At 40.7% G+C, this 71,743-nt stretch overlaps 3 protein-coding genes across 14 annotated transcripts; 1 reads left to right on the forward strand and 2 right to left on the reverse strand.

The window, feature by feature from the left end:
* Positions 1-1,839: 1,839 nt before the first annotated feature.
* KLC1 (kinesin light chain 1) lies at positions 1,840-38,321 on the reverse strand. Of its 8 annotated transcripts, none has more exons than XM_033138906.1 (16): positions 38,172-38,321; positions 25,520-25,781; positions 25,102-25,332; positions 23,837-23,915; positions 22,889-23,114; positions 22,225-22,312; positions 21,248-21,349; positions 20,262-20,435; positions 19,703-19,802; positions 18,021-18,070; positions 17,871-17,938; positions 16,158-16,266; positions 14,881-15,015; positions 9,697-9,827; positions 5,014-5,080; positions 1,840-2,079 (listed from the first exon to the last, which is right to left on the reverse strand). In XM_033138906.1, the coding sequence occupies exons 2-16, from the start codon at positions 25,778-25,780 to the stop codon at positions 2,014-2,016; spliced, it is 1,887 nt and encodes a 628-aa protein (XP_032994797.1). In that variant the 5' UTR covers position 25,781; positions 38,172-38,321; the 3' UTR covers positions 1,840-2,013. The 8 variants fall into 8 exon arrangements, with proteins under 8 accessions (XP_032994797.1, XP_032994788.1, XP_032994851.1 ...); XM_033138897.1 differs by having other exon boundaries at positions 14,854-15,015; XM_033138960.1 differs by lacking the exon at positions 38,172-38,321 and adding an exon at positions 37,510-37,564 and having other exon boundaries at positions 14,854-15,015.
* A 14,792-nt stretch (positions 38,322-53,113) lies between these two features.
* Positions 53,114-61,199, reverse strand: LOC117040910 (cytochrome c oxidase assembly factor 8). Of its 2 annotated transcripts, XM_033139032.1 has the most exons (6): positions 61,054-61,199; positions 60,853-60,923; positions 55,881-56,078; positions 55,243-55,306; positions 54,621-54,711; positions 53,114-53,657 (listed from the first exon to the last, which is right to left on the reverse strand). In XM_033139032.1, exons 2-6 carry the CDS (start codon positions 60,916-60,918, stop codon positions 53,567-53,569), a joined length of 510 nt encoding a protein of 169 aa, XP_032994923.1. In that variant the 5' UTR covers positions 60,919-60,923; positions 61,054-61,199; the 3' UTR covers positions 53,114-53,566. The 2 variants fall into 2 exon arrangements, with proteins under 2 accessions (XP_032994923.1, XP_032994913.1); XM_033139022.1 differs by lacking the exons at positions 60,853-60,923; positions 61,054-61,199 and adding an exon at positions 59,432-59,615.
* Positions 59,833-67,497, forward strand: BAG5 (BAG cochaperone 5). Of its 4 annotated transcripts, none has more exons than XM_033138989.1 (2): positions 59,833-59,855; positions 62,694-67,497. In XM_033138989.1, the coding sequence occupies exon 2, from the start codon at positions 62,722-62,724 to the stop codon at positions 64,072-64,074; it is 1,353 nt and encodes a 450-aa protein (XP_032994880.1). In that variant the 5' UTR covers positions 59,833-59,855; positions 62,694-62,721; the 3' UTR covers positions 64,075-67,497. The 4 variants fall into 4 exon arrangements, with proteins under 4 accessions (XP_032994880.1, XP_032994861.1, XP_032994870.1 ...); XM_033138970.1 differs by lacking the exon at positions 59,833-59,855 and adding an exon at positions 59,887-60,080; XM_033138979.1 differs by lacking the exon at positions 59,833-59,855 and adding an exon at positions 61,702-61,823.
* Positions 67,498-71,743: the final 4,246 nt, after the last annotated feature.

Below are 71,743 nucleotides of genomic sequence, written 5' to 3' on the forward strand. Positions count from 1 at the left end.
GCAGGAATTTAGTCGCCTCCTAGGAACTTTTGTGGTTGGTGCTCCCGGAAGCGGCTTCAGTTTGCGGTTTTGCCAAGCTAAGATGAAAGCCGTAACTAAGGATAGGTCAGGGGTAAAGACAGTGTGATATTAAGGTGGTGTGTGCCAATGATCTCCCTGAACTTCCCAGGCATGCCAGCCACACAGCAGGGCATTGGCCCTAGGTCCAAGATGCCATTGCCTTTCTGGGGAGTGCAGTGGACCTCTCTCCCATGCTGGCCTTCTGGACCCCGATGGGATGTTCAAAAGGTGATCGTGTCCAAGGTGGTAATGGATGTCTAAGAAAGAGGGAGCACACGTTGAAGTAGCTGCTTCAGCTAAGGCCACCTTGGCTGAGATCCATTTTGAAGTGTGGTGTAGATGTTTTTGGACTGGCCCATGTAGGAGATATCCAGCGGCCGAGCATTTGCTGAAAAGGCTGCTGCAGACGCTGTTTAACTAGAACTGTGTTGTGTTTTGGCACCCTGAACCTTTGGCTGTCATAGGCCATAGATATGGAAGCCTTAATCCACCTAGCAAGGGCAGGGGGAGAATACTTCGCAGCTCAGCTTCAAGGGGAGGAAGAAAGCAAGTAAGAAGTTGGTCTAAATAGCTGAGTTTTGGCAATAGCTCTTAAGGCTCTGCATACACCCAAAGAGTGCCGTGCCCTCTCTATGGAATGAGGGGAGTGGGCAACAGTTGATAGGATGATCCCCTGATGCTCACGGAGAGTGAGTTTATATTTGGCACAAGACCACTCCATCACTGTGGGAGAAGCCTCCTCACTATCAGAATCACCCTTCACTCAGCATCACTCAGGCCACTCTTGCAGAGAAGTGTCCAAAGGAAAGGTAGAAGAGTTGTCTAAAAGACTTGAGTAACTTCCCGATTCTGCATGAACTGTGCAGTAGATCAGTCCTTATGCTATTAGCTTTGCAGAATGGTTTAATGAAATACAGTAGTCAGTTAAAAATGTCCAGGGGGAAAAATGCAATCGGTACAATCATCTAAGTCAATTAATTCTGCACATTTCGTCCAAGAATCCTTAGGTAACCATCAGCATGCACACCAAGAAAGTCAGAGAGATAGAAAAACATGGAGGTCCATGAAACGTCAATGTGGCTGAGCTCCCAAGCAGGATCATAGGGGAAAACTCCATGGTGGAGGGTGTGGGATTAGGAGAAACAGGCCTTGAAAATATAAGCCTGAGAGAGGTTCTGGAAACCAAGTATGCAATAAGCATTGAAGTGAAAGGCACTAAAAACAAGCCTTGAAGCAGGAAGTGGAGCGTGTATCTCCACTGCTTCAATCAATCAATTGCAATGTAATTTCATCATTAAAATTCATTAACTTAATTGGTTTAATGTTCACAAGCACACACACCAATTAGCAATTAAATCATAAGGAAAGTAAACATAACACGACAACCACCAATACTCTGGATGTGGCTGGAACCAACCAGAATCATGAGAAGTCTTTGTAAGACAGGGTGAAATGTGTGCAGGAAGAAAAAGGAGCAGTTTAAAAACTGAATCAAGGAAAGGTGATCTGATCACCAAAGAGGAGAAACTGAGCCAAAAAAGCGAGTGAGAGGAAATAGGAGAGAATGAACATATTTGGGCCTTAAACAATACACCCAGAGAGAATTACCAGAGGAAGGAACTTGAAAACGGAACCAACTTCTGGGAGCAGCCATGAAAAGTTTCTAGGAGGTAACTAAATTCCTGGTTTGAGCTAGTGGGCAGTGCTAATCCCACTTGGGTCCAAGGGGTCAGCACAGGATATCTAGCAACCATCTATATTTGACAAAGAAGCAAGTCTAGGGACGTTTTTTAATGTCACATTTTAAGAAGGCCTAGGAACAAAAGTCCTCTCAATGACATCTCTAACCTAGATGGTTCTAGAAAGACCGTAACAGGGAACCCAAAAACTCTGAACCTCAGTGCTTTGTAATTCACATGGGAATTTTGTTTAGCTAGCATCTGTCCCAGAACCTCAGTGGGCCAAATCAGTGTGACTGGCACTCAGAGCTCTTGAGTCTGTCAGACAATTAGTTCGTCCCTGCATGGGGAAAGAGAATGGAAAGAGTTTATGCACAGTTTAAAACAATCCCAACCAATTAAATTCAAATGCTGGAGAAAAACAAAAGAACAATGAATAATAATAACAATCAAGAATAAAACCATAACAGACAAGTATTTTTCATTTACCATTAGTTTGAGATTTTTTAAAACCAAGTTTCAAAGTGGTTTAATATATGAATAGAAAACTTTGCTCCAGTTTGGAATGGGAATAATTCTTACCATCTTTATCAGTGCCTGTGTTGTATTTCTAATCCAGTACTTAAGCAGGAATAGAAAGAGCTCTGAACATGAACAGTTAGCTCTCCCCACAAAACTCTGGTTTGGACAAAATGCTAAGCCATGGTTTAGCATTAAGAGACACAAGCCCATTTCACTCCCCTCCTGTGCATCAACGTCCATTTTCAACTATGGTTTATCTGAACAAGCCAGGATTCGGAAATCAAAAGTTTGGCTTGTCGGGACAAATAGTAGAACTGTTTTGTTTAATTCAAACACAGTTGGTTGAAAATAGATGCTTCCAATCTCATGGCCAGACTGAAGAGGGAAATGCAATGCCAAAAGCAGTGTGTGTGCATATGAGTGACAAGTCCCTCCAACCTTCAGAACTGTTTCTTCCAGGTGCATGAGGAGGGGGCCGTAATAGAGCCCCACTATATATGGTCTTTCGTGTCACAGCACTTATGAAAAATCCATTTCCTAGCATGGGAGACAGATGCCTTGTAAGTGGTGAAATTCAGAGCAACCTTGGCCAACTTAAGAGAATACAAAACATTGTACTCTGAAAGCAGTAGCAGCTGACGCTTCACCTTATCCAATACAATTTATCGCAATTTTTGGGTGTGTGTGTTGTGTCATGTACTTGACCCAGAAAATGAAATATAGCTCCAAGTGACAGCCATTTTTAAAAAATACAGTTTTCTACACAAATAATCTCTGTGTAAGAAGAATGCATGTTTATTGGAACATGTTAAGAGTAGCACAGATCTCATCCATGCCATGAGATCAGGTTGCCTCAGCGGTTAATTTCTCAAGGCAGGAATCCTCCCCATTACACTTCTCTCTGGTGTTGCATTAAAGATCGCTGATTAAAGAATTCAGAATGAAAACCTCTCAATTGCCATTTATTTTTTAATACGGTAAGATAACCCAAAGAACAGCGGAATTTCTTTTCCTCAAAGTATTTGGGATTGTGTTTCATGGATTTATTTTTGGAACTTAACACAATAAAATTTTGAACAATTGGAAATGCTACTTTACAGACTCGCTCCCTTTCCTTTGTGTAAACTTTTCGACAAGTGCATCAGGTTAGTACTGAAGCAGATGCTACTTCTTCACACAAGTTAGTTGCAGTTATGTGTTAGTTAAGAGGCACAATATATAACACTAGTAATTTCGGTGGTGTTATATGAAATACAGGCTAGGATCTTGGCACATGAGACGTGTATTTTATGCAAATGATATGCAAGGGCTACTGTTCTGCAGCCTTGGCTTGCCCTAATGTCACCCCAGTATTTTTTTCCCATCAGCAAGCACTCAGTAGGTGAACTTTTAAAAGTAACCCTTATAAAAAAAATTGCTGCCTAGTTTCTAAAGAGGCCTGTGTCAGCAGTTTCTTCTGCATTCATTCAAGGAAGCAGTTGGTATTCCTTGCCATCTATAAAACCGTGCGCTGGATCAAATTGCTCTGGAAGCCCAGCTTTTTCAGGTGAAGGCAAGGGCCTGCAGTAGAGAAGATGAAAACTGAAAAACCCTAGTACTTCTGGCCACTGTCACTTAGAACTCATTTTAGTTCAACTGTGCATGCCTATCTATGCTCATTATCTGGAAAGCTCACAGCAACTATTGCAATTTGACATTTATTAAGCTGGAATAATGTCCTCAATGGTGTTCGTAGGCCAACTTTTCAACACTATACAATGTGGAAGAATACAGCATGCAATTATCGTAACATGTCCAAAAAGGTGCTCATCTTTTCACAAAATTGAGAAAGGGAGATTGCATTCCTAAGCAGCCAAAAACAGTTTTCGCATCTGCTCTTGGTTTTCAAAGCTAGGGACAGGGATGTTATCCTGAAATGGACATTCTTGACTCTCTTGATAGCCCACAACATGAAGTGAGCCACAGCGGCCTCTCAGGAAAGTGGGGCTCAAGCTTTCAAGAGCTAAATCAACCTCTGTTAGCACTTTTACTATACTACAAGACAGGTGTGGTGTGTCCTGCCTAGTCCCACTTGTGCAAAGGCAGGCAGGTAGCTAACTACTATGCTAATATCAAGTCTCTGATCCCTTATTAAGAGCAGCTCCAGGTGGAACAGATAAGAGTAGTTTTAGGCCTGAAAAAATGTAGGCGCAAGCCACAGCAGATTCACATGTAGCTTGTTCAACTCCATGGGACTTTTTCAGATTTTCCCAGGAGGACATAAACAAGAAATTTATATCCTACAGGATTTTCACGTGAGCAGAGCTAATAGATAAGAAGCATTCACCCATGCAATTCCCAAGTGTATCCTGAGGTGTAGAGTTTGGGAACAGTTTTACCATTTAGCCCACTGTTTTCGTTAGGCCCAGGTATCTGTTGTTTCCACTAGCTGCTATGGGACTCTACAGGATGCTTTGAATTATTTGAAATATCAGTACGTGACAAGACCCATTCACACATGCAAGCAGCTGTTTATAGAGTTGCCACTTTTTCTTTTTTTAAAGGAGCTTGGCTCACATAGCAAAAAATGTGCGAAGTGGTTCAACACAAATATTGTACCATATGGTCCAGTCTCTAAACAGCCGATCAAATGTTTGAAATCAGAACCAGGAATAATCCAAAACTGCTGCCATTTTAGTGACAGATCCAATTCTTCAATCCAAGCCCTGCCAGTACCATCTACTTGCATTAAGAAAATGATAGGGCTTCTTACTTGAAAGTGATCTTCAGTTGCCTTGCCACCCATGTTAAGAACATTCAGTGAGCTGGCACGCTTCATGCTGGACAGTGAACATGCAAGGATAAACCAATCAGAAGGGCTGAAATGGAGCGCTTTGAACACATATTTATACAACAAGAATTTTACTGCAACGTAACTCCTAGCATTTTCTGCACATGCATCTTCCTTAATCTAAAATATATCAAAGCTAAGTCACCAAAAACATTCAGGAAACGCTATATGTCATTCCATCTGCAGAATGTCAGTTACTAAATTGGATCTTAATCTGAGAGGTGTCCAGTCTCTTTAAAAAAATATCAATAAGCTACCCAAGATAAAGTTGTATAAGTAGCATTAGCAAACTCATCAAAAAGCAGCATTTAACCAGAGCCCTTGGTGGGCTTCTACATAGTTAAGTCTTGGATATTCAAAGTTTTGGTATTATTTATAACTTTAATGGAGAATGGGATAGATAATACAATCTCTGTCTTGCCTGGATTGTGGGGTGAAACTTGTGCAAGGCAGTGAAAGCTCTGCTATTCTAACAATGGTCAAATGACGCTCTCAGTTTCAGGGGGCATTGTTAATACACTGGCACATCAACAACCAATAAATTTATAGCTGCAATATTTTTATTACAAAAATATGTGAAGTTATATCCATAGTGGTTCAAGGATTTTTTTTAAAAAGTTATCCAACATTTAACCATATTGCAATTTAAAGTGCCTCAAAAAATCTAGGTAGCACTCATCGCAAGATGAGTAGCCACGACTTATATTGCAGAGCAATGCATGAGCGATTAATATTTCTCCATAACATTAGCTTCCAAATCTTTATCACAATGATGCATCAAAACGGCAAAACGGTCACACTAATCCTAAAATGCATTCCTTGCAGGCAGACCCTTAATGTGCAAAATAACTTTTACACAGAGTACACTCACTGAAATTAATGGACACATTTAAATTGGTTTCAGTGATGTCAATGAGTCTTTTATGAGTAAAAGTTGTATACTATATCCTATGTGTAGAAGAAACTACCTGTCCCAATTAACAGCTCTAGGAAACAGGACTGCTCTCACTAGCCACTTTGTAAACTGCAGGACAGGGAACCTTGCTGAAAAACCTACACTGAAACCCCCTCACACTTTTGATAGACTATGGAGATCCAAATTATTTAGTCTCACAGACAAATTAGGAAAAGGGGACATGCTGATACAGGTTAATCGGAAGGCAAGGGCCAGGCCTGACAAGCATTCTACCCATCTGCATCATACTGCAGGATGTAAAGCAATGTTCTCAAAGAGCAGCCCTCTGTGCCACAAAATAGATGGTTCTTAAAACTGACACCCTTGATAGCCAGGGTAGAAAAGGAGTTGGTTGTTCAAAGTAAAAATGGCCAAGGGTTCATCTAAAAGTCCCAAGAAGAGTGTACACAATGCTGAAGTCAGTGAGATTTCTCATCCTTAAAAATTCTGCAAACATTTGGCTATAACAAATCTGTGACCTGGCAATCAAAATAAAGATTATGAATGAACTTATACATGCCTGTATAGTTGGGCATAATCTTTATGGCTGCACCCACACAGTGTCAGTGCCACTATGATTTTATTTAAGCAATAATTTTTTTAAGCCTCCAAAAACTACAACGCACATATTTTTTAAACGCAACACAAGTGTTAGCAACACAAAGAAGCAGTAAGCCATGCAGCGTTGACACCTGTGTTATTTATTTATATAAAAAATAATACAGTAAAGCGAAAAAACATGAACCTAAATATACATAACGTACCACATAGATCATAAACACGAAACTCAAATTCTACGCAAATAAAAAATAAATAAAAAGTAAAAATCCACAGATGATGCAATGCTGAAATGTTAAATAATGAACAAACAAAAATACAGTGTTTTATCATGCCCATGAATTGTCCCTATACAAATTTAGTAATTTTAGAACAAAAAGTTAGCTAGCTATATGTGACCATTAAAAATTTGGCAAGTGCACTTGTACATTTTTCAAGTTTGAGGCAAGACTGAAGAGAACTCGTTTATTTGTGATTTTCAGCATTTCCCTTTGCATTCGAATCTACAACTGGTTAATAGCACTAGTATTATTGCAGCACATCTCCTTCAAGAAGGTATCACTGAGGTAGGTGTCTTGCTTGATTATATCACTACGCTCACGGAGAGTCTGGGTTTCCTTAAATGTTCAGAAGAACAGTAAGCCAGATGTTAACCATGAAGCAGGTTCCAGCTTTCAGTTTTAGGGATTAGTAGTTAATCAGAAAATTATACCACCACCACTGCGGGGATAGTAGTTAAAAGTTAATTGAGTAATAGTTGATTACAGACATGAAGGTGCTGGGAGAGACTGCTTATCTGGCTCCTCCCTCAATTCTGACCGCCGCCCCCCCCCCGGCAAAAATATGGCTTAGATCCAAAGAACCATACAGCGAGTTCTCTGCACCTGTGGACCTTGGCTGCTCATCAATAGCACCCTAAAAAGCATGAAGCCTCTTAAAAAGCCAGGTGTTTCAAAACCAGTTTGTGTGATATGGTTGGGGGGAATCAAAGTCAAAACTCCTTGTGGGAATGTTGAAATAATTATTATGCTAAAGTGGCTCTTTGTACCCTAGTCTATACCTGAGGATATTTGGAAAAGTAGGAAACCTTCTGACTGCACACATGGAGCAGGGGGATCTAAAATGTTTAGCTAAAAATCTTCAGAGCAACACCAATATGTAACTGTTCAGAGTTCTATATTTTTGTAGAGACTGGTAGAATACCGCTTTCATTAGGACAAATCAATATTCACAATGACAAATGCAAGACTAAGGTTACACACTGGATAATACACAATCTAGCCATTCATGTTTTTCCCTATCTGTAATTGAAGATAGTTCATTATCTTTAACAGAAATAACAATAAACAATAAAAACTTAAAATAAAAACTAAGAAGTTTTGAAAAAAAAGAAATGTCCCTTTGGGTGGTATGGAATTCTAGACGAAGCTTCTAAACTGTTTAATTATGTCCAAATACTTGAAGAACTTTCAGATGGATGAAACTGCATTCCTGAACTGCAGGGGGTTGGACCAGATGGCCCTTGGGATCCCTTTCAGCTCTGCAATTCTATGAACCAGATTTATTTTACGTTGCTCCAGAGGGTAGAACCAAAACAAAGAGGTTTAAATCACAAGTGGATTTGGGCTAAATATTATTTAGTTATTGAATTTGTATACTGCCCTTCATCCATAGATCTCAGGGCAGTTCACAATATAAAAATACAAGTTAAAAACACAAAATAATTAATAAAAACAAAAACAAAACAATAAACCCCTCTCCTCCGTTAGGAGGGAAGCACTTTCTTACAAATAAGCAGTTCAATAGTGGGAAAGATCGTCTTCGAAAGAAGTGGACTCCCCTTCTTTAGAGGTTTTTAAGCCACATATCAGGGATGCTGCAATACTGGATTTTCCTACACTAGCATGGAATTGAACTAGATTACTTTCCAGGACCCTTCCAACTCTATGATTCTATGAACTTCCATAATGATCTGCAGACGAGGGCGTAAATAATATAATTCAACCCAAAACAACTATTTTTTCCCCTTTTAGAGGATCTCCTCCCGAACCGCCAACCTGCAGAGTTCTGTGTAACTCTAAATTTTGTATATTATGAGCATTGGTTTGTACTAATCAAGCGGTCATTTTACAAGCCCTGCTGACATCTTACAAAAAGACTAACACTGCAACTTGTACAGCAGTGATAGTATTCAACTTCAGTGAATACAAGCATCAAAAATACCCTCAAGCCTAAAAAAGGTTCCTGTTAATACTGATTAGTTTACAATCTAACTTCAGAGAACAGTGGCTATTTACCTGCTACTGCAGTTCTTCTGAAATTAATCTCTGCATACACACATCATGGATAACAAAACTTGGATAGCTGACTGTTTTGCACAACAAACCCAGTCACATGATCCATGTATAAGCAAGTTTCAAGAGGAAGACTTATTGGTACTAGTACCATTCATATTTCTGGTGTATGTCAAGGAGTGGCTGGTGTATTTTGTTTCATTTTCATTTCAACAATAATTTACACTTGTGTTCTATGCAGAAAGTAGAATGGCTGATATTAGTATGTAAAAAATGTTGAATGAAAGTGCAAATATTTATCCAGTTAAGTAAACATGAAGCATTTCAATAACCTATCGCGATCACATTTATACACACACATTCATAAGTGTATGTTAGGTTCTTCTGAACCAAATATGCCCTAACCCTGTTCTCAGAATTAATATACTCATATTTTATTGTTAAAGGGGAAACTGCTGAAATTCAGCGAAGTGCATCAATATTCTTCCTGTGCATCAATATTCTTCTTCAGAATAGGTAATTCTGGGGCAATTACTTCTGGAGTTTACATAACATTGGAAGTTTTGCTTTTACAGAGCCATTGTTTACAATCAAATTGTTAAGTACAGAGAACAATCTTTCCAGCTGTTAGGACTAACTTGTAACAAGTGCTATAAACATCCTTTGTATTACATTTCTGTGAAATCTGCCGTCAGATTTATGCTGCAATTCACACATGAGATACAGCAGAAAAAGCCATTATACAGCATGATGGGTACAGCACCAAGCGTTCCAGCACATCTAGAAATAAATAATTACCCGGGGTTCTTTGGTTCACTCTCTCGTGAACTTCCTCCCTTCAGCTTTCTAACCAACTTCTCACTGCTGCGTCTAATTGAAGCACGAAGTTTGCTAAAGGAGCCACTGCGTTTTAGAGATCCAGTGCCATCCTGAAAAAAATGAGCACATTTAAAACTGCAAAAGCTTTGCCCTTCTGTCACAGTTCAGCGGTTGCTACAACTACATGCCAATATTCTTACTTTGCTACCATTAAATGATAATAACAAAATTATATCACTTAATTTAAAACAAAATTTAATGGCATGTTTTTTTTTTAATTTGCTGTTACCTTCTCTGGTGCTCTGGGATGAGCACTAGAAATCTAATGAAAAGCATTATTTGTATTTATCAAGCATTGTTCCAGACACAGTCCAATATTATCCCCCCTATGCCACCAGATTCATTGAGATGAGAAGTTACACAGCTCCCCAACATCTCAATGAAGCTTACTCAGGAGAAGGTCCTGAAGGATTGCGTACCCTTCCTTAAAGAAACGAGAGATTAGAGAAAACTCCTAAGCCCCTCACAGATAAAATATAAAATTAACAAATGTATATTAAAACCTTACAGACAGGTGCAGTTTCTTACAGGATATATAAAGTTTTTATTTGCAGGACCACCACACCACTCAATGCTAACCATGAATACAGCAAAAGACCACCACCAAGCAGTAGCATTACACATTTAATGAATTTGTTCACTCTAACCCGGGCAATATGTAATAAACATGCATATAAACAAGAACAAAAGCATATGTGAGCATTAAGTTCCATAGTGAAGTTATTCTACTTTGTGCCCTTAACTGTGTTCCAGAAAGATACAATGTGAATCTAGAGATTGCTTCACATTACATTAGTTTATTTTATAGTACAGTATTTGGAGACAGTTTTTTTAAAATAGCTCTTATTTTTCCAGAAGTCAAGTTTGTATGGCCAAAGACCTATTATATTTATTGCTTGACAAAGAAATCCATGTGTACTTAACTGCAAGTTAACAGAGCCTTGCAGTTTCTAGAAAGCCTCCTTTCCTACAGTAGCTATGCAGAATTCAAAGTACTACGCAGCAGACAGAAACAGGCATCAGTTGGAGTGAGTTTATTAGAAGTTAGAAAGACAAATACACAGAGTCACCCAACACCAAGGTTAGTAGAGAAAAGCATAACTGCTCAACTTTCACATGAGGACTAAACAGCACTGCTACTTTAGGATAAGCATAAGTGAAGACATCCAGAGTTCCATATTGATGTTAACCCATGTTATAGGTCTCTAAATACACTTTAAAGCACTGTGAGCACATGCCTTGCTTTTTTAAATTAAAAAAACCCACCTGTTTATTCTGTAAAGGTCACCATCATGCCATTTTAATAACACCTTGTGTGATAATTTAAACTACCTTTCATCATAGTGAAACAGCTACTTATCAAGCTCATTCTTAGTTTTGTTAATTCTCATCTGTTACACAGCAAATGGTTATTAACACCACATTTTGTAAGACTAGATACATATCTGGCAAAGCTACACATGTACAGGAAAAAAGAGGAACCCTTGCCCCAAAGAGAGAGAGACACCAGCACTGAAGAAGTGGCCATTTTTACAAGAAGTGCAGCTCTGACAAGGATCTTAAGGGATTGCTAAATACACAGCAGTCAGTAGTGGAGAGAAGTTAGAGCTTGAAGATGCTGCACGCCCGCCATGCAGGAGACAGTGTAAGAATCAGAAAAGGCATCTAGGCCTGTCGGACAGAAATGGAGAGAGAAAAAACTGAATGAAACTGTTGTGGGGAGAAGTTCAACAGTTTTCCATTTTGAGCTTGTTAGTCTTAACAGTATTTCTAGGTCACACACTATGTTGTGTACAAATTCTCGAAATCAGCAGAGACAACAGCTTAAAAAATCCATAGTATCCATAATGCAAAAGAAAGCCAATGGAGGACCGCAAACGTTCTGTTGTCTTTTATTCTAGGTTCTATATTGCACAGGACTTTGAGCTTTTAAAGGAATCAATATATTTTCCTTAAATATATAAAAAATCCTGTTCCTGTGTTTAATAAAGGCAAGCAGATACATTACTTTAAATCAAAGGTGTATATTATGGCATGCAAGATTCCAATTTTAAAAACTACACAAGCCAAAATAAAAAGTGATGAAAAGAAATCAATTGGGACAAGGTGCCTCAATTTAAGCTTTAACTTCTATTAAATAAGTGAGATGTGCCCACTCCAAAAGCACTATCAACCAACCCATATTACAAAGCTTTAGTGTTTCATTAGAGTGAGGTTTTTCAAACCTCGTTCCTGGGAATGCTGGAGTTCCCTAGAATTTAGTAGGGGTTCTTTAATGAGATTAGTAACTGCAGACAAGCTCCCCTTAGTATTGAATGTATGAGCTCACATAAACCAACAGTGAGATCTAACAGGACTGCCCAGTGCCTATGTGTCCACAAACATGCCACATAGTTATCTAGTGCACAGGTGTTCCATAGTGGAGAAGATCTGCTGAAAAGTGCTTTCCTGGTTGTAAACAGTTTTTAAAACCCTTACACAATCATGCCAGTAAATGGACTGAGATGATTCAAGATCGTAAAAAAAATGAATGCTAATGAAGAAAAGAGAATCTATGGCAAAGACCCAAAGAGCCTTTTACATACAGCTGAGGCACTTCGATCCATACATGGAAGTTTCTATTCAGTGGCTATCAAACCACTAATGCTAATCATTAAATCATGGGCATCCAATATTGTGCCCTCCAGGTGTTGTGGGCTCCAACCCCAGCCATGTTGGTTGGGGATCCAGAAAATCAGGAGGGCACCACATTGGCTACCCTTGCATGTAATAGTCATAAGTGAAAGGCACCAAGTAGGCAGAATCAGCTTTGGCTTATGGCAAATGGGGTCACTGTACTTCAGTGGTTCTGTTCCTACCTGCAAAGTTTGTTTCAGACAGTAGCACTGGGGAACTGCCCATCAGCCCCTTGGCACTTATGCTATGGGATGCCACAGGCTGACAACCTGGCCCTTCCCATGCTGTTTAACATTGATATGAAGCTGTTGGAAGCAGGAGATTTGAAATGAAGTATGATTAGCACACCCAAGTCAGGTGTGGCTTGCAATCCCAAGGCCAGCGTTTAAATGCTGCAGTAGACTGGATGACATTTAGATAACTGAAACAATCCTGGCAAGACAAGAGTCCTTGTGGGTGAGTGCTTCATCTGGGGTGTAGGCCAGTTACCAGTTCTGGATGTGGTTACATTCTCGCTTGAAAAACAGACACATAGATTGAAAGTACTCCATGGGTCATAATTGGAACTAGAGGCCCAAGTGGCCTCAGTACCTAGGAGTGCTTTTTACCAACTTCAGCTGGTATACCAGCCATGCCTGAAAAAGGACAGTATGGCTACAGTACTCTATGCTTTGGCAACCTCAACACTAGATTACTGCTATGTGCTCTATGTGGGGCTGCCCTTTGCCTCAGTTTGGAAGATACTGGACTGTCATGAGCATTACAGAGAAAGAAAGGATGGGATACAAAATGAGATAACATGTTAATAATAATTGTTAGATTACTATCATGGTGAAGAAATTAGAAAAAGGAAGAATGCCAACATGAAATTGGGAAAATGTAGAAGAAAGAAAATCAACTTCAGTTTAGAACTTGAACATAAAAGTAACCAAAACAGAGTGAAAAAGTGGACATGCAAGCCTAAATGAAGTAGAAACCCATTAATGCCACATTATTTTAAAGGTGGAACATTCCACTCTGGAAACGTTCACTTTCTGAGTTTTATCAAATGTGAATGTCAATGACCTAGAAATACTGTTTAGTTATTTTCTTGAATGTCCCTGTCAACCCCACACCTGCATGCTTTTTAATTAAAACACAAAATGGATGGAGGAAAATGCTTCCCTCACACTTGACAATTTGAAGGCATGCCAACTACAGAAGAAGAAAAAAACCAGGGAAGAGTACAGTACACAGTTCTAGTGCCAAGGGGACGAATTAAGGAAGTATTAAGGTGATAGTATTTGTATTATATGCTGATTGACTGTCTTAGCACAACACACACCAAAGCCAATCTGAGAAACAGCAGAAACAGAAACCTTTTTCTTTATCAAAAGAGCAAAAAATATAGACAGCTACAGCAGCCTTTAGGATCCTAAAGGTCTGGCAAATGACAGAGTTATAGCTGACAAGTATTCCACTATGAAATAGAACCTACACACCACAAGAGAAACTTAGAAAAACAATGACTACTGCAATCTGACTAAACATGTACTGTGCAACTTAAACCACCACAAGGCTGACAGTGGCAATTTGCACCTCAGAGCACTCCATGTATGTGCCCAGTGCCCAATATAACAGAAATCAAAAGTGGTAACCATCTCAGTACTACCAAAATCTTGAACTGGTTTCACTTGTAAAAGACACAAAATAACAAGCAGGTTCACAGACACATGTTAAACAATGATGGAAAGTTTTAGAAAGGTTTTGTTATTGTAACCTGTGGCAAACATTCCATGTTAAGCAGTGGAACTAGACATCGTGATATAGGAAAGGCCTCACTTTAATCAAGGTTCTGGCAGGCTTCCATAGGTAAATGGAAAGCAGCAATTTGTCATCAGCAGATGGGTACATTTTATGTTTGCACCATCAAGATGCCATGAAACAGCAAGAAACTTGCATCCAGAACCCTATGTTGTGTGTGTAGAGCTTTTGGTTTAATTCTCCATACCAGTTCCATTTAATTGCACAGCAGTGCTTTCTAGTGAACCAGAGAAAAGGAAATCTTCTGAAACAAAGGGGGATATTAAAAAAAAAAAGTGTGGGGTAAAGTAAACAAATTGCCAACCTATTGCATCCAGTAATAAAACAAACCACTGGTAAGGATTAGGTCCTATACATTAACCAGGACATTCAATCAGCATTCAAACACTTCTATCTAAATCCAAATTTTAGTGAGTTTTTCTTAATTTAAGCTTAATTGGTCAGAACTTACCCTCAAAAGCAAGATCTTATTACTTTTGCTTACATTCAAAACTACAGGTGCTTATGAGCCAAGAACAACCCTGAATACACAACAGAATGATAACTGCTATGCCAGTCTAGGTTTGGTTTTTTTCTTACACTGTGTACTGTACTTACCCCATTCCATTCTACGCTCATACTCACTTCCTCTCCTCCATCAGGGCCACTCTCATACTTTACCACGTCGACATTGAGGCTCTCGCGGCTTCGCCTTCTCTCTATACTTTCTGGGTCATTGAGCACTTCAGCAACTCTCTGTTTGTGAACATTATCAAGACCCTGTGAGCCAAGTAAAGGGGAAACAGACATTTTACTTTGCACCAAGTAGTTCAGTGCCATGAGTGAGAAGAGCAATTATCATCAAGTTACTACGGAGTCTACAAAACATTACCGAATAAATAAGCATCCATTAGCTGTATATGAAGCATAACCATGAAGCACATATTACAGAATTACAAAGGTAAGTTTGAGGAGAAAATATTGTTTGCATATTATCTACACCAACAAAATTAATGTTCTAGTAAAAGTAACATGCTTTGACTAATTTTAGGCTGGGTTCAAGGGGCTGCATATAGAATTCTCTGCAAACCATTTGTGGTTTAGATCCCCACCCTTCCACTGCAGCATACATGCACAGGTGCACACAGGCAGTCCAAATATGTTCCTAAAGGTCAGGAGACCCTGTGAAGCAGGACACAGGGTTGCAGTTAGAAAGAAAACATTGTAAACCCCTCTCAAGTGGAAGTGCTTTCTGCTGGCATGCACAACTGCTTGGATCCTGGCCTTACTTACTTCCCCAGTTTACAAATCCTCCACTAAAGGCAGTTTCAGGATTTCTGTCCTTGTTATTAGTAGCATCCTTTTTGAGGTCAACCAGAACTGCACACAATATTGCAAATGTGGCCATATCAAATATTTTATATAAAAGTTTTTATTACACTCCATAAATTTTCTTAAAAAGTGAAAATATTTTCATTAATGGGAACATTTTTTAAAAAAATCAGAGTAAAAGAATGAGTTATCTAGTTACATATTTCTGAGTGTTCATACTAAACATCAGGGTGGTATGTCCCGTCCCCCCCATGGAAGTTGGGATTTCCCCTCTGGATTATTTTGCCAATATTTGCTTCTGGAAAACAATAAAGGCAGTACAGACAACCTCCTAACCATGACATTTCCTCCTTTCTCATCTGCGTAAGTCCACCCTCTTGCACAGTATGCTTTAACCAAGATATAGCATTGCCATGGGATCACTGTTAAATCATGGCTTGCACTGAAGCAGGCTTCCAACCAGAGGTACAAAAAGAAATTCTAGACAGTTCAGATTCACTGTAGTTAAATTCAAATTCTTTGTAACAAAATACTAATAACTGTAGCATAACACTATCAGAAGTGAAATGCTTGATGAACAAAGCACTTGCCTGTTTACGGGACCTCATTGCTGCCTCTTCTAATGTTTCAGCAGCTTCAAACTTGCCCTGGCGTCTGTAAAGTGCTCCAAGATTCTTTAATGTAGTTGTAACTGTTGGACTACAAAATATGTGTTAAAGTTAGATTCCGACATACCACTGCCTCCCAAACTTGAAACAATTCTGTCTAATAGTACAGCAGAATATTCCATTAAAAGCTAATGCTCGTCATAAATTTATAATGGGCACTTACTGCTCACAAAGAGTTCTGAATAGGTCTGCAAATGCTTAAGCAGTTATTTACTAGAAAGATATTTTGCCAGGGTACCAAGCATTGTTGCAGTTATTGCTGTCCATTATATAACTAGACTAGTTCTGAAGCAGTAACCTTGACAAAGACACAAATCACATATTCCTAGTGTCCTCCTTATCAGCCCTGCTCAATTTTCCAGTCCCAAAGGATTACAAAAAATGTCTGCTATATAACACTTAAGTCTGATGCATGATTCTCTGGTTCGTGTCTCTTGCTGTTTCAATGCAAGAGAAAAAACCCCTCACATTTAAAAAGCTATTTAAAAAGCTATTATACAACAGAGATAAATTAGCAGAAACAGAGGAATATTGCAGCAATGAAAGGACTAAGATTACTGAAATTGTGACAAATGGCAATTCCTCGGCTGCCCCTTCCCTCCATGCATCAATATACCTTTAAAAATATTATTTATTATTTTATTAAATTTGTATCTGTAGATCTCAGGGCAGTTCACACAATACACAGAATAAAAACAATAACAAAAGTGAAGCAAAACCCTTGGGAGGTTGTGGACTCTCTTTCTTTAGAGGTTTTTAAGGAGAGGTTGGATGGCCATCTATCATGGATGCTTTAGCCGAGTTTCCAGCATTGCAGGGAGTTGGAATAGATGACCTTTGGGTTCCCCTTCCCACTCTACAATTCTATGAAAACAATAATCCCGCCTTCCCACCAACACATTTAAAAGGGTATAGGATGCTAATCAGCCATAGGCTCCAACCCAAAATAAATCCAAGACCCTGAGTCCATTCTGAAGTTGGGAAATGTGGCAATGGTGGGCTTAACTTGTAGCCAGTGATTTCAAACAACCACCTCTATAAAAGGACTGCCAGTAGGGTTTTTAGCAGCCACCGAGCATCTCTCCTGACATGTTAGGAAGCTCCAGCCTTCCAGCCAATACTGCACAATACTCCAGTCACTTTATGCTTCTGTTTCCAAATTTTATCTTTCTAGGTATTTACGCAAAGCCAAGTCTCTCTAGGTAGTATTGCAGCACCAGTTTATTTGGATGACTGTTTCAGTCATGATCAAGACATTTCCACCTTGAGAAAACCTGTTCTGGGCATTCTCCTAACACCCCCTGCAAATCTGGAGGGGTGGGAACCTTGTTGCACTAGCCAAAGTCCTTGTGCAAGCTTCCACTAGTGAGACCAGTTAACTGAATCTGGTTAACTGACCAGTTAATTGAATTAAGGTTATATTCAATTAACTTTTACTCAGAGTAGACTCATGTAAATTTATGGCCACGAATTCTGCTGGGTCTACTGTGCATAAAAGTTAGTGGAATACAAACTTTATTACGTTTCTCCATAAGGATATTTACAATTAACTTCACTATAGAGATTTCCAGAATTCAACACACTGTCAACAATATTATTTTAACACTTCAAATGTTTTTAGGAAAATGTACCTACCTATCAACTTTGCAAGCTTTGTACCATCCTCCATATTCAGCAAAAGTAGTGCCATCTTTTTGCTTTCCCTAAATTGCAAACAGTGTGTTAAATTGTTATCTTTAACGCTATAAGGACAAAAATAAATTTCTGCTTCAGGTATCCTCTTACTTTGCATTCTTCTCTCTCTTCGGCATGCATCCAGATTGGTTTATTTTCATCTATGTAAAAATAAGGTAAAGGGATACTGTGTGAAATAAAATGACCACATTTGGCCAGACCAGCATTGTGAAAGAATGCTCACCAACGCAATCCTATACCCACTTATGAAGGAGGAAGCCCCACTGAACAAAGTGAGGATTACTGCTCAGTAGACATGTATAGGATTGTGCTGTAAAGAAACATTATGGAAAGCTACAGAGATATCCACCCCCAATGTTCCCAGTTCTAGGACACTTTATTCACTGATCAGAAGCCACTCATATAAATGATGCAAACCTTGAGTTTATCAAATAAGCTAAGCAGAGCACAGGGTCACCTTATCACACTGTGTCAGAACAAAGACATATTACAAGTAGATGTCTTGTTTTTTTCACAGCCTAAGGATAGGGAAAAAAGAATACCCAGAAATCAGAGTTACAAAATGGTTGGAACTGCTCTTTAAAAGCAGCTTTGATGTTAACCGAATTGCAAGCAGCACATGCAAACAGAAGCTTAGTTGTCTGCTACAACATACGGAGACATCACTTTTATCACAATGACAACTTTGACACCTCAAGCAAGCTGCTTACATAATTAACTCATCACAAGGAAGCCAGTGCTCTGCAACTACTGCTTGCAAACTATATTCTGCCAAGTGTATTAACAATGCAACCAATTCCTTAAATCGCCCAATTAAAATGTATGATTCTTCAAGTCAAGTCTTTTCGGCATTATTATTATCATGATAACCTAAAACCCTCTGAAGAATTCTGCCAAGACTTGTAAAGGGAAGTCTAGAGCCAAAGAGCAACTGCAAGCATGCCCAATAGGATTAGACTTTACTTGGTCTAAAGAGCAAGTGCTCTCCCCACCTTCCCCCAAGGGGCTCAGTTTGCATACAATATTAAACCATGACTTAGCACTTGGTGCACAAGCTGGAGTATGCGTGTGCTGGGATGGACCCAAAGAAAGCCTTGAGTTTGCACACTCCCTTCCCTTCTCCCCCGACTCCCGACCCACAGGTGGTAGGAGGAGGACGTCTGCAGAACTTAATTTCACTTTCCGTATATCCTGGCTTATACTACAAGTTGTGGTTTAAAACTAAATCTACACAGTAAACCAGCAAGCTTCAGCCATGAGTTATGAATCTGGTTTGTTCAGAAACTGACTAGAATTTGTTTCAAACAAAAATGTCTGGTTAATACTTTAACAAGAAGCAAGGATTTGTGAGAAATGAAATTATATATTTTGCAGAAGTTCTTCTGCCAGCAGGGAAGGACAAGGGAAAGAGGGAGCTCAAGGCTTTGCTCAGGCTTTTGCCAGCTTCTGCACATAGCATTAGACAAAGATTTAGCATTACATGCTTATTGAATTTATCATTATCAAAAACTGCTTGTGAAAATTCCTCTCAATTTTAAAGATGGTTTGCCATACAGCATTAAAAAACCCCCGAGAGAAACACTGGCTAAACAACTTGTCAAAGCATTTCCTGTAACAATTTCTAAAATGATTTATCAATATGTTCTGCCATTATTTAAAAGCAGTAACAACTCATGACCTCTTAAAATTAATGAAGGACTTGAGTCTCTCCTATTCACAACCCCTAGTTGCTCCAACATGAACTAACTTTCCTTCATAATACAAGCATTTACCATCCACAGAGCCAAATTCCCTTTCGTGGGCACGAGTGAGGATCTCTTTGTACAGAGTTTCTGCTTGCTTAAATTTGCCTTGTTTCAAGTAGCAGGATGCCTGAAAGAGATGACAGTTCAGAAACATGATATCTGAAGGCAACTTGCTTAGCACATTACAAAGGGTTGGATCCAAATGTGTTTTTCTGCCTGCATAACAGTCATTGGAAGCTAACTTAAACCATTGGTCTATCTAGCTCAATACTGTCTATGCTAATTCGGCAGCATTATAGAAGGTCTATGTTACATGTCACACTAGAGCATGGTGTGAAAAAAGTGACACTAGATCCAAAGTTGTACTTCATCTGGGCAAGCAGAAGCACAGTAATTGCAAGACACAGTATAATATATCACTGCTGAAAGTCTTCCTCTAGCACATGTGCAAGTCTTGGTGTGACAGTACTGGCACAAGAACTATTTTCATTCTGCTCAGTGCTTTGGATCCAAGCCCATGTTTTCAGCAAATGAGAAATACAGTAGCTCACATCTCATTATTATATATGCCACTGTGCAGACATACCAAATTATTCTTGGTTTTTGCTACGTTTGGATCATCCGGCCCCAGTTTTGTTTGGTAGATCTCAAGTGCCCGTTGATAGTAGTATTCCACTTCTTCATATTTACCCTGGTTCTGACATAGTAAGGCCAGATTATTTAACTGTTTGGCAACATCTGGATGGTCTTTTCCCAGTACCTAGAAATAAAGGAACGCTAGGTTACCATCACCTGCTTTTTAAATATAAGCTTCTTTTTAAAAGCAGTCAGTCATATTTACACTAGCATTAGCTCAACTAGACTCAAGCTACTATTTATACTCCACCTCTGGAAACATTATATCAAACAAATTTAGCCAGAATTATTTACATATTATACAGGGGTATGGGAAATATTCCAGATCACAACTTTCCAGTTATAAATCCTTCAAACCTCCACAAGAAACTTCACAAAGAACTTCCGCTTACACTGTGGGAGGATTACTACTTTCCACACAAATTCCTTTCCTTTTCTGTCATTCACCCCACTTCTACATGTGCAGACTTCCGGAAAGTTAGGGTGCTCCCCAATGCCTACTTTTCATCTGTTTTGCATTCCAAATCATATGCACAAGGTAGATTTCCAAAACATATTGCTGTTTTTGAAGACAGAGAAATATTCAAAGCTAATAGTGCAGGGAAAGTGGCTCACAACTGCGACATGTGACAGCTGTCACGACACTGCTGGAATAAAATATCCCATCTGAGATGTTGAGACCTTCCTTGATACCTGATCTCCCTGCCTCATAACAAATATGGGTTTACCTGTCTTTTGAGAGCAGGTTCTGACATCTTCAAAATACAGTGAACTGATTTCTAAAAACTTAATAGATCATTGCAATAAAATGCTAAATGTGCACAACTGTACGCACAATCTCTATTTTAACCAACATACACACACAGCTAATATCATGACAAGTCTGAGACTGAAAAAGCAGAAGTCAGCAAAAATAACACAGCTGTTCTGAGCTACCTTCTCTCTGATTTCCAATGCTCTCTTGCATAATGGTTCAGCTTCCTTGTATTTTCCTCTTTTTCCATAAAGCACTGCAAGATTGTTTAAAGTTGCTGCAACCTGCAAAATGAGGAAAAGAGCTATGTAGGTCTACTAACATACCTACTGAAATTATCTGGGGGGGGGGGGGAAATTAAGCAGCTCCTAGAGCATTCATTTATTTGTAATTCAGATGTTTAAATACTTGTGAAATTAAGAAACATAAAATGTGTCTTAACTAGCACAGTGATGCCCAACCTTTGGTGGCCTACAAATAGTAGCAAATTGTTGTTGGTACATATTTACTAGGTTGGTAAATAGAACAAAGTAGTAAGATCCAGCAAGCATGGAATAAGTCATGCTAAAGGATTAGGTCTATGTTTTGAAAGTACTGGCCCAGAGCTAAAACCTTTATTGGGACAAGCATGTGGACAATAGATTAGCTATAACATACTGGCTGGGAAGCACTGGGCTAGGAATATTAGGAAATGCACAATTTTGCTCTTGATGAAGTAGAATACTATATTCAAAAGATATATATTAGAAAAGTGACATAGTTTCATATCATAGAAAAGACACCTGAAATTAACAATGGAGAGTATTTAATAAATGGCTTGCACTGAACAAAAGTTTTTACTATATTGCTCCAAAAGCAATCCAAAAACACATTTGAAATATTTCAGAATTTCAGGTAAATTCATCATTTAAATGATTCAGAATCAGACAAGTGTGCAAGAAAGTAATTTAAGTGGACCAATGTTGAGTTTTAATTATTGAAAGTGCAAGACGTTATATTGAGAGTTACCTACCTGAATGAAGTTAACGATAAACCAGGGCTTAAAAACCTTCCTGTTGAGTTAATATTAAAATGAGTTTCAAAGGAAACCAAAAGGACTTGGTACTACAAAGAAGGAAGAAACAAAAGAAGAAAGAAACAAAGGATCTAATATACAAACCGCTGGATGATCTTTGCCCAAGGTCTTTTCACGAATAGCCAAAGCATCATTCAGTAAGTTTGCTGCATCTTTGTATTTATTCTGGTCCCTAAATTAGAGAAGTCACGATTAACAACCATATCTCATGAACATATTATTTAAGAATTCAATCTGGAAAATCAGCAAGAACTGCCTTCAGTATCTTAAGTATATGAAACTGTCAGAATCCTGTGCAGATTCTGCTCTTTTCATGTCTCAACCCATGAAGCTCCCATTATTTAACAGAGTTACAGCACAGTGGCTAGGTACTAGAACAGAGCAACAAATCTAGAGAACAGACCACACTGATAAGCTGAGGCTGCCCTCTACATCTCTATAAAGGACAACAACTGCAGGATACTATGGACAATAGATCCAGCTCTCCTCCCAATCTAAGGTCACCAGATGCACCAACCAGCACCAAAGCAAAATGCAGATTCAGTTCCTAAGCCACTAGTAGGCAACTACTGCTAAAGTAAGAATGTCTGCATCCCAACTCAAAATATCTAGGAATATTATTCAAGTTGCATGACTGTTTCCCTAAAAAGGCCATGTCTTCAAACTAAAATACAGCATTGTTACTCAAAACACCACCACAAGCACTGTATTTTAGTCTAACACGTTAGAAAACTCTTTAAATACCAACCTGTATACCAATGCAAGTATATTCAACATGGTGGCAACATCAGGATGATCATGACCTGATGTCTTCTCCAGGTCTTCAAGTGCTTGTTTACAGAGGGGCACAGCAACTTCATATCTGCCTTGGGAAGCATACTGAATGACAAGATTATGAAGGGTCCTCAATCTTGCTGGGATCTCATAGCCACCCTGTTGGGCAGCTGCTGCTGCACTGCTATGTGGTTGTTGAACTAGGAAGAAGAAAGCAGAAGTATATTAAAATAAATATGAAACTGGGATGAATGAATTGAACTTCATTAAGACTACACACTCAAATGTTTTAATTGTCAAAACTATGATTGAGTTCCATGAGGTTATTATACCTAATGATTTCACTCTTTTTTTTAAAACACATACATTACTTTGAGCATAATCTGGCACGTGTTTTGTTAGCAAGTTCTATTTCTTTTATTCATTACACTTGAAAGTATCTGGCTTCCCAGGAGAATGAGATTGGATGTAGCCAAACTCATGGAAAAGCAGGAAATGAAAAGTTCAGCCACCATAGTTGCTGATGCAAGGTTTTTTTTCTCATCTAGCAAGCCAATGTAACCCGGGGAAGAGCCCAAACCTATAACCATGGGCAAGACTTGTTCCTTGCATGCTGTTTCAGAACTGGATCCTAGCCTCAGTATAATTTGAGAGTAAAGTATGATTTCCCCAGTTCAGACATGATAAACCATGGTTAACACTAACTTGAAAAAAATCTTCACACTGAAGTACAACTTCTGATTGCCCATCAGAAGTTTCAAGTCTATCTTTTTTATTGTTTCTGGCAAGTCAGCTGCCAGGCTTCAACACTGCAGCTACTCTTTTATGCTGTGCACTGTGCACTAATGACTTAAAGAAGCAGCTAAACTTCCACTAGCGCCCACTCACTCTATATAAAGTGTACAAAGTTACATTCACTTACTCCCTGGTCCTTGGTCATCTTCATCATTGGGGAATAAATCATCCAGTGGCTCTTTGGTAGAATCTGTGTCCTTATCCTCCTAGACAAATCCCAAAAAACAACCAACAACTCTTGAATCAATATACCGTATTTTTCGGACCATAAGGTGCACCCGACCATAAAACGCTCCTTATTTTTAAAGGAGGAAAACAAGGAAAAAAATATTCTAACTCAAAACTGACGGCTGCAGAGGAGAAAGCAGCTTTTGGGCTGCACGTTCCTCCTCCACAGCAGCAGCCACTAGTGGCAAAGGGGTGGGAGGAACGTTCCTTCCCCACCCTTTGACGCTGGCTTTAAAACCAGCTGGGGAGAAGGGACGGACCTAGCGTCCTCCCCTTCACCCCAGCTGGCTTTAAAGCCGGGGGGAGAGCTGCCCTGACACTGTGCGCGGTGCTAGCAGTTCTCCCCAAGCTTGATTTAAAGCCAGCTGGGGAGAAGGGACGGACCTAGTGTCCTCCCCTTCTCCCCAGCTGGCTTTAAAGCGGGGGGGGGGGGGGAGAGCCACAGACGCCGCCCGACGACGCCCCCGCCTCTCGCGGCGAGAACGGGACTAGCAGCCCGGAAGGAGCCCTTCTGGGCTGCTGGTCCTGCCCCCCAGCCCCTTGCCACATTCAGCGGGAGGTGGGGACGGCATCAGCAGTGTGACCAGCAGCCCGGAAGCTGGTCACGCCCCCACCGTGTTCAGCAGGAGCGGCGGCCAGCAGTGGCGATGTTACCAATGGCTCAGAAGCGCTCCTTTCAGGCCACTGGTCCCACCCATCCACCGCCCACGCCTCTCGTCGTGTTCAGCGGGAGGTGTGGGCAGGCAGCGTCGGCGGAGTGACCAGCGGCCCAGAACGGCTCCTTTCGGGCCGCTGGTCCCACCCCCCATCACCCCAGCCTCTCGCCGTGTTCAGCGGGAGGCTGGTGGGCGGTGGCGGCAGAGGAAATGGGACCAGCGGCCCAAAAGGAGGCCTTTTGGGTGCTGGCCCCACCACCCCCGCCTTTGCTCCATAAGATGCATGATTTTTCCCCTTCCTTTTTGGGAGGGAAAATGTGCGTCTTATGGAGCGAAAAAATACGGTAGATATGCACATCACGCATATCCACAAATTGCAAAAGGCACCTTTTGTCTCACTACTGCCTCCCCGCCCTACATAAAGGTCCCAACATTTATAGAGTAACATTCCTCAGCAAACAGAAAAAATAAGGAAGAATAGAATGTGTTTTAATGTGAAGTTACTTACTGAAGGAGATATATCATCATCATATTTTTTTAACTGATTCATAAATTCTAGGTGCTTCTTTTCTTCTTCCAGCTGAGCCACTGACTGTTCACTCTTTTGTAATTTCTGCTGGGTATTGGCTAGCTCATCTCTTAGCCATTGATTTTCCTGGCATAGCCTGCGAACCTGAGCTCGTAATTTCTGCTTCTCTGATTCCACTGCATTTAAGTGATTTGACAAGGCCATCATCACCTAGAAAGGACCAGAAATTACAAGTATTATTCCTCTTGACTTACAATATTTGAACATATATGTGGGTTAGCATCAACTGCATCACTGCTTTACAAATCCAACATTTGAGATTTTAATTGTTAACATTGTTAAAATACTGTATCAAAACAAGATAATATTTTGACACCAAATAGAGATGGCTTTTTACCTGTGCTTCACTGAGTCCAAGTTCCAGCATTTCCAAAGACTTGCGAATCATGTTTGATTTTTCTTCCACCAAATTTGTTTCATCATCTTTCTTCAAACACTTCAGTGTCTCCAGTAAACTCTGTAAGATGGAATTGTGCTCATTCTTCAAAGCTTCTAGTCCTTGAATCACTTGCTTAGTCTTAGAAATAATTTCATCTTGAGTGAGTTTCTCCAACTTGTCTTCCTTTAGATACACCATTGTGGACATGTTGTCATACATTCTAAGAAAACACAGAAATGATAACTTTAGTTTAAAGCCAAACAACATATTTTACAATTCTTATTGGTCTTATTTGAAAATTGATGCAGTAGACCAAAGCATGCCCAAATGGCATAAAAAAATTGGTATACATACTCTAGATTTTGAATGTAGATGTCTACAATAACTCCTGTGAAATTTCCTATTCAAAACAAACATTTTCCACAATACAAAGCAGTACTCCAATATTTTGTATCTTGTATACAGCTACAGTTTCATGCAATAAAATATTGCCAATATATTTGCAGTAAACATTACTACCACAAAAAGGCTATGCAGTCAACAATATTTTAATTTCTGAAAGGTTTGGGTAAGCTTTGCCGGCCAGCAAGATACATATATTTTAGTAGATGAGCCTCAGGGTCCCTTCCAAATCTACAATTATATGATTTATGATTTATTAGTTATGTAGCAGCTCAACAATAAATATTCACTGGGCAGCATACAATAAAACAGTATTAAAAATACAGGATATATAACTTAAATATTAAGACAGTAAAAAACCTTCCTTACAATAGGGACAGCATAATTTACAATCCATATTTTAAGCAATATTAAAATAGAAGCTCTGGGCCATATTATTAATAATAATAAATAAATTAACAATATTCAACTAAGTCATCACACTAGTGGAAGCCAGTGCAATAGCCACAACATGTACTCCCCAAATCTGCTCTGGAGAGTTAGCAGAATCTCCAGAACAGCAAGGGTGAGGAAGGAGAGATTGTGATGTCAAGCAAGCAGAAATGCTTGAGGTGATAGACTGATCTCCCCAGCAATACACTGAATACAGCCCCATGGCATCAAAGCTTTTGAATTTTGATATCCTTCCTACACACACAAAGAGGGACCAGAAAGCACTTAACACATGTCTGTTTCAGTATTGATTTGTGTGAAATATCCATTTATTAATCCTGTTTTGCAGACATACATTGTCACCCAACCCAAAGGGATGGGAAGTTTAAAAAATGACAAGAATATTGAAATGCCTGAGTAAGGGAAACTAATGAAAGACAAGTAAAAGGGATTTTTCCTGTTATTTTATAATATAGCATTCAGCTGCTAAAAGCTGCTGACAGAAGCACTTCTAAATGACTTCCATGGGTCAAAAGCAGTTTACTGCTCTCTCACTAACCTGTAGAGCCTGCTTGGGCACAATTCATTTAACCAGTTCTTCCATAGATTTACAATTTCAGAGAGGTATTCAAATTTCCATTGAAGGCATGTTTAGGAGGGAGGGAAGCCAGTAAGTATATGGCTATCAGGAGAAATAATAATAATCATGGACCATAAGGGATTATCTCAGAACAGTAAAGAAGAGCCAGCACCTTTATGCTCCTCCTCACTCAGGACAGAGGTAGATGAAACTATAGTCTCCTCCCCACAGGCAAGATGAATCACATTAAAACAATTTAAGTAAACATTAAAGCAGCAGCTATCGTGTGGCTTCCAATGTTGTCCAATTCCCTGATGGAAGAAAGGGGAGAGGAGCAGTTTCTAGCAATTCCCCCTGCTCCCCCTCCATAAATCTGATTTGAAGGACTGAAGGGACCCTGTGCAATAGAATTTTTTTTTCATCAGCTAGAGCAGGCTTCCTCAACCTCAGCCTGCCAGATGTTTTTGGCCTACAACTCCCATGATCCCTAGCTAGCAGGACCAGTGGTCAGGGATGATGGGAATTGTAGTCTCAAAACATATGGAGGGCCAAGGTTGAGGAAGCCTGAGCTAGAGCAAATATGGGGAACTTGTGGCTATCTATATGCAGTGTCCAAAACTCCCATTGTTTCAGGCGCATTTTGCAACAGGGAATTTCATTAGCGAAAGCAGTTTCTGAGCTCTGGGTGCAGTACTGTGCCCAGGGGCATAGCAAGGGGGGAGTAGGGGGCGATCGCCCCATGTTCCATAATGGAGGGGGTGACAAATTATCAAGGAACAATTACTGCCCTACTAGGGTGGTTCATTAAAAACTTTTTTTTAAAAAAAAATGCCTGCTCCAAAGGTCTTATCTTACTATACTAGGGATTATATAGCTATATATGAAATTTCATGCATATCGGTTAATATCTTGACCCTCCTCCACCAAAATAGCTGTTTACTTGGCTGTTTTCCTATGTCATAAAGGCTGAAATTTCAGTTCAGTGGAGCACTTACTGTTCCCAACCCTACCCCTTTGGAAAGCCATCTAATTAGACTTTAATTTGATTTTGAGATGTTTTTAGGAGGTAATTTAATTATTGTTTGATTTTATACCAATGTTATGTATCTGATGTTAGCGACCCTGAGCCCGACTTCGGCCGGGGAGGGTGGGATATAAATAAAAGTTTATTATTATTATTATTACTTGTTATTATTCCTTTGTAAGGAAATAAGAAATAATGTAAAACTATTTTGCAGGGGGAGGTGACAAGAAATTTTCCGCGCCGGGTACCACCTGACCTTCCTACGCCTCTGACTGTGCCTAAGATTTCAGATTAAAACGGCAGAGTGGAAAGAAAGGAGGAACTTTTTCTGTCTCCCCACTTCCAGCTACTCTCTGAAGACTGCAGAAGAGACTCTTTTAAGAATATTAGGGGGGCAGGGCAAGAACAAACCATGTGAAAAATGAACATAATACTTTAGCTGCAGTGCATTCATTTTCAGCTTTGTATTCTTGTTATAAAAAGCGGGCCTAGACATTCCATTCTTGTGCCTATAACCTAGGTTTAAGGTGCCACTTAGTTGTCATATCTCAGTTTCTAAACAAACAAACAAACAAACAAACAAACCCCGTGTTGCAAAATATGACTCAGCAAAATTGAAAGCAACATGATGGCCAGAAACAATTAAGAGTATAGAAAACTTTATGGAATAATGCAAAACATCAAAATGATCAAACTGAAGTCTCTGAAAGTCCTTGAATAAGTCACAGTGCCAGACTTTACCCGGCGGAAATCAAGCTTGTAAAGCTTTGTATAATCGGCAAATGTCCAATTCTGAACTCTGCTGAACAGTGTTTCCGGATAGCAACTACTGTTTCGTTCAGATCTTCATCAGCCAATTAGTTCAACAATATACATGAGAATGAAAAATACTCTGGAACAGTGCTCATGCGATTATGTAGTCACTGTGACTACATAATCGCATGAGCACTGTTCCAGAGTATTTTTCATTCTCATGTATATTATATCAATTCAAAAAAAGATTAGTTAATGAAGAAACTACACATCTTTCTACTTACGAGTGTTTGTTGAACTAACTGGCTGATGAAGAACTGAAAGTCTGGCACCGTTTCTAACACTGTCTATATGTTGCTGAACAACAACACCTATAATCCATTACTATTGACCATGCCAGCTTGAGTGATGGGAGTTGGAAGTCTAATGACATCTGGAGGACCACTGACTCCCCACCCATGAGTTAGAAGGGGCAGGATTGAGTTGTCCTTTCTCTGAATCTGAAAACTTTGATTAGCAATACCAAAATACTTAGTCACCTCCACAGATCTGAAAGCAAAAAGAAGAGTTGAGAGACTTGTCACACTTCCCTAATTTGCCAGGAACTGTTTCCTGAAGAAATAAAATTTCACACCACAGTCAGACACACATGACTCACTGGGAGGTGGGGTTGGGGTGAGAGACTGCAACTGAATTTTGAAAAAGGCACCGCAAAAACACAACAGCCATCTCCAACACAGAATATATTCTAATTGTAAAGGACCACTCATTAGCAACTAACCAATTTTCTTTTCCCATTATGATACTAAACTGCAACTTGAATCACGAGTGCTATAGTCATGCACGTTCACCATCCATAGCTACTACTACATATCATGGCTTGGATCCAGATATGTCTTGCAAAAGCAAAAAGGGACTTCCACAAGGCAGGCTTATATTCTCCCAGTTTCCCTTCCCCACTGCAGCCTGTGCTCAATTAAAACCTATTCCAGAAGGTCCGTCAGGAATAACTGGAAAAGGGGTAACTATTAGTTGCCAATTCTCTGTTAAAGCAAATACCTCTGCACCACTCACATAACTCCTTCCCTAGGGAGGCTAGCCATGCACCCATTCTTCTCTTTTGGCACTGTAAGAAGATCTGCTTTTCTGAAGCCTTTCATGCTTCATGCTTTAACCTATTTTAAATGCACCTCTGTTCCTGGTTTGCTGTGTACTATTGATTTCATTGTTCTATGCATTTTATTGTGAATTGCCAGGGAGCAAATTGGTTGTATACAAATATGCAAAATATATCAGAAAATAAAGCTAAACAACAGCCTTTGGGTCATAGCATGTTTCCAAACACTGGGTGAAGCTTCTTATTCCTAAATCTGGGCATGTGCACACCTGTGACAGAGCTAGAAAAAGGTATGCACAGTATTGTATCGTATCTCTCTTGTTGTTCAATGGTTCTACTTGGAACACACCTTTACTTGGAAGTAGGAAAATAACGTTATGAATTTGGGGGGATGTCGCAGACTACCCATAATCCTAAATTTAGTAAAGGGGTAGAATTTCTCTGATTTTGGAGTATGAAGGGACGATACCAGTGAAAAATACAGGCTGAACTAGGTCTCCTGGTTCAGGAACTCACTGATAGCAATGCCATTAAGATCACAAGGAGAAACAAGTACTGGGCCATTAAAAAAACAATTGACCATGCAGATGCTGTCCTTCCCCCAGCTGTGTGTTAGTTAGCAGAAGACAATGTCAGAGTTGAGCTATTGGAGAGTTACAGCGCCTGCTGTGGCAGTAGAGACTGATACGGAAAATACAGAATCTGTTGCAGCTGAGGCAGATGAAGGCATCTGGTTGTGTTGATGCAAGTGCACAATGGTGTTTCTTCTTCTAGCGGTCATTCCTCCTTGGGTCACTGCTGTGGATACACAACCTGTCTGCCTGTATGTCTCCAGGCACTGTGGTCATCTGGAAGGGATTCCCACACCACGGGATTAATGTTGCCAGCCTTCATGTCAAGTTTGCAGATATCTTTGTAATGCAGAGTTGGTCTTCCAATGGGCCGGGTGCCTGAAGCAAGCTCTCCACCGAGCATGTCCTTGGGGATCCTGCCATCTTTTATTCTGTGGACATGACCAACCTAGCGTAGATGTCGCTGAGACAGGAGTGCAAATATGGTGGGAATGTGGGCTTGGGAGAGCATATCTTTGAGACACTGTCCTGCCATGTAATGCCCAAAATCTTCCTGACATGTGTAGAAGACTGCGGTTATCACAAGGACTGATGCTGGCAATTGTCCCTTTAACGCCCCAGCATAAGGACTAACATGCATGGACTTAGCTTTGTTTGCTATTTGTAACTTATCCCTTCCAGAGTTAATATGAATCTTTGTCAACAGCACAGAATTTATTCAGTAGAAATTAGCAAATGTCACATGGCTTATAAAGTATGATAAACAATGCACTAACTGGAAGAATCAAAGTCTGCTTGTCTGTTACATATAAGCTGAGTTTTGAAGAACGTAGCTGCTTGGGATCTAGAGCAATATTCCATTTTCCTCCCAGGAATGCATAAAGAAGGTAAAGCTCAGTGACATATAACTCATATGTGCATTATGAACACATGAATTAGCCTTGTCAGCGTAGTGAAACAATATACAGTATAAGAGGGAGCCAGAGAACTGGCAAAACCACAACTCAGCTGCTGAAACGTGAGGAACTTACCGATAGATACAGACCCAGAACTAACAGAGATGCTGCACCCTGGCTGGCTGTAAGATGCCATGTAGGCTCTTGCTTGGTAGCCTTATGCTTAACTGTTTTGTAGTCTTATTATGCCTTATTTAGATTTGTGAGGCTTTAGTTAGCTTACTGTGCAATTTATACAATTATTATGCTACTGTAGGCTAGTCCTGTGCTTTTTGCAGGGTAGCTATGTACCTTGTTTGTGCTTTTACTTGCTGTACATGAAGAAAATTGATAATAAGCACACTTTTGGGTGAAGTCTCCAAATCCACAAAGATCAGCTGCCCTAAGAAGAACACCACATCTTCAGTGTGAATGTGTTTCCTCTATTTCATCAGCTACATGAGAATGGTACCGAGGCATCATGATCTGCGTACTTGAAGATTCCAAGAGATAGGAATCCTGATCCCCATCAAATCCCTCTGTTGTGCACTTGGATTTTCAGTTTTCTACCTGTGGGCTGGACAACAGTGTCTTGCTGTGTGTAGATTGGGTACAATTCCATAAATAAAATTGTCTACAATATCTTATTTTGAATGACTTGCACAGGAGCACAGTTCTTCCATATGTTCCTATAATTTCACTCATGGGAGAACCACGTTGATTGTACACAACTACTGTACGAGCTTCTGCAGCCTTGCTTCATAAGCTAGCTTCGATTTCCATGTTTTAAGCTTTTGTTACCTCATTCCAAATCCAATCAGTTTAAAGAAGAAAACATGGCTTGTACATTCTCATTTCCTTCCTGAACCTTGAAGGCTGAATCTTCCCTTGCTTAAAAAGGCATCCAGTAAAGCAATGAAATCCAGATAGGGATTTGCACATAGTGATCATAAATGAGCTATCACATATCTATGTACTTCAAACTGCTCTTTGATTGCAAACCTACTTCCATCCAAACATTTGCTTTCAGAATTTCCTAGAAGAATGAGTAAGATATCCATGTCATAGGTGCACGTAATAATGTAATTTAGTGAAGTACATGACATTGCAAGGTAATAAATTAAGTCAGTTATATATCTTCGTGTTGTTCCAGGTCTTGTTTCTGGTCAGTCACTGCCAGTTCATGCTCCATTAGCATACACATGGAAAGAAGGAACATTCCAGCAACTCATGTGCAATCTATGATAGATAGCTGCTGAGTGTTGATTCTACTTTTAAGTGAAAACTGTCAGTTTAAAACATGGTTGCATCAATATGACCAAATCAGAGGTACTAATATCAGGGGATATGATACCTATAACTCTTTTTTGTAGCAATACAGGAGTTATCACCTTAAATATATTTTCTTTTTTATTCTGACTGTTGCAAAAGATTACACCTTGTAATTGGCTGGTTGAAATGTAATAGATTCTCATAGCAATGAAGTTGCCATAAGCTTTAATTCCTTTGTGGAACATATTCAACAGGAAATCAGCTGTAGTGGATGGTGCAGCTTTCTTGTAGCCATTGCAACAACCACGCTGAACAATGAGAGTATGATGTATGCTTCAAAGGGATACACACTTTCTTCCATCATTCTTTGATCTTTATCATGGAGATAAACTGTGCATGATTCCTCCTCATGTTAGTTGCAGTTCAGCAATAGTATCTTCCTCTTTGTGGCACCCCAGTTCTTCAAAATTTGGTTTTACTGTACTCAAAATGCTTGATCTTAGTAAATGACTTTATGTCCAGCTTTGTCCAACAGATATGGGTTGGTAAATGCTAACATTTCTGTTAGATTACTTGCAGCATTAGCATTGCCTATCTGTTCCAATCTCATGTCAACAGCAGATCTTATCTGACCAAGGCAATGTACAAGTAGGCCATGTTTGTCAATGTGTTTGCTACAGGAAAATGTGTGAAACAGGTAAATGAGTCAAATGCTAGTAAACTAGTATGATGCCATTTTACTATGCTCACCTGACTTAAGTTTTCCTTGATAATTCCATGTATGCACTGATGAAATTTCTCATTTCATCAGTCAACTATTTCCTTCTGAAGGCATGTCTCAAACAGCCAAACTCCTCAGGTTATTTCAGAAGGACAAATGTTAAACAGACTCATCTCTCAGCACTGGTAATTCCTACAGCACATATACTAGCAACATTATAAACCTTGCATCATACAATGTTGATTATTTCCTCCAACTGTGCACAGAATTAAACTATATCAGCATATTTATTTAAATATAAGTATAGTTTGTGTAGCTATTTAACAACACAATGGCACAAACCAATCAGAACACACAGTCATCAAAAGATGCATCCAGCCAATTCAGTGGGGTCCAAATGAGCATGTCCACAGATGGGAATACACATCTTTATCAACAGGGTGCACGCAATCATGCCTATGCATGCTGCTCTCCTGTGCTGGAACAAGGTGTAAAGGCTGGTGCAATAAATTAAAAATACTTAACAAGTGCCATACATCTGTATCCCAATGAAGTCAGTGAGCTATCCATTGGGTGATATCCAAAAGTCACACACTGAGATCAACAAAACTCAATTTGCAGCTAGTTTCAGTTGGACTTAGTGGAGATCACCCACTGTCAGCACAAATAACACTTTCAAGATTAAGAATTCCCATATTCAGAGCCATTCCCATTCAAGCAACACTTCCCCCCACCGTCTTAAACAAATAATTCATCTTGAGTCAGTTATCAACATACCTACATGATATTTATTTTCTTGTTCAGCATAAAAAGTAGACATTTTTAGGTCAATGCCACTGAACACAATACTATAAAACCATGAGTATATATAGAAATACTGACACTACCCTTGAAATATAAGCTGCAAGTGTACAGTTTTCCTTACTCAAATCAAAACTATTGAATGTTCTTACTTTCATAATATTATACTTATGGAATACTGAGAATTCATCAACGGCAGATAATCACAGAGTGCCACCAGCAAGGTCATGAGCCACATGGATGGTAATTTGGAACACATATGAAGACTGATGGAAAAATAGTTTTATAGCCCTAAAGGTTAGTGAGTATTATTACTTCAGAGTAATAAAGGGGGGGTATTTTCCAAATACTTTCTTCTCTGCATCAATGAATATTGCTGCTTAGAAAAGTTTGACAAAACAATTTATTGTTTCCTGCCTAATCTGCCATCTTAAAAAACCCATTCATCCCCCCCCCCCAAGAATATCAATATATTTTGCATGTACATCAGCAATAAGACATAGAAAATGCAGTATGGTAATAAGGAAAACTTCCTCAGGGGATTTTGCTTCCTATGCTATTTTACATGCAAGCTCATGAGCAGCACATCCTGCAAAGAATAAATTAAATTGGAGGGCCTTCCTTTCTTGAAGATTCCAAAAACTGAAGCTTAAACATTTGAAGCTTAGTTCCTATTATAAAGAAAATGACATATTTGATCACCATAGCTCTTTCAGACATGCTTTCCTTTGATGTTGCCTTGTGCACTTGCTATTCTGAATGTTAAGAAGCCTAAAATGTATATAGAAGCCATACTGTCACACTAGACAGGGTTATACTGAAAATTCAGAACATATTCTAAGCTAACTGCGTCTCAGAGGCAGATCAGAAAGGTGGAGACTGAAGAGAAGCTGCACTAATCCTCATGTCCATAGGGAATTTAGCCTGCAGTAAAAAGCCAGAGACTGCATTAGAGGGTACAATGAAACATCCCAAGGGCACCCAACTGAGCAAAAGAAACCAACAGATACAGCACAAAGGAAGAGAGGCAGGTGAGCATTTTGCCAAAGCCTGATGGAAAACTCAGACACAAAGCTAACAGCAACTGATCCCTCCTTTAAAATAAAATCATATTACACTGATTTTTTAATATTATAACCTACTTCATCTTCCTTTAATGTTCAGATATTGTTCTGTGTTCTTATTTAATATTCAGAGGCTTCGTCTGAAGTTGCAAGTACTATTACTCTTATGCCAGTGACCTAGATTTCTCTTTTAACCTTTCCATTCTAAATCACTTCTGTTTTTTACTCTGCCTTAATAAGAAGGCAAGCATGGACAGAAGGCAGAACTGAATTTACTGGTAGATCTTTGGCAAGGATTTCTGACTTGTTTAACAGCAGCAGCAACAAATTGACTCTAAATTATATTGCTGAAATAAAGAAAGCATTGGATGACTAGGATTCTTGTGTCAGGAGTGAGAATTCTATTCAGTTCTAGTACTCAAGAGCAAATTTTTGGGATCAGATTTCTTTAAATGTACCGGTATTTATTTTACACCAGACTCCAGTAGGTGGATCTCTGGGTTCTAATAAAAACACAATAGTTTCCTCAAGCCTGAATTCTGTTCCCACTTGCAATAAATTAATATTTCACAATTACTTCATTATTTTATAATAGGACATGCATTTTTAAACAGTACATAATTTTAACGCTATCAAGGTAACTGTATGGATCAATTTTATTTTCATGATCACAAAAAATATAGGTAAACATCTGGAACATTATATAAAAATGTTATTCAGTCTTGGACTTTTTAAAAAAAATTCTGAATGAGCTGTGTTATTACCACACAATTCTCAGCTTCCTAAAATACAAAGTCATCTCAGAACAGTTTCCTGTTAAGCAATATGCTTGCTATAACTCAGTTGTGCTGCCTCATAGCACATTATAGCTCTGCCTAATGGATCTGTTTTAACTTCACTGTTGATGAATGTTGCATTTATTATTCCAGATGCATGTAAGTCCTATGACTAATGTCTTCCACCATGATGCAACCTAGTTTTCAAAATTCTTAGAAAAAGAACTTCTAAAGTGAGATATTTAAAATCAAAAGTAAAATCAAAATATGTTCATGTCGTTTTAAAACAAATGGCCCTTTAGGAAAGCTGAGAATACAACTCTGACATGTACGCAATAAGTAGATGGTTCAACTGTTTTCTATACAACTTAGCTCAGAAATGCATACTTATTCTATACACAGCACAATCCTATTCATGCCCACTCATAAGTAAGAACCACTTAGTTCAAAAGGGTTTACTACCAGTTATGTGAGTATTATAGGATTGTAGCATTAGTTTATATTTCATTCTACTTTCATACTGTTATGCTTGAATTGCAAGCTCTACAATATATTTTTCCCCATCAAGATACAAAAATGAAAACTACTTCCTAGATGTTTAAAAGTTTTCTAAGATCCTATACAAGTCATCTGGCAGATTTCCTGTTATTAATAAATAAGGGTTGGTACTGTTTATTCAAAGGGCCTCTTACGCTTCAGTAGTTTACATGTAATTTTAGGTAGGAAAAATTAAGGCTAATTAGGCTATAATTCACTGGGGCTTACTTCTGAGAAGTAATGGTTAGGACTGTGGGTTTACTAATTGTAACCTGGTATCAGAGTCATCCTGGTTCCATGCATAAGTATTGCTTCAAAACAGTTTCAGAGTCCAAAACTTGTAATCAATTGAAAATAAAGCTAGGAGACAGCAAGCTGATGAGCCTGCCATAACTGACTCAAAAGCATGCCCCACCCTCTCCCTTCCTTATTAAAAATCAAACACAAAAACCCAGAAGGATTGAGCCATCCTGCATCTAAAAATGCAACTGAGGTAACACATTTCCTCATCCCTAGATGCTACTGTCTAGCCCCCAAAACCGCGAGACGAATGTGAAAAGGGGAGAGGGAGGGAGAAAGGTAGGAAAGGGGGTTGTCGCCTCTGTCAAGGAAGCACATCCCCTACATGCAGGCCGATCCCTTCCTCTCCTGCATCCTTTCCCCAGCTGCAGGTGGGGAAAAAGGGGAAGAGAAGAGAGACAGAGAGATTCGTGTTGGCTACTTGGCTCTTTGCAAATGATCCACGCCTGAACATCGGCGGAATCCCAACGGGACTGGCTGTTGCCGCCAGGGACCAACCCGGGACTAACAGGAGCCTGGCTCTGCCTTTTGTTCTGGACTGAAAAATGGGGTGGGGGGGGGAGCCGCAAGAGAGAAAGAGCCTCCAAGGAAGGAAGACACACATACGTACACTTCCTTCACACCAAGGGCTTAATAAATAAACAAATCTGGCTGCTACCAACCTCCTATTACTCCTTCCTCCGCCGGTGCATGTCCCTTTCCTCCATCTTCTAGAGATGGAAACAGTTTAAATTCTATCAATGCTCCAATTTTATTTTATTTTATTGTTAATGATTGGGGCGGGGGGGCATGTTTTTTGCTGTTCTTATATTTACCTGTAAGCCACCTTGAGCCCCGTCAGGGGAAATGGAGGCATTTTATTATGATAATAATAACTATATTTTGGAAGTACTCCATTCAGCCCACCCACCCAGCGTTACACCCCCTCCTGTAAGCCGCCCAGAGTGAGGCTGGGGAAACCCAGTCACGATGGGGTATAAATAATAAAATTATTATTATTGTCATCCTCGTCATCCTAATTAGCCGCCACAACCCACCCTCGCAGGATCTGGCCCCCCCTCCGCAGACACTGCCTTAGGATCAGCATCACCTCACGCCTCCTCCGCCCACCCACTCACCCCCCATTAGATCCAGCATCGCTCCCCACTATACAAGCGACACGCATACACACACCCCTTCCCATAGGTGGCGCCCTTTCCCGGCATCTCTGAGTGGCGGCGGGAGGGGGCGTAGGGAGGGGCGGCAGGCCGCTTGCTAGGGGGGGGGGGGCTTGGAGGAGAGAGGGAACCGGGATGCCAGAAAAACCGCCGTGTCGGCCACTCACCCCAGCTATGACCTCTCCGCCCAGGCCGGAGTAGCCGGCTGTCAGTCCCGGGGAGGAGGCTGGACTCCGCACAGCCGCCGACGCCACCGCGGCTGTTGCAGTTACAGCCGCCGCAGAAAGAGAGACAGAGAGGTAAGTCCTTCCCGGCTTCCCAAGGCTGACTGAACGGCCTCAGCTCCGCCCCTCTCCTCACCGAAAATGGCGGCCCTCCCTCCCGGCCCACAATCATCCGCGCGGCGGCAGCAATGATGTCACTGCTGTCAGAGGGAAGGGAGGAGGGAGGGAGAGAGAGAGGCTCGCTCGCGCGCGCGAGGGCTGCCTTTCGTACAAGGCACATGCGCCAAGCCGGGTTGGAGTGGAGCGGGGGCTGGCTTGCCCCTCCGGCCGCGCGCTGTTCGACCAGTTGTTTTGGCAGGATGGCGGGTCCCTTCGCCTTCGCCTCATGGGCGCCATGGAACGTTCTAGTGCCTAGTTTTATTGACGGTTGGGTTAGGTTGACCGTGGGGTCCGCTTGATTAGGCAGCTGGAAACACTGAAAAGTGGGGGAAATACAGTATAATGAAAACAGCAGACACACATATATTAAATATATTTTTTATTTTTTTAAGGGTTATAGGAAATTATACATCACTGTCAAACAAAACAGACATAAAGCCAATGTATAGGGCCGGCCCAAGCATAAGGCAAGGCAGGATCCGCAGGGGCAGCAGATCCTAATGTAGAACTTTATTCCGCCATGTTCCTGATGTAGATCTTCATTCACCCCTTCTTCCCTGTTTCGTAGGGAGGCACCATTTTGTGGTTCGCCTCAGGTGCCAAAATGTCTTGGGCCAGCTGCACGAATGTATTAAATTTGTTGTTGTTGTTCAGTCGTTCAGTTGTGTCCGACTCTTCGTGACCCCATGGACCAGAGCACGCCAGGCACGCCTATCCTTCACTGCCTCTCGCAGTTTGGCCAAACTCATGTTAGTAGCTTCGAGAACACTGTCCAACCATCTCATCCTCTGTCGTCCCCTTCTCTTTGTGCCCTCCATTTTTCCCAACATAAATAACATGTTTTAAGGGTTATACAAAATTCAACAAAATACATTGCTTTCAAACATCTGGTGATACAATGCGCAGTCCATATACAATTATAAATCACTGTCAGACAAAAACAGGTATAAAAGAAAACCAAAATAAATAAGGCAATAACGAACTATTTATAGCATAGGCATAACATAAGGGTTAAGCAGGACGGGGTTACAAAACATCGACCTTATTGTACCAACGGAAAGTAATTAAAATTATTCATATGCACTGAATTACTATCAGCCATATTCATTTGTAGGCAAATCAGACCAAACAGGTATGAAATTGTCGCTTTATCTTTGTCCCCTAAGGACTCTAAACTTATTACTGTAGTTCATTTTTCCAGCAGGGCAATATCCTACACTTTAGTGTACCACGTAGTAAGACTGGCCCCCATCAAAACCAACATATTCTAATCAGTCAGCCAATAACTTTTTAAATAAAATCAGTCAACACTGGGAGGGGGGAACCAAAATAGACCCAGGAGAGCAAGTTCAAACTCAAAAAGTGCCTCAAAAACACTCTCTGAAAATAGTTTTATTTCAAATGTTTTATGCTTCCTTTCCTGGCAAAAAAAGAGGGGGGGCTTACCTAAGAATACATGCAAACCATCAAAATCAATAGAACTACCAGTTCAAAATTTAAAACAATTTTTGCCTGGTTAGGAGGAAGCTCTCTTGAACTCAAAGGAACTTGTGAGTGGATCTCCCTATAATTGTTCTGCATTCAAAGCCAGGAGGGAAGCTCTATAATGCACTTAGAATTGTAATTTAGAATATACCTCCAGTCTAAGAAGTTTGAGGCAGAATATACCTCCAATCTAAGAAGTTTGAGAGCCATTGTGTAGTGGTTAAGAGTGGTATACTTGTAATCTGGGGAACTGGGTTCATGTCTCCGCTCCTCCACATGCAGCTGCTGGGTGACCTTGGGCTAGTCACACTTCTTGAAGTCTCTCAGCCTCACTCACCTCACAGAGTGTTTGTTGTGGGGGAGGAAGGGAAAGGAGAATGTTAGCCGCTTTGAGACTCCTTTGGGTAGTGAAAAGCAGGATATCAAATCCAAACTCCTCTTCTTCTTCTTCCCAATGTTGCAGACGACCTGTTTAACTGACCATTCATTCTGATCTGTTTGCAGGGAGATAGATGACATCCTTTCAAATCCAGAACAGAACCATGTTCTGGACCAGCTCCATTTATAAGTAGCCAACTTCCATCTTTGATTGTTCCTAGCTACCCTTCATGCTTTTTGGGGTGACAAGTATATGGGAAAGTGGGCTTGCCCATGCCCTGCTATTAAATTATTGCTGGGATGACATTATGTATAATTTAATGTTGATTCGTTGTATGTGTTCATTATGTATTATGAACTATATGCATTATTTATTACTATGCATTGCTTATCATTATTCATTGTATTTTTTACAGTACGTTTAATTTTTTTGTATTGCATGGATATTAAGTTATTCATTGACATATATGGTTTATTGTGTTCTTTCCTGTGGTTTTCTATAGCAAAGGGCAGTATATAATAAATAAATGAAAGTCATGTGTTGTCCTACAATTTCCAATGCATTTTCTCATCACTTTCCTTATTGGAGGTGAGGTATGTTGCACAGTACTGCTATTATTTATTTCTCCAAGTGGAGTAAGATAGGTCATGGGCGTGCACAGGATTTATGTTGTGGGGTCCAGAACCTAACTATTTTTATTGTTTTACTTGATCTGGGGGGACAGCTAAGCCCATGAGCTGGGTCACGGTTGCTGAGGCAGGTGTACCAAAACATAGCATATACAGTATATTTGCTTACTCTCTCCACACCTTTCTTGCAGAATTATGTATAGAGGAACTGCTATCAATCGTACCTTTCAAGGGCTGACAGCACCTCCCTAGCCTTGTAGATATAGGAGCAGGTCGAGAAATACTTGCACTAGCAATGTTTGGCTTCCAGTTGTAGATTTAAATATCATCAGACTACACCCTCTTCTAGAGTGACCTGATGATAGCAGAAAATGGGTCTTGATATAGGCAAAACTCCAGGACTTGCAAGGTAATAAATACTGTTTCTTAGGCTGTTTACTCCTGTTTACTCTGCATCCAACGCGCTCCTGCCACTGGTTTCTGAAGCCATGTACACACAATGTTAGCGACAATCCTGGTCTAACACTACTGATGTGCCGAGTGACATGCAAATGTGATTTGAAACATGGAGGTGGAAACCAGCCTCACTGCATTTTAACCAGGTAATGTGTACAAACCAGCTGCAAACTCTTTTCCAGGAGCCCTGTCCTGTCTCCTGCCCAACACATCCAGACGGAGACTCTTCTTTGTCAGTAAGGAAGAGATCTTTATTCAGGCAAGTTAACAGTACAGGCTCAGCAGCACACACAGCACTCAGTAGTCATGATTCAGGAGTTCAAGAGGGCAATAAGTTTGAAACTTGACAGAAGCAACAAAGATGTCTCAACAAGTTTCCCTGCCCCTCCTCTAGCTTTTAAAGACAAGGTAATGGGAAGTTCAAGATTGCAATAACTCCCTCTGTCAGGATGGGTGGGCCTGCTCCCATCTCTGAAGGTGGCACTTAATTCTAGGGAAGAAGGCTGCATCCATCCTGTTCAGGCTCCAGTTCAGTCACTGCCATCTCCAGCCTATCCCTTTGGCTGACCAAAACCTTCCCTAGCCTTCACTGAGTTTCTCTGCTTTGCAGGGAGGTTGGAGGGGAGAGCTGGGACCCCTGTTCCCCCTCTGAAAGCAGTTGAAGACCTCACCGCTCCTTCAATCCAGCTTCCCATCAACCATTCCCCTCTTTTGTTTCTTTCTCCTCCATCAGAGCCCATAAATCCAAACCCATTCATTCAGGTCTTGCTAAGCCATGGTTTGGCATAGCATTCAGTGCAAAGCAGGCTGCTACATTAGTTGTTATATCATATTAGCTGCCAATCTAGCAGTTTGAAAGCATGCCAGTGTAAATAAATAGGTACCACTGTGGCAGGAAGGTAAACAGCATTTCTGTGTGCTCTGGTTTCTGTCACAGTGTTCTGTTGTGCCAGAAGCGGTTTAGTCATGCTGGCCACATGGCCCAAAAAGCTGCCTGTGGACAAACACTGTCTCCCTCGGCCTGAAAGCAAGATGAGCGCCGCAACCCCATAGTCACCTTTGACTGGAGTCTGGACTTAACCGTCCAGTGGTCCTTTACCTTTACCTGTACATTATATTGTTTTGGGGTGCTTTTTCCATTAAAGAGCCTGCTATTTTTTAATATATACTTTAACCCATCCATTTGGACTACAACACAATATATTTACTCAGCAGTGAAATGTCTTACTGACTTATTTTTCGACTGGACCCTACACCAGCAACCTTTAGCATTCTTTCCAACCGTATTGATGTGCTTTTTTGGGGGGGCAACCCTGAGTGTTGTTGGAGCTGAGCCGAGAGACGCACTCACAAGTTTGGAAGTTTGACATCCAGTTAAGATTTCCTCTTTGCCTTTTATTTTCATTTTAAAATCTGTCCTTGGCTCCACGCAAAGCTTCATACCGGTAGTACCATTGAGGTCACAACCCTGGGAACAGGAAAACAATATTTAGCACGCAAGAGAATTCCTGACTGATAAAAATGATAAGGGAAGAATTTATTTTCATAAAAGTAGAGGGTAATACAGTGATACCTCGGGTTAAGTACGCTTCAGGTTAAGTACGCTTCAGGTTAAGAACTCCGCTTAAGAACAGAAATCGTGCTCTGGTGGCGCAGCAGCAGCAGGAGGTCCCATTAGCTAAAGTGGTGCTTCAGGTTAAGAACAGTTTCAGGTTAAGAACGGACCTCCAGAACAAATTAAGTACATAACCCGAGGTAGCACTGTAATAATAATAATTTATTATTTGTACCCCGCCCATCTGGCTGAGTTTCCCCAGCCACTCTGGGGAAGTTTAAAAAAAGAAAAGAAAATTGGGGCTGTACTGATGTGGAATAATTTGCACATTGAATTTATTTATTTGGAATTATACCTTGTCCCATTCTAGGGCTTTTGTGAGTCTTCAGAGGAACATTTCAAAGCTGTGGGAGAGCGACCGAGAGCATCTATCTGTGCTTCCTTATAGGCTTGATCTGGCAGACAGATGATGTACTAAAGTGTTATTGCATACCATAAAGGTCAAGGTGGGGGTGAAGGTGGTCTTGTAACATGCTTGATACAAGCTAATGGATATCACCAGCACCTATAGACCCATAGCTATATTATATACACCAGGAAGGTGCTTCAGGCTCTCACACTCTTCTTCTCTGCTCCCATCACATGTTCTGATTCCCTTCTGAGCTTCCTGGTTAATTTACAGATCTTGTTTTGTAGCAAACTAAAGTTTAGAGTATCCAGGAAGCACAAGAGAGAATTGGAGTATTCACGCATAAAGAGCACATTCCTAATAATTAAACCATGGCTGCATCTACACAACTCTGAAAATGCTCTGAGGAAAAAAAAAACATTTTAAAGCTCACAATTGAAAATTTCTTAGTTCTGATTTCAGCTCTACAGCGCCATCTGGTGCCACAGTGTCATAACACATTTATAACATGTATGTGTTTTACTAATGTAGCTGAATCCCATGGTTTGGCTCTGATGTCTAATTTGAACTGTATTTTATGTTTATTTGACTACGCAAAAGCATTTGACTGTGTTGACCACAGCAAACTATGGCAAGTTCTTAAAGAAATGGGAGTGCCTGACTACCTCATCTGTCTCCTGAGAAATATGTATGTGGGACAAGAAGCTACAGTTAGAACTGGATATTGAACAACAGATTGGTTCAAAATTGGGGAAGGTGTGTCATCTGTATAATGTAAGCACGTACAAACACTCCCATATGGCCATGGAACGTTGTGTCCAAATTTGAACGGAATCGGTCAAGCGGTTACGGAGCTTATCAATCGGTCCCAAACATCCACCTTTTATATTTTTATATATATAGATGTATATATATAAGATATGGAGAAAGAAAGAAAGATATGGAGGTCTCATACACCCCAGGTAATGTGGTTGCTGACCTTGAGCCAGACATCCTGGAGAGTGAAGTCAAATGGGCCTTAGAAAGCCTCGCTAACAACAAGGCCAGTGATATTCCAGCTGAACTATTTAAAATTTTAAAAGATGATGCTGTTAAGGTGCTACACTCAATATGCCAGCAAGTTTGGAAAACTCAGCAGTGGCCAGAGGATTGGAGAAGATCAGTCTACATCCCAATCCCAAAGAAGGGCAGTGCCAAAGAATGCTCCAACTACCGCACAATTGCACTCATTTCACACGCTAGCAAGGTTATGCTTAAAATTCTACAAGGCAGGCTTAAGCAGTATGTGGACCGAGAACTCCCAGAAGTGCAAGCTGGATTTCGAAGGGGCAGAGGAACCAGAGACCAAATTGCAAACATGCGCTGGATTATGGAGAAAGCTAGAGAGTTCCAGAAAAATATCTACTTCTGCTTCATTGATTACGCAAAAGCATTTGACTGCGTCGACCACAGCAAACTATGGCAAGTTCTTAAAGAAATGGGAGTGCCGGATCACCTCATTTGTCTCCTGAGAAATCTCTATGTGGGACAAGAAGCTACAGTTAGAACTGGATATGGAACAACTGATTGGTTCAAAATTGGGAAAGGAGTACGACAAGGCTGTATATTGTCTCCCTGCTTATTTAACTTATATGCAGAATTCATCATGCGAAAGGCTGGACTGGATGAATCCCAAACCGGAATTAAGATTGCCGGGAAAAATATCAACAACCTCAGATATGCTGATGATACTACCTTGATGGCAGAAAGTGAGGAGGAATTAAAGAACCTTTTAATGAGGGTGAAAGAGGAGAGCGCAAAATATGGTCTGAAGCTCAACATCAAAAAAACTAAGATCATGGCCACTGGTCCCATCACCTCCTGGCAAATAGAAGGGGAAGAAATGGAGGCAGTGAGAGATTTCACTTTCTTGGGTTCCATGATCACTGCAGATGATGACAGCAGTCACGAAATTAGAAGACGCCTGCTTCTTGGGAGAAAAGCAATGACAAACCTAGACAGCATCTTAAAAAGCAAAGACATCACCTTGCCGACAAAGGTCCGTATAGTTAAAGCTATGGTTTTCCCAGTAGTAATGTACGGAAGTGAGAGCTGGACCATAAAGAAGGCTGATCGCCGAAGAATTGATGCTTTTGAATTATGGTGCTGGAGGAGACTCTTGAGAGTCCCATGGACTGCAAGAAGATCAAACCTATCAATTCTGAAGGAAATCAGCCCTGAGTGTTCATTGGAAGGACAGATCATGAAGCTGAGGCTCCAATACTTTGATTTGGATTTTATACATGGTGACAGCAGTAAAAGGGTTAGAGAAATGAATAAAAGGTTTCAGCTTAAAGTAAAGAAAACATCTAAGGTATGTGAGACCACCTCCTTCAAAATAAGTAAATAATTTTGGAGGTGCAAGGTGGTTTGCCACAGCCGCCATCTGTATACACACATACCACCCTTCATCCTAGAAAAGCCCTGGGGCAGCAAACAAGTGATACAACAATAAAAACATTTAAACCAATTAAGATCCTTTGAGGAGCCCTGCTTTGGACCAATATTTTTGTGGAACTGGCAAGCACTGAATTGGTGGTTCTTACTGTGCAGTCAACAGCAGTAATTAATCTAACTGATTAATCAACTAAACATTTGACTGGTAATCATGTTGTTTTTCTCCTTCATTTGCATATTATATATTTGGCAGTGAAAGTTCAGGATTTTTTGTTTTAATGCAGAATTTCCACATCGTGTACTTTTAATTTGACTTGCCAATGAGCTTTGTTTCAGGAGTAATATAGAAGTCCTGCCCTGCAGGTAACAACAACAGTTTTAAAATAGGAAAGCAACTGGCTGCTTGTTTTTCTTTTCTACTGTCTTTAAAAATGTCATTTGCAGTCTTTAGTGAACACCTGCCAGCCAAAGGAAACTGGGAGTGTAACCTACAAGCAACATGAAGTCCACGAGGGACTTTTTTGCTGTTACCTTGGAACATCAGCTTGGGATTGCTACAAACATGGAAGAAAAGCAGAAATATACCCAGGGAAGAAAGATGGCAAAAAATGCCTCTTTAGTTGAGAATTAAACAATGAAGTCCTGTTTTCAGAGGGCATTGCTTTTTTCTTTTAAAATGTTGGATCAAAAAGTATTTAAGGATCAAACTGCATATGCAGTTAGGATACGGTTCAGTAGAAAATGCACAGTTAATTTTAGCAAACAGCCAGCAACATTTAAAAACAAACAAACAAACCTAGAGCCAAAATTTGTGATAAGGACCCCTTGCAAGCTTTATCCCCCTCTCAAAAAAATGGGGGAGGTAACCACACAGCTGAAAGAGGGTAGCCTCTTTAAATCACATGAACATGCCTCAGTGTCCTTCACAGGTTCCTGAATAGACTCTTGCTACTTTCTGTCTCTGCTTTTTGCACAGACTAGCTTGTCAGCAATCCTGCAGGGAGGTCTTGCTGACTCATTACCAGATTATGTGCCAGCAAAGCAGGTGAAGCCTCATCCCTCTGGGATGCTGACAAACATTACAGGTGAGGTGCATATTCCAGTGCTTTCGAAGGAGATTCTTGTTACAGCAGCCATAGCTCATCGCTATTATCAGAGGAGCTCCAATGTTTCCTCTTTATGCATGCATAAAAACGCCACACTTCCTTGCAACTACAGACTGGTGGAAATCTAGAGCAGGGCCCTCTCACACTTGTTTCTCTCCCTTTTGTCCTTTGCCGTCATTGTAGTTATTTTTATTTTTGTTCTCACATGACTTCAGCTGAGAGGCAAGCAGGTCACTGTACGCAGAACAATATAAGTAGACGTTGCCTCCTCTCACAGCTAGGTAATTTATGATGTGATCCAGCCCCATCTTCATGTTTAAAAGACAAGATCACAGAAGCTTCCACACATACAAAACCTGCTGGGCATGAACTCAATCTCTTTTAACCTCCCGACTAGATTACTGCAAAACACTTTACATGAAGCTACAGCTGGTACAAAATGCAGCCTTGGTGGGGACCCAAAAAACTTGAACACATCAAATTTGTGCCAGTAGCACTGGCTACTAGTGGGATTCCCTGCCCAATTCCTAGTGCTAGTCTTAATATTAAGATGATCATGGAGCTGTCCCAACATGTCACTGGCCCAACACATGCAGTAGGCATATGGACCTTGTTTTTTCAAGTAAGCAGGATTATCCTCTATCTGAAATTGGAGGATATTGATATCAGTCCCTTGGTGTGGTCAGATCACTTCCTGGTAGGGGACCTATTAGGATGATCCACCCTCGGAGGCTGATGAAACCAATGGGCTTCCAGATGGCTCTGGGGGATCTTCTAGGTGATATGACTGGCACTCCTGTCAAAGCCCTGGCCAACTTCTGGAACATCCAAATATCATGGGCCATTGATATTATCACTCCCGAGTGTTCTCTTCTTCTTCATGTATCCCATTTGGCTCTCTGGTATACTCAAGTTTAGGGTGAGGAAATAAGCTGGGAGACGGCTCAAATGCGAGTGGATGAAAATTCCAGTCAAATGCTATCAAAAACAGGAGAGGACTGATAATTAAGATTACCTAGTGGCAGTGAACGCAGCAAAGAAGGCAAACTCCCATCAGAGCTATTTTGGGTAGAGTGGGGACATTTACAGTCTGGCCCAAAGGAGGTGATAGAACCATCAGTAAAATTGCTTGCATATATCTGCCTGGACCTTGGCTCTACTGTTAACAGATGAAACTTGAGAGGTGCCCAGAGCACTGTCAAGTCCTGTTATGTTGGATAAATTTCAGTTAGCAAGGCTCAAGGATGTGGACAAGATGCTTGGATCGGTCAGGGCAACAATTTGTGCTCTGGACCCTTGCTCCTCTTGGCTTTTTAAAAATAAAATAAAATATTAAAAACACATTTATTCAAAAGGTACCATTCAGCTTTGTCCACTGCCATAATACAACCTCTTTTGATATACTAACCATACTTACCATCACCCTCAAAATCAGTAAATAAATATTGGTTCAAATGCATTGGCAATCCAATAAGAAGCCTATGGAAAATATTGGGGGCAGGAAAGGCTAGAGGATTGCCAAGCTCTTAATAATAATAATAATAATAATAATTTATTATTTATACCCCGCCGATCTGGCTGGGTTTCCCCAGCCACTCTGGGCGGCTTCCAACAGAATATTAAAATGCAAGTCTATTAAACATTAAAAGCTTCCCTAAATATGTTTGTTGTTGTTGCAGTGTATATTAGGTAATGCATTCAATTTATGATTAATGTTCTAATTTTACTAGAAATGTAGAATTTAGCCAGAGATCAAAATATAAATGTATGCTAAGCAAACCAGAGTTTCAGGGAGCTGTTGGCTAATGGCTGCAACTGGTTATGAACTCAGTATGGTAGAAATAATCTTTTGTGACTGCAGAGACAATGTAGTTCTCCTGGGCTTAATCTGCTTTAGGCCTAGTCTGTATGTAGGGTTTATGCATAGAACTCTCCTCTTTTGTCATTTCGGGACTACATCGAGTATTTTTGCTGCTGCTGCTAGGCTAGTCAAGGATTAGCACAAACACACAAGGTAAGGTCAGAAAATGAGGACATTCTTTGTTAGAAAACAGACTATATTGCAATGATACACAATTTAAAAGCATTTCTAAACTGCTTAATATTTAAAATATCTAAGCAGTGCCCCCTCAGACTACATGAAAATTGCTAAGGGTCTTCACAGAGCACTTGATGGTTTTCTTCCTGCCTGCTGTAGCAATTGTAATGCACTGTGCTAGATGTTGTATTTGCAAAAAAAATTTTTTTATTAGTTTTCAAATTCTTATGGAACCACAGAGACAAGTAAACAATAACCAAATCTCAATAATATAGAAATATATTTGTCATGATTTCTCTGGTGTGGGGAGATATATCTCTCAATCTGAAACTACTGGTATATGAAATAAAATCCTACCATGCTGAATAGAAATAATCCAAAACTTCTTGTCCCTTAGAGACCCATTAACTTATGTTATTTTTTTCTGCAGTAGCTAAATTCTATATATACGGTATTGCACACATACACAATTGCTGTTTGTTCAAAAACATTGCTAAACTGCTTAATATTTAAAATAAGCAGTGGACCGCCCCCCAATCACTTGAATATTGCTGGGTCCTGGCAGATTACTTAATTTTTCTGCCTGTTTTAGCAATCATAATTCACTGTGTTTGATGTAGTATGATTTTTAATTGTACTTTGGACCACCTGAATAAGGTTTAGCGGGTGGCTCTGTGGGTTAAACCACTGAGCCTAGGGCTCACCGATGAGTAGGTTGATGGTTCGAATCCCCGCAACAGGGTGAGCTCCTGCCAACCTAGCCGTTCAAAAGCACATCAAAGTGCAAGTAGATAAATAGGTACCGCTCTGGCGGGAAGGTAAACGCCGTTTCCGTGTGCTGCTCTGGTTCGCCAGAAGTGGCTTAGTCATGCTGGCCACATGACCCGGAAGCTGTACGCCGGCTTCCTTGGCCAGTAAAACGAGATGAGCACCGCAACCCCAGTCGTCCACAACTGGACCTAATGGTCAGGGGTCCCTTTACCTTTACCGTTTTGGAACCTCTGGCCTAGGCAAAAAGATACGTCTTAAAAGAAGCCTGAAGCAGCTGATGGATGATACTTCACATATGGCAAAGGGAGAGACATTCCATGCTTTTCTTTTACCTTTGATAATATGAGAAAAGGGGTTGTGAGATACCAAAATACAACACATAACCCAGGAGTGTCAACATTTAGAGGGCAGCAACATGAATACTAATATTGAGATGAACACTGTTAATGTTGTTTGCACTGTTAGTGCCTACAGGTAGCATGACACGTTCTCAGTGCAAGAGACTCAAGTCATAACCACATGCAGACACAAATATATCATTGGCCATAAGCCAAATGTTTTCCACTACTGGCTTCATGCTAAATACTTAATGCTTTTCTGTTAGGTGCCTGAAGGAAATTTTTAAAAGGTGGTGGTGGTGGGGAAGGAATGAAAAACTGAAACATCAACAGTATATGCTGCTTATAATTATGCTAAGAAAGCTCATTTCACTTTTTACATTAACTAATATGCTCTGATTTATAAACACACATTATCTAATGAAGGAGCTGCATTCACAGAGACATTCATGAGTCTTCAATCAGCCTCTTCATTCCCTTTCCTCCTCCTCTTTTATTCCACTGAAATGAATACCTCAGTGGAGAGATCCAATGAATAGTAGGAAATAAAAACATGATTGGAATGCAATAATCATTTCTTTATCACAGTAGAAACCATCTAGAATTTCAAACAATCTGGCATTAGCAAAACAACTCATTTTGTCGTTGCACTCGAAAGATTATCATGGTGATAATTGGGTTTTTAAAAACTGAAGTATTTAAAAGCTCACTGGAAAGCAAACCTCTTATTTTTGCAACCTCTGTGTACTGTAAATGGCAATGTTGCCTTTCACATTTAGTTTAGACAAGGGGGCTATTACTGCTACAGAGCAGGTGCAAATTTATTTTGAAAAATCCGTAGGGAAGTCCATGTTTCTGAATGCTTTGATGTATGATTTATGATCAGCAATTATAATGCAGAGCCAATCATTTAACAGCAGGCTAGCTTATGTTTATGAAAAAGTAATGACACTTTCTTGCTATCACTCTCAGCTGAAGAATGATTGTTATACATCAGTATGGTATTGATGAGTAACAATTCTAAGAGTATTACTTTAATAATATACATTTTTTCTTCATGTTATGCCACAAATATAAATTATCTATCTTTCAAAGATATACAAACGGGTAGAATCATTGGTGCACAGCAAGGCTGCAGTGGTCTGTATATACAAAACAGAACAGCAAACAACAAATCCAATCACCTTGAAAACTAGAGGGGAAAGGTTTTTAAGCTGGTGTTAGTATGATCAGGTGGCCAAATACACCACCAGAACATGGTTAAGCAACATAAGGCAATTTCAGCAAAAAAGGAAAGGCACTGGGAGATCACAAACTGTGATCCCATAGCATGTTTATGGTTGCTAAGTTCCACAGAAGTATCCTTGGGAATGTTCCTCTGAAGAAAACAATCTTCCAAATATGAACAAATATTTTGTAAGTGAATTTTTGTTATACAATTATATTTTTTCTATGTATGATTTAGCACTTTTACATCTCCCCCTTTTATAGTTTCATTTGCCTTGAATGCTCATGGTTTACAAAGGGGATCCACCAATGTTTTTTTTTAAAAAACCATAAATCAGGATCCAATGAACCCATTGGTTCAAACTTCTATCCTGAAATGAAGCCACATATTGGGACAGAGAAAGTCAAGAGCCATTGTTCAAGGAATGAATAGTTCTTACTGAGTGAGGACAAATGTTACCATCATTCATGAGAATATATGCAAATGAAGAAAACGCAAAACGGTTTAAATGAAACCTTTTATTAAGTACAGGAGAAATTAATTCTGAAGTCTCCTCAAACACTTTGATAGTTCTCTGGTGTTTATGTAACTGGTCAAACTGAAAGCTAATTAAAATAAATTATATTCCTTATTTCAATTGTCTTCTAGTACTGTATACAAATCCATTTGATAATTGTTCATGTAATAGAATCATCAGGATCCATCACGGATTTATTTCATCTTACTTCACAAGCACTGTATGTCTAACCTATGTAGCAGTGCTTACAATGTTACCATGCTTACACTCCTCCAAATTTATCTGATGGAAGCTGTTCTTATATAAACTAGAAAGAAAAGCACTTTGACTCTGAGCTCGGTGAGGCGGGGGGGGGGAATTCCCATGTAAGAGCATGTGTGTAGAAAGTGTGCTTCATGATGCTTTGCGAGCCAGCACCTGCACAAAAGTACAATACAATTTTGAGATGATTTAGTATGCCAACTATGTGGAAGGGAAAGAGCCTTAAGCATGCTGAAGTAGCAACTATACCTCCAAAAAAAGCTGTCTTCCTTCAAATTTATATCCTGAGGAATTAATATGTATAGGAAGCTCATTGTAATTTGATAATGGAGGGAGCGCATGATGTGAGCTCTGAAAAAACAATTTTGGTATATAACCAAATCTGACTGAAGTCCTTGCAAGTACTGAGAAGTGTGACTATTGCAGGCTGAATGCTCCTTAAAACAAGAACATTTATGCTTTAGCTAGACACGGGATAATAAGCATGCTGTATAATTCTGGCTCAACACACAACGTTAAGCTAGAACAGACAACTGCTAAACAGAGACACACATTATTTATGCTCAGCGGAGCAGTATGCGATCTAAAAGTAATTACCAATGTGAACTGATGTCTAGAAACACACTTACATTTCTGAGCATATACATTCATTTTCTCTCAACAGCAGGGTAATTGGCAATCGGAATACAAGGAAATAATTAATAAAGCAACCATCACAAGATAGTCCAAAGCCATCAATGAGAGGTGCAGCAGTAAACAGACATATCCCAAAGCTGTTGGTTTATCTAATTCCCAGTGTTAAGAAGACTATTACAGTTGCTTTATTATAAAGAAGAAATTTGAAAAAGTGCCTACAAATATACTTTTAGAAAACACTTTAAAGCTAAATGAATTTAAGTATTGAATTTTTGCACTTGTCGTAATCATGTACTTTTGTTATACCGTGTACAGCCAAACCTCGGATCCCAAACACCTCCGTTTTGGAACGTTTCAGCTCCCAAACGCCAAAAACCCGGAAGTAAATGCTGTTTTTCAGAAACCGAATGCCCAAGACGGCTTCCGCTTGAGTGCAGCAAGCTCCTGCAACCAATCAAAAGCCGCTTGAACATTTTGGAAGCTGAACAGGCTTCCGGAATGGATTACGTTCGACAACCGAGGTTTGACTGTATAATTTAATCCCACCCCACCCTGCCCAAGTTTACCTGAAGTGTAGCTCACATGCTTTCCTTTTTCTTACTACAAAATATTTGCTCTGGAACATAAGTGCCAGCTTGTAGATCAAGATGGCAATGAAATAATGGAGCATACAGGCATATTTTTCAAATCAGGAAGAAAGATTCCATAATTTGGTGCAGTTCATCTCTCACCAAGGAAGCTTTTAACTAAGATTCTGTAGCACAAACAATGGTCGTTGGCTTCGTTGAAGGAGAATGAGAAGTGCTGTTCAACTTGCATTCATGTAGCTTCAAATATCCGATTTTAAGAAACAGCCATGGTTGCCACTTAGATTCCAGTAATAATTAGGCCTTTCATCAAATATATGCAGCACTGTGACCTACTAGCTTTCAGCTTCACTTTTTCAATCCAAATCTCTTGCAAGCTTTCTCAAATGCCACTTGTCCCATGAGAAATGTGATGGTAAAATTTCGTTTATACCAATCTCTAAATTTCAGAACCAAGGAAACAAAGCAACATAAAACACAATTAGCCATCTTGAAATTATTACTGACAGTTAAAGATGTAAGATTTTCAGACGTCTTAATCGGTGCTTTTTCTTTCCTTGCCAATTAAAGCAAAATTACTTTTAAGTTTTTAAAGTGCTTATTCAGTTGCCCTACTTCATAATCCATGTGTGATAATGCATGGCTCCAGGCAAGTATCTACATATTGCAGATAGGCTTTTAAAGAAACTTGATGACTAATTATATCTGTAGTTACATAAGCTTTAATAATGTGATACCAATGCAGTGAGGAAAGAATTAGCTTAAGGGACATCCCAGTTATTTCTGTTTAAAGGATTATTGTAGAGTTATATGTAAAAATTAAACCAAAAAATATTTATCAAAGACTTGACCCAGCATATCAAAACCATTGACCTAAGTAAACACCAGGACAGATGGATATGATGGAATAAACATTTATAATGAAGTGAACCTATGCACATCTACTCAGTAGTAAGTACCATCAAGTTCAATGGTACTTGCTCCCAGGGAAGTGAGTATAAGTCCGCAGACCAATATTGTGTTAATATGCCTTAGAAAGTTGCTTGGTTACCTGATTAACATTCAATGTTATTCCCCTCCTTCCCAGATTCCTTTCTTTGTATGTATATTTTTTTTATTAAATTGTGAATTTGTAGAGAGGATTATGCACTATAAATTTCTGTATGATGCCTAGCATAACAGTAGGAAAAGCATAAATAATTAATTATGGTGAAGCAAAGATTCTGACTCTTTATGGAATAGCAAAATGGGGAATCAGGTGGCAGCAAAGAAATAAGATCTGTGTGGTTCAGAAAAAGTTTTACTAAAAAAAAAAGTGGTTTTAAAGGCAGACATGAACAAGAAAGATAGAACTGCCTACACAAATAAAGAGACACAATTGTTCCAGGAATCATATTCTCACCTGTTATAATAAATATGTTTTTTAAAGTTTTTACTTAAAAAGGCTTTGTAAAATTCAGCCATTTCTTCTGCAGACAATGTTATTTTCTGGCCTGAAAGAAAAAAAAAAATCACAATACCATCATCATACCAGTACAAACATTTAAACACGAATCCCTTGCAAAAACTGAACTAGAATTTTTGAACACTCAGACTGTAGTCTTAAGTTTTGCTATGAACTTCTTTGTTTGTCTTCCATAAATCACAAACTCTCAGCTTCCTTTCCTATATGTAATTAATGAATAATAGTGACTTTCTTTATGGGATTTTGAGTGCAGTATTAAGCGCAGTAAAAATAATTTCCTTCTAAGAAACTGAGAAGCTGCAAATTCATAGCACAACCTGGAATTCAGGTGTAACCTCTCTAGGCTTCTGCCATGAACTGTAAGATTCTCATTACACTCTTCTCTGAGTTCTCTCTCTGTTTTGTAAATTCAGTGCCAAGGAGTAACACCCTTATACAGAAAGACAAAGTTTGCTTAATAAATAATTATTATTTATGCTAGATTAGAACATTTTCTAAAATGTAAATCAGAATCCTCCCTGTAAGAAAGTACTGTGAAATGTAGAAACAATGATCTAACCTTTTTCATCTCTCAGTTGTAGACCTTTGGTTTTCAATTTGGAATAGACAAATTCTTCTTTTTCCTGAAATAGGATCAGGAAACTTTAAAATATAAGGTTTTTGGTATCTTAGTTTATTTCACCTCAGCAATAACTGCTACCAAGTGTAGGACTTTTAATGATCCCTGATCCCACTCCATCAAATATATCAACTGGCTGACTAGACAATCTTCAGCAAACAATTTATGGATTATTTTGCAAATAAGCAATGTGTAATGCAGGAAAATTACTGGGGTAACTTCTTACTGGCCTAGTTATCTATTTGGTTTGACCTGCAGGCTTGGGAGAGGGTCATACAGCAGTACATTCAGCTCTCTGTCCTTCCCATCTGTAACAGGAGAGGCTGAATTTGTTCTGGCAGGCAGTGATTTTTACCAGAGTGACATCATAAAATATATTATTTGGGGCATTTATGTATTAAAAATTATTCTTCTGATTCTATTTTATTTTTAATAACTACGGGGTGCAAAGATCAGGCCTCATACAATAAGGCAACAGCAAAAAAAAAAAATGTTGGATGCCTCTCAGCAATTCTCCCTACAAATTTCAAGGACTCCCAGCACCACCAAGTGGTTTTACACTTCCTCTGCATGCTTACCTTTCTAAATGATATATTCTGGTCTGCCCAGAACTGTTGATTCCAAACCTGAGTTTCCTGTCTAAGCTCTCTAAGCCTTCGTTCCAATGGGGATTCGTGTTTGGATATATAAAATATTACTGGTCGGAGGTTTGAACATCGATCAGGAGGACCAATCCAATCGTGGCAAGACTGTGAAGGAGGGCAAAATCTTGAAGCCTTTAAAAAGAGAGGGTTTTTTTAAAAATAGTATGTCCCCCCCATACAAAGGCACCACAAACTTTTTCAATTTTATCTAAAACCTAAGGTACCCAAGACACAAAAGTTAAGAAGTGAGCATTAACAGGTCTCTAGTCTAGATCACATTTGCTCCAGTTCACATTGGGAGAAAAATCTAACAACTATGATATAAAAGATAATTTATGTGGCCCATAACCATGTATTTCCTAGCCTATCTTCATAGCTAAAAGGACTAAAAATGTGTTCAAAATTAACGAATTAAAGCAGAGGTACTCACAATGATTTGCACCCAGAACCAATTTCTGCATTTGCCCAATACAGGATTCTAATAAATAGCATATGCATAGTAACTGAAGAACATAAACCAAAATTAAGCCTATGTTTTCAGTATCTCACTTGGTAGTAAATCCATTTTAAATGAATAGGCCTTACTTCCAAGTAAACTTGGCTAGGATCATTGTGCAAGAATACTGTAGAATATCCACTGTATCTACCTACTAAAACCTAAAATCTGCCATGTTTCTTAAAAAAAAGGACAGATGATAAGTAATAGTATGCAACTACAGTATTCAAATTAGCATAGCCCGCCAGTTCATTACATGTATTTTGGAATACAGCTCATATGTGTTGAAAGTTCCCATCTCAATCACTTTGAGATACCATCATATGCAAATATGTTAAAAGAATCACAGTAGTTGTGTTCATGCTTTGTTGTTGTTCAGTCGTGTCCGACTCTTCGTGACCCCATGGACCAGAGTACGCCAGGCACGCCTATCCTTCACTGCCTCTCGCAGTTTGGCCAAACTCATGTTAGTAGCTTCAAGAACACTGTCCAACCATCTCATCCTCTGTCATCCCCTTCTCCTTGTGCCCTCCATCTTTCCCAACATCAGGGTCTTTTAAAGGGATTCTTCTCTTCTCATGAGGTGGCCAAAGTACTGGAGCCTCAACTTCAGGATCTGTCCTTCTAGTGAGTACTCAGGGCTGATTTTTTTGAGAATGGATATGTTTGATCTTCTTGCTGTGTTCATGCACCTGCCTTTATAAATTATTTTTAAAAGCAGAGACGGGAGGGGGGGAGTGCTGCTGCTCACACAAGCTCTGCCCACAGCAACCCAGAGCACATCGCTCCCAGCTGTGTGGTGTGTGTGCGTGTTGTGTTTTTTACATACATTTGCTTGAACACAACACTCATGTTCAAGCAATTTCAAGCAGAAGTCCTCTGCAGACCTATCCTGTACAACACAGGGAAAGTAGGGAAATGAGGAGGGTGCAATGTGTTGAAGATGCTGTGGGCAGGGTCTTGCTAATCCAGGCCCTAGGATAAGCAGGAAGCCCCCTGGCTGTCCTGTCCATGGGGATGTAGCCATCTCTGTAGTGGTGTCCTGACTACAGAAGAAGAGTTTGGATTTGATATCCCGCTTTTCACTACCTGAAGGAGTCTCAAAGAGGCTAACATTCTCCTTTCTCTTTTCCCCCCACAACAAACACTCTGTGAGGTGAGTGGGGCTGAAAGATTTCAAAGAAGTGTGACTAGCCCAAGGTCACCCAGCAGCTGCATGTGGAGGAGCAGACACGAACCCGGTTCCCCAGATTACGAGTCTACCACTCTTAACCACTACACCACACTGGCTCTCAGAATCCTCCCCACCTACAGGTGCAGTCAATCTGTAAATTAATAGGCTTCTGGTGCCAAACTGAAATGCACTTACCGGTATTCATCCAAACTTTTAGTGGTGCCAATTAGACAGGCCAAGGTTTTGGAATTCGGGGAATACTGTATTACGTCTGTTGACAAACTGTATCTGTATTTGATGCTAATTTTTGTCCTTATGTTTTATTGTTAGTATGCATTTTTATCTGCATTTTACTGATTTGTTTGTGAACTGCCCAGGAATTCATTTGAATGAAGGACTATTTAGAAGTGTAATAAACTAAAATTGGGAAACACTAAGTGCACAAGCAGCACTGGATTCAGCTAATAATTATTTGTGCTTACTTTGTCTCATATAAATAAGACCAAAAAGCGGTTGTCACCCATCATCTGGAAGCCATTGAAAGCGTTGGCTGAGCTGCTGCTGTGAAGACATGGAATGCTCACAAACATGCTAACTGATTTTGAAGAAAATGGTGAAAGAATGTTAATAATGAAGTGGAAGAGTGGATTTCCTGGGGAAATGGTTTAAGGAGCATCTAGTAGTGTTTCTCAAACTTGAGTTCCTAGCTGTTGTTGAACTACAACTCCCATCATCCCTAGCTAGGACCAGTGGTCAGGGATGATGGGAGTTGTAGTCCAGCAACAGTCCATGTTTGAGAAACACTGGAAGAGGTAGCTCAAGTAAACATGTAAAGCATGAGACTCTTAAATTTGTTGTGGGTTCGAGCCCCACATGGGGTAAAAAGATTCCTGCACGGCAGGGGGTTGGACTAGATGACCCTTGTGGGGTCTGTGAAATCCTTCCCCATTTTATCTTCATAATCTTGGGTCAACCACTACACCAGCTTTTCCTAACCTTAAACCCTCCAGGTGTCTTGAACAACTCCCACTGCATGCCGAAAGTCCCACGTTTAATGTCTAGCAACTGCAGGTAGGGACATCGAAGACTCCTGCTTGAAACCCTGAAGTGATGCCCACTGCAGTGACCCAATGGTTCAAAGCAGCTTCCCACATCCCCATCCCTCAGCCTGACCTGCTTCACAGTTGTTATGAAGACAAAATGGGGATGGAAAGGAACCAGTATGGTGTAGTAGTTTGCTGGTCTTATACCGGGATGGGGCGGGGCAAGATCCAAGTTCAAATTCCCGCTCCGGCCACAAAACTCACCAGGTGAGCTTGAGCCAGTTACTTCCCCTGCAGCCTCACCTACCTCACAGGACTGTTGTGAGGATACCATGTGGTGGGCAGGGGGCAGGGAGAGAAGAGAACCAAGCAGGCTGCCTTGAACTCACTGTACGAAAAGCAGAATATAGGCTGTAATGAGTAAGAAAAGACACGTAGGTTCGGACCCCCGAATAGTGAGATATAAATAGCCAGTTTGAGTCCCCTTCAGGTGAAACAGTGGGTATGAATAAATATAATACATCATAATAATAATAGAAGAAATGAAACGGAAAAAATAAGAATTAGGTTGGAAAGCAGAGGCCTGAGTTTGAAACCAATAAAAGCAGCAATAACTTCACCCAAAGTTTCCTCGGAAGTAAGGCTCGCTGTGCTGAACAGGGCTTACTCCCGAGTAAATGTTCTTAGGACGCACCACCGACTTTGGTGTCTCTGCAGGGAAACCCCCGCCATACTTTCCCTCTCATCCAATCTTCCCCACAACCCCCATTACCCGGCTTTCGTGCGGCGGAGATACACCCCCGGCCTCAGGGCCTCCGCCGCGAGGGGAAACCCCGGGGGACGAGGAGGAAAAACGGTCGTAAGATGCGCGTGAAGCCGCAGCGGCCGCCGGCGAACGACTAAGAGACACTCTCCTCACGGCCGCCGCCATCTTTCGGCGCACGACCGGCGCATGCGCACGACGACCCCTTGCACCCGGTCGCCGGGCAGATAACCGGCGCGCGCGCGCATGCTCCGCTCCCACCCTCAATAACAGGCAACGGTCGACTTCTGTCTTTCCGCTTTACGGCAGGGCGTCGCGAACGCCGAACGTCGCGATCCCTCTCCAGCCTCAACAAATAGCCGTAGGGTGGGGAAGGCGGAGAGAGGGGGGAAAGGACGAGGGCGCACGCGCGCACGCGCCAAGAGAGGCTCAGGTTAGTCCCCGCCTCAGGTTAAGGCAGGCTAAGCTGAGGGAAAGGAGGAGAGTGTGAGGCGACGGTGGGTTTGCCGGCGGAATCCGGAGACGGCGGGGCTGAAAGGAGTCTGGTAGCTGTGGGATGGCCGGCGTGGCACGGTTGGCGCAGAGGGAGTGAGCCGGGAGTCGCCTCGCTGCGCCTCCCCGGCGCCCCTGAAGGAGAGGCGATGCGGTGACCAGAAAGGTGAGGGGCTGGATGGGCATAGGGCTAAAAGGCCTGTTGTTGTTCTTATGAGTATCCCCTGAGGAAGGAAGAACAAGGGGAAGCTAAAATAAAAATGGAGGGCCCCCCCACAACCTCACGCCCTTGGTTGCGAGTTCAGAGAGACTCGTGACAAGTGGTCGTGGGAACCCGGTACGAGGCACTTTGTGTTGCAGCGCGGCGGCTGGTATAGGTCCTTGCTCCGCTTGCGTGTTGAGGGAGAGAGAATTCATCAGAAGACGGGAAGCCATGCTAGGGGCTGGAAAAGGGAGACGAGTATGTCCGGGCTTTAAAACGGCTACGTGCGAGTGGTAAGTGAGAGGGAGATATTGCAGCCAGGGTGACAGGAGAAGTGCTTCCACCTGATAAGAAAGGCGGGGAAGAGGGGCAGGGCTCGCCCCACGTTCACGCTCACAACCTGTGTCTACTGGAAGTTGTTATTTATTACAAGAAAGAAGATTCCACCTAAACATTAGGAAGAACTTCCTGACAGTGAGAGCTGTTCGGCAGTGGAATTTGCTACCAAGGAGTGTGGTGGAGTCTCCTTTGGAGGTCTTTAAGCGGAGGCTTGACAGCCATCTGTCAGGAATGCTTTGATGGTGTTTCCTGCTTGGCAGGGGGTTGGACTGGATGGCCCTTGTGGTCTCTTCCAACTCTATGATTAAACTTCAATACCAAGGGGCGGTTTGCAATATAAAAACACCAAAGTGCATAGTAACAAGTTGCTCCAGTTGGTGAGGATAGTAATCCTTACCTCTCGCTTTCGCACACTGGCTTCCTTCCAGATGAATACGCAGCTCCGTAGGGTTGTAGATCCCATATTGCCTGGTTTAAAAACAAAATAAAAGAGAAAAGTTCCAGGGCTGGTCCTATTGGGGCAACTTGGGAAGGGTCCGACCTAGGTTGGGGAGGGTCTCGGGACGCAGAGAGGCCGTGACGCTCCTCTTTTGCTCACCCAGTAATTTCACCCTCTTGCCAAAAGCGGATTATACGCAGGAGAGGTTGGTCGGTAGGCGCAATGGTTTGATCCGAGGGGACGAACGCTTTGGGGCAGGTGGGAAGAGGCCGACCCTACCTTCTTGCGGGGACGGGCAGAGGAGTGGTGGTTGTTGTTGGGGTGCAGAGCCGCCACGTTGCGCGGATTGGAAACCGCGGTGTGGGCATCCTGGCACGCGCGGGCGCATTTGGACACCGGTTATAGGATTGCGTGGCGGGGAGGGGAAATGGGGAGCAGCTGGGAGGCGTCTCTGTAGCGAGGGCTGGATGAGTGGCTACACCCTGTAGGGGAGAGGGAATCCCCCTGTGGGGCGGGAAAGGGATCTTACGGATTTTAAAGTTGCTGGGAGAGGGAGATGCCGGCTTAGGCCTGGCAAAACGCGGCGAGGGGAATTTTCCTTCCTTTCTCTCCCCTCCCCTGCCTCCATCGATCTCCTTCTTGGCTGCTGAAGCTGCTTCCCGTTTTTCTGGCTCCCCCTCCCGCTTTGAGCCGCTCCCGGAGAAGCGACTCGGATGCCCCAGGCGGAATTAGAGTGTCCGGCATTGTGAAGTCACGGGGGACCGAGGGCGGCGAGAGAGGCTGCCCGCGAGCTCCGCCTGGGGGGAAGCGGCCCGAGCTCGGGGCTGATTCCCGGCTTCCTTCCTGCAGGAATGTAGGGTTGATATAGGGGGCGGGGGATCAAGCTCTGTGCACGGGGACTCGCTTCCCCCAAGGGGCTTCTCGCTGGGGTGAGAACGGGGCGGGCGACGCTGGCTTTGTGTGGGTGGTGGGTGGGGCAGGAAGGGGGAGCTCCCGGGTGGGAGGGCGGCGGCAGCAAGAGACAGATGAACTGGAGACAAGGCCATACGGCAGGGAGGGAATTGGGAAGGTCCCAAGGAGGTATTGAGATGTTGCCTGGCCAAAGGGCTGCTTGCTGTGGTTTGAAATGAGAGTGCACAGCTGCCTTATTGCTGGGGGCTTTGGAGAAGGGAAAGTGCAAGTGAAGTACTGACTGTAATGGTTATATTATCATGTATCTCATTAGTAGTCTGACCTGGGCAAGTGAAGATGAGCGGTATCTTCTTTTCCTTGTTTAGCTGCTGCCTTTTTTGGCACCAGAAGAGTAATGTTTGGGAAGCAGATGGCACTATCATCTTTAATTTTCTTCCTCAGTGCACCAGCTACTTTGTTCTGCCTCGCCTGTGATGTCTAATGACAAAGGAAAGAAAACCCTCTTCTTGGTGTGCATATGATGGGAGGGGGCAAGAGGCTCATGAAACACCGTTTACTACTTTAGTTAAAATGCATAGGATCAGGCAGTTAGTGTGTGACAGTAAACAAAATTCTAGGAGATACCCTTTTAAAATATTTTTTCAAAAAGATCCAGAGATGTCATGCTTTTTAAACTGTCATTTCATGAAACCCAATGGGACATCCATAGGGTAAGTCCTCTTGCGTTTGTGGACAGGTATTTCCAAGACTCGATGTTGGTAAAAAGAGAAATGTTAGGTCTTTGTAGAATTAGAGCAGAAAAGTTGAATTTTCAAAATATTGACTAATAAGCAGGCATGTATTTCAAGCATCAGTTATATTTGATTCTATCTTTGCATTATTTCTAGCTCTGTTGGAACTGGATGAAGATAAAGTATGGATATGGGTAACCAACATCCTTCCATTAAGAGGCTACAAGAAATACAGAAAGAAGTCAAAGAGTTTGAGTCACAAGTAATATCCTTCAGTGGTCTGTCTAGTGACAGAGCTTACAAGAAACTAGAGAGAGTTTTGACTAAACAACTTTTTGAAATCGATTCTGTGGATGCTGAAGGCAGAGGTGATGTTCAGCAAGCCAGGAAGAGGGCTGCCCAGGAAACTGAAAGACTGCTTAAGGAACTAGAGCAGAATGCAAACCACCCCCAAAGGTTGGAGATTGAATCCCTGTTTAATGAAGCACAATCATTGGTGGAACAAGAAATCACATCTTTTTACAAAGGAGGCAATTGTGTAACTGAGGAATTTGAAGAAGGTATTCAAGATATCATCTTTAGGCTCACTCAGGTGAAAACTGGAGGGAAACTCTCTCTACGGAAAGCCAGGTACCGCACTCTGACCAAAGTATGTGCTGTTCAAGAAATTATAGACAGTTGTACAAAGCAGCAGCCTTCACTGCCATTGTCCAGTGATGCACATCCTTCTGTCTCTAAGATTAATTCTGTCATGGTTGATGTGAACAAAGCGAAAGGGACCCTTATTGCTGTTTTAATGGGAGTAAATAACAATGAGACCTGTAGACATTTATCTTGCGTGCTCACTGGCCTGATTGCTGATCTGGATGCCTTAGATGTATGTGGCCGTCCAGAAATAAGGAACTACCGTAAAGAAGTTGTGGAGGAGATCAATAAATTGCAGAAATACCTGGATCTTGAAGAAGAAGCTGATGCCACTTCTGCTTATGACTTGGCACAAAACAGGTGCATTATAAAAATTGAGGAAATCCGCACAAAGATGAAAGAGATTCATGCTTCTCTTTTAAAAGTAGAGAGAGCTTCAGATTTATACCTGAAGTCAAAAGCAGAACTGCAAGGGTTAATTGCACAGTTGGATGAAGTGAGTCCAGGCAAAAATCCTTGTATCCGAGAAGCCAGGAGGAGAGCAGTGATAGAAGTACAAACCCTCATAACATATATTGACTTAAAAGAAGCACTTGTCAAGCGACAAATGTTTGCAGAGCAAACAGAAACAGAACCCGCATCGCATAAAGCTGTTTGGAATATTCTTGGAAACGTGTCCCAAATTCAGCAAGAGGTGCTGTCTTTCGATGGAAACAGAACTGATAAGAACTACATGAGACTAGAGGAGCTCCTCACCAAACAACTTCTAGCACTTGATGCTATAGACCCACAAGGGGATGAGCACTCAAAAGCAGCCAGGAAGCAGGCAGTGAAGCTTGCGCAGAATATTCTTTACTACTTAGACATGAAAACAGATGAATGGGAATATTAAATAACAGAGGTCTTGTGCTGGACATTGCTTTCTCTCTTGCATTTTACGCCAACCAATCTCCCATAGACGACACAAGACCAAAAGTTTATTTGCTCATCACTTACAGGCCAAGTAATGTTCGACTGAGCTATGCTGCAGCTGTCTTGTGTTGTCGCAGTCGGGTAATGACAGCAATCATGCCATTTGTGTTAGTTTTGGTCACAGCCATCTTTCCCCCATGATTTGTGATGAAGTGTTGCAGAACTGCCAAACCATCCTGTATAGAATTCTTCTACACAGTGAGAGAATGCTATCTGTCCAACATGTTTTCTTTAAGGAGTCAAAGTGAAACTGATGAAGAGAAGACAAAGAGCTAATGTCTGTTAGCCATAAACCACCTTAGATGTCACATTTTTCTGCCACTGCACGGTTACGATCCAAAGGATTAAATGCAAATTGGTCATGGCCTTTTTTTGTATGTGCATTTGATTTAGTCTCGCTGATCTCTTGTCTAAGGTTTGGCTTGATTACATACAGTGTTTAATAGTTAGGGCCTAATATAGGACTGTGTGTAGTAACAGTTTTTGCACTTAGGCATAAACTGCAGGCTGCATTTTGAAGCAATGTACTGATTCATATAGGCGTAGGTTGTGTGCAGTTACACTATTCATTGTGGTCATTTTGAAAGCAGTTTTCTGTTTATAAACCAGGGCTGACAGCATAGGTTGGAAAAAAATTCTATATGTATGTTGTTGAAAAACCAATAAAATACAGTGTTTGAAGAATTAAGCTGAATTCTTCAATAGTCAAGAGACATCTCCCTTCACCCCCACCCCCAAAAAACCTGGGCTCTTAATAGTTGTGGAACTACTTTAGCCAAATTTTGAGATGTCTAAAATAACTTGCTTCCTGACACACTGGGCAGCTTCTAAATGACTCCTTTGCATTTTTTCTGGTTTGAATGAAATTATTACAGCTTTTGGCATGATAAAAAATGAAGTACCATAAGTGCTGTTACACATGAATTTGGCCAGAAACCATTGGTGTTCGTCACAGTTTCATGTGTTGCTGGTATGCCCCAAATCCTTCTGGACTTAGTTCCTTTTAGTTATTTTGGTGAGCTATGATAGTATCCTTAGCTACGTGTGATGGCAAGATGTTTGTACTTATATGCCTTAGATGTGTGTGGTCTGCTATACTTATATAGTTTTGAATCTTTCAGGCAGTTGGAATGGCAAACACTTCAAAGTGTTTCTATTTTTGATTGAAGCATAGTTGTCTATTGTGTTAGCTGTATTGATATAGTTGCATGTATCATTTGGTAACTGCTGCTATGTGTTTCTTTCTCCTTCGCCACCCCCCCATTAACCCAATGAATTCCCTGAATCCTTAGAGGAGCCTTACAACTTATTACCTGTCAGATCTTATTATGTCTGACCATATTCCTAAATAAACTGAACTCATGTTCAGTGTAGATTGTATGCTATCCTGTTAGTAGTTTTGGGAAGAAGAAACCAGCATCACTCAAAGTATTTGTAGAGTGCATTCTTCGTGGCATGCAGAATTCATCAGTAGATAGAAATAAGTTGTAAAAGAAGTAACCAGAGTTTCTCAGATAGCTTCTGTAATCAAAATTACTGGCTTATGGAAGATTATTTATTTGAAATGGCTTATAAATGTAGATCTTGGATTTGTAAATAGAGTTTCAATATGCAATTAAAAGAAGCAAGGCTATCCTTAGGAGACGTGCCTTTTTAAGCGACACTTGAATTTACAGCACCTTATAGCTATGACTAGCTGGCTACACATGCTGCTTCCCAGTGAAGTAGTCTACCCTTCAGACTGCTTCTACCCTTCAGCTCTAATATGGATAAAAAATATTCTGCCATATTTGCAGGACAGAAAGCTTGTTCAAAGCTTGGTGTTACCTCTTTGTGTTTATAGGCACTTGCTTAGCAAATTTTTGTCAAGGAAATTTATGGATTCAGTTTCAGTCTAGGTTAAATAGAACCCAATGCTAAACGATAGACTTGTTGTATGCTTCGCCATGAATGTCTTTCCTTTGCCCTTTTCTGCTTTTTTCTAGTTTGAGTCCTTAATGAATTGATTAGCATCTGTAACTAAAAGTAGTTCACTTTCAGTAGGTTCTTTTAGCCATAAAGGTTTTGAACCTAAGTTGTGTGCGTATACAGTTCCCATGTGCCTTGGATTCCCCAAGTCACTTTATTTTCAAAACATGCATGTTTCCCCTATTCCCCTATGCATACACTACTGCCCTGATTTCAAATTCATTGATGAAGCTATTGTTTATGTGAAAACTTCAGATGTATAGAACTCTCATTGTTTAAGGAGCTCTTGGATTCAGCTTCAGATGGAATGTTTACTTCAGGAGGTGACAACTAAACAATGCTTATTAATGTTTCAGTAACAGATTCATGGTACTTATTTTTTCTAGTGATTGCAGCTTTCATTTTTTTTTGTAAACATACTTAAATGTTCATATATTACCTGCCAGGGAAATGCTGCTCTTTAACTATAGACTCCCATTATTTATACCCATTCCTGAGATTTGCTTCTCATAGTTATGTAGCATGTCATAGGTGCTGATTTAACAGAAAATTGTATGATGAAGACATATTACAAAAGCTCAACTCCCCCGGTTTTCTTTTTAAAGAAGAATGCCTATTTCATGAGTTTCAATGTACAGCATTTAAACTTATGTTAAGATCTTTGGTACAGTATAATTAATCAGTTTATGCATGAATCAAAATAGTGAACTAAACAAGCTAAACCAAAAAGTCTGTTAATGTGGATTGTAAGAAATCCTTGTTTTGTGCTTTGAAGAATGTACTTTTTGTATTCAATATGCAACCAGGCTAGGAAATATGCTTCTTTCCATTTCAGTGGGCTAAAGATGTTTCCTGCTTTTGAATTACTCAGTACTGGACCAACTCAGTCTGCGTTTAAAAATAAAATAAAATCTTTTTCTGTATGGAGTGCCATGACATTGTAGCAAAATAAGCATAGTGATGTGATTTTGCTGAATCTTTAAACATCATGATACTATTTTTTCAGATTATGATTGTATTGCTTTAGGAAAGGGTTGATCCAAGCAGCCTTGTTCTGATATATTTGCCAGCAACCATGATCAATTATCTTTCCTATGATCTGTTGGATTTAACTGTTCTTTTGCTGTGATCAACAAACTTTTGAAATGAGTTCCTGCACTTAAGCTGCTTCTAGGTCCCAGCACTTGGTGGTACAGATTGTGCTTTTCGTTCCTCATTTTTCTTAAAATTTAATTGACATGTTAGACTTTGTATAAAAACTGCTTTCCAGAAAGTGTATTGACTTCCTTTTTATGTTCAGTATAGAATTGTTTTGGTGTGTACAAATTCATCAGATATTCCTAATAAAGCATTTTTATGCTTTTCTTCTTGATAATTCATTTCAAGATCAAACTCTTTTCCTTCTTTTAATAATGGACTTTCCATCATATATCAGTGCAAGAATGACACTTTTCTTCTGTACTTAGCAAACTGGTCTAGGTGTATTAAAATGAAGATTTGCCTTCCCCACTTTTTGATAAAGAATGGAAATGTAGCATCACTAACCGCGGTGAAAACATTTAAGTACCTTATCTTTAGGCTCTGGTTAGCAGTTTTCTAAAAGGTCCAAGTCTAATAAACAGAACTGGGAAATATTTTATCATCTATATAGTATATTGTTGTTGTTTAGTTGTGTCCGACTCTACGTGACCCCATGGACAAGAGCACACCAGGCACTCCCGTCTTCCACTGCTTCCCGCAGTTTGGTCAGACTCATATATAGTATAGCCCCTTTAAATGTAGCAAGTGCTAAATGCTCCTATTCTACCTTTAAGTGAAAGCAAGTCTTACTGATTTCAGTGAAGCAACCCCCCCATAAGGTATACATAGAATAGCAGTGTTAGCCAAATTGCATGCTTATATGAGAAGAGTCTGCTGGATCAGGCCAGTAGCCCATCTAGTCCAGCATCCTGTTTCACAGTGGCCAACCAAATACCTATGGGAAACCTGCAAGCAGGACCTGAGGGCAACAACACTCTCCCATCCTGTGGTTTCATGCTCTGCTTAAATGTGTGTAGCTGAATCCCTTCCCTACCCAGTGATTTGGTATGAGGAGTAGAAGCAGGGAGACGGGGAGAGAGAGGATGAAAAACCACCTTTCAGCTGCTTCTCTCTATAAATTGTCCCTACAAGAATTTTTTGCAGCCAGTGGCGCCCAGTGTGGGTGGGGTGTGGCAGCCACGATGGCACCCCACTGGGATCACGCTGCCGGGGACGGTGCGCTCCCCCGCACTCTTCCTTCGCCAGTGTTTAGACCCGCCTTTTTCTGTTTAATTCCTTCAGGTAGAGGAAGGCAGTCTCCTCCGACAGCAGACATTCAATGTCATTAAGGCATGGCAATTGTTTTTTCTTTTTCTTTTCAGGATTCTTTCTTTGAAGAGGGTGCCATTTGGATTTCCTGCTTCAGGTGCAAAAATACATTTGGCCACCCCCATTTTCAGATTAGAAAACTAGATTTATACTTGCAGATTAGTATGTTTACAAAGAGAATAGAGATAGCCTTCTCTCTCAGGGCATGAGCTAGTCATCGTGTTATACATATTGAGAAGAATGTTTCCTTAGGAGCAGTCTTCTATAGAAAGTTAATTTTCCTTTGCTTGGCAAGACTTATCTTGATGACGCATCCTATTAACTGGAAACCCTAATCTCAAATGCTATGTTCATTCTGTGAGATGAATGCCCCCTGTGCATGTTCAGGGCCATCATTTCCTTCCAGGGTTGAATGGGGTCTGAAAACAGATTCTGGGGCCAAGCCTTGATTCAAAGTAGACCTTGCAACTTTCTCTGGACTATCAAGTATTGGATGCTGCTGTGTCCAATATAGAAAGCTAATTTGATTGCTACTATGATAACTTTAATAGATTCCCCTCTAGCCCTACTTTCTGAGCAGTTCCTCTGGGGGGGGGGACTTTAAAATATAATAGGAGCACAGTGGCAATTATAATACTTCTGTTCCAGTTTTGTCAGACAAGCTTCTGTCTTGGAGGAGCTCCCTAAAAACCTGCCTTTCAAGAAACTTAATCAGAAAAGGTATCAAGAGAACAAGAAATAACTCACAGCGATTTATTAAGGCTTGCCCTACATCTCTGTCTTAATTATTTACAGCCTCATCTGCCAAGTGCAAAACCTAAGAAGTAAGGTGATCAAACTACTGTTTAGCATGCAGCTTGTTTCTAGGCTAGTTTATATTGATGCTTCTTGACAAGGAAGAGGAGCGTTTCATATACTATTACGTGGTGAGCAGCTGGCTGTTCAGAATGAGCTGGAACTTGTGAGTAAAATGGAAGAAGCGGAAACATGGTATAGTGGTACCTCAGTTTACGAACTTAATCCATTCTGGAAGTCCGTTCTTAAACCAAAGCCGTTCTTAAACCGAGGTGTGTTTTCCCTAATGAGGCCTCTTGCCGCCGGTGCCCTTCCACCGTTCGGCTTCTGTTTGTAGATCGAGGTAAAGTTCACTAACCGCAACATTACTTCTGGTTTTGTGGAGTTCCTATACCAAATAGTTTGTAAACAGGGCTGTTCTTAAACTGAGGTACTACTGTATGCTGAAGTAACATGGGGTGTCTAGTAGGAAGTAGTGCCTCGAGCATCAGGGATATTTGTTGAATTTCTACTTTTTTTTTTAACCTACCCCAGACTGGAAACCATTGAAAATGCCTCCACACCTGGTCTAAAAGATCATGATACGACACAGGGCAGTGGAGACGTCTGCTGGAAAAGTTGGAAAAGTTAGCAAGTCAGAAGTATCCCCTGCAATTGGGAGAAGAGAGGAAAAAGTACATATGTTTGCTAGGCAGTGTTGTTTGGTGAGCATCCCCCATCATAGTAAAGGCAGCTGAATTCTGCTCTTGCCGAAACCTGAATAATATCCCAATAGCAACACCCTAGCCTAACCTTAACACCAGGGGTCAGCAACCTTTTTCAGCCATGGCCCAGTCCACCATCCCTCAGACCATGTGGTGGGCCGGACTATATTTTTTTGGGGGGGTGGAGAATGAACAAATTCCTATGAACCACAAATAACCCAGAGATGCATTTTAAATAAAAGCACACATTCTACTCATGCAAAAACACGCTGATTCCCAGAGAAGGCAATTGGGCAGCATCCGGCCCACGAGCCTTAGGTTGCCTACCTCTGCTTAACACCATGCCTCTTATTAAACTACACACACAATGACTGTCTTCTGTTGACAGGTGTGTCTCTTGTAATAATGTTTCTTCTGCTAAGTACCAGTCTAGTTCATAGGGGGCGAGTTGTTCTTAGAGTTGTTTCATTTCCTGACACTGCCTGTAGCAATTTCTTTATAACATAGTATGAAGAGTCCTCTGGCATGTGTCAGCTCAATTAGCAGATTCTGGTTTGTTCTCTGTTGGTGTTTTCTTTTAAAGGTGGAGTCATCCCTAATTCCTGTTGGGTTTGATTTTCTCTTTATTCCAAAGGGAATATTATTATCTAGTAGCTGCATGGTTAAGACAGCAAGCGTGAGCTACTGGGTGTGGTTGCATGAGTGCCATTGTGTTTATACCTAAGACTAACACAATGAATGTAAATTTACTTGGATGTGGAAGTCATAAGGTTTGGAAGGGAACAGAAATGATCTTGGTCCACCCTTCTGTTCCAGTTCAGCATCAGCTGTCCATGTGCATAGTCCCATAATTCTGGGCAGGATATGGCACAGGTATATGATTTAATATTGACTCAAGAGAAGCACAACTCAGGCAACTAGACTGTTCTACAAACTGGCAATGACTGCAATGGTGCAGAAAAGCCCTTAGCTTTCTATCTGTAAAATGGTTATAAGAAGAATGGCATATCTTGTAGATGATCAGATTGCATTCCACTCTGCTTTTAACATGTTACTTGCTTCTACAGTGGTACCTCTGGTTTCCAGGGGTCCGTTCTTAACCTGAAACCGTTCTTAACCTGAGGTACCACTTTAGCTAATGGGGCCTCCCGCTGGCACCGCGATTTCTGCTCTCATCCTGGGGCAAAGTTCTTAACCCGAGGTACTACTTCCGGGTTAGCAGAGTCTGTAATGCAAAGTGTTTGTAACCCGAGGTGTTTGTAACCCAAGGTACCACTGTATTTGCTTCAGTATCTTAGGGCAGCTCACACTACATAACCAGTGACAGACAAGCTTTAGAGAGAGAAAAAACACCCTGAATGGTCAATAAAACTAGCAGTAAAAAATAGTAATTGCAGCTTAATTTAGAAACCCTTGGGAAAGAAAAATGGGAACATTTTGTCCTTGGCAGTTGCTGTACGATGGATATTCATTAAAAAAATGCCTGCTGAGTTACTGCATCTTATCTCTCTGTAGATTACCACCCAAATTCTTGCCCTTAGCCTGGCTCTTGATACCAGATGTGAGCCAGGCTGGGAGGAGAGCAGAAAGGTAAGAAAGGGGTTAGGCTCCTCTCATCAGCCCATCATTTTTGACATCCATACCATGTGAATGGGACAGACATTCAGTATCAAATTCTAGATTTTTCTTATGATTGTTGCTTCCTTTTGTGATACCAGTAAGCTGAAACAATATCTTGCCTACCTACAACTACCCCAGAAGACAGGAATAATT

This window comes from Lacerta agilis, chromosome 1 (assembly GCF_009819535.1).
Source record: "Lacerta agilis isolate rLacAgi1 chromosome 1, rLacAgi1.pri, whole genome shotgun sequence".
NCBI classification, from domain to species: Eukaryota; Metazoa; Chordata; class Lepidosauria; order Squamata; family Lacertidae; genus Lacerta; species Lacerta agilis.

Bases quoted from the DNA above. Each gene is read 5' to 3' on its own strand.
- KLC1 (XM_033138897.1), bottom strand. From the start codon at position 25,780: ATGTATGACAACATGTCCACAATGGTGTATCTAAAGGAAGACAAGTTG. The intron at 17,939-18,020 runs GTAAGAGGATAC...TTTGCAATTTAG, and splicing joins AAGAGAGAGAAGAATGCAAA to GGAAAGCAAAAAGATGGCAC. The intron at 16,267-17,870 runs GTAGGTACATTT...CATATTTTGTAG, and splicing joins AAAGCTTGCAAAGTTGATAG to TCCAACAGTTACAACTACAT.
- BAG5 (XM_033138989.1), top strand. From the start codon at position 62,722: ATGGATATGGGTAACCAACATCCTTCCATTAAGAGGCTACAAGAAATA.
- LOC117040910 (XM_033139022.1), bottom strand. From the start codon at position 59,590: ATGGCGGCGGCCGTGAGGAGAGTGTCTCTTAGTCGTTCGCCGGCGGCC. The intron at 56,079-59,431 runs GTAATGGGGGTT...CTCTTTTTAAAG, and splicing joins CTCCGCCGCACGAAAGCCGG to GCTTCAAGATTTTGCCCTCC. The intron at 53,658-54,620 runs GTGAGAATATGA...TCTGAAATTTAG, and splicing joins AAACATATTTATTATAACAG to AGATTGGTATAAACGAAATT.